The sequence below is a fragment of the Mauremys reevesii genome, linkage group 14 (genome assembly GCF_016161935.1).
Source record: "Mauremys reevesii isolate NIE-2019 linkage group 14, ASM1616193v1, whole genome shotgun sequence".
In the NCBI taxonomy this organism is placed as follows: domain Eukaryota; kingdom Metazoa; phylum Chordata; order Testudines; family Geoemydidae; genus Mauremys; species Mauremys reevesii.
In genome coordinates, this window is record NC_052636.1 from 41,648,165 (window position 1) to 41,719,350 (window position 71,186).

A 71,186-nucleotide genomic window follows, 5' to 3' on the forward strand; every position below is an offset into this window, starting at 1 on the left:
CACCAGAGGCCCCTGTGGCACCAGAACAGGCAGCATCCAGCTGGGTTCATCTTGGTGGGAATTTGTTGCCCCGAGCTATACCCCAAATGGGAGGAGAGTTAGTGGGTGCAACTGGGGAGAGTCCTGAGACACGGCTGCCGCTAGGGGTGGGGACAGGGTGGTCATTCTCGCCTCGCAAGAGGATGTGGAAAGGGCACAGGAGGAGCAAGTGTCCCCTATGGAGACTGCCCAGCCCCAGGTTATCCAGTCCCAGATGCTTCTTCCCCCAACATGCCCCAAACCTCTTCACCCCTCCAGCCATCAGTTACCAGGCTTCCCTCGCTGCGAGCCCTTCCTGACTGCAGAGACCCTCAGAGCCAGTCGTGTGTCAGGGCTCAGCCCTCTGGCTGCGTCCTCAGGGCACTTTCTTCCTCTCTCGGGGCACCATGCCACAGGGGCCCCACAAATTTACATTGCTCAGGCTTTGGCTTCAGCCCGGGTGGTGGGGCTCAGGGCCCTGGACTTCAGCCTCATGCGCTGGGACTGGAGCTTTCTGCCCTGGGCCTCAGTGAGTCTAATGCTGCCCTTGCTTGGCCCCTGCCCTGAAACCTGCTAGAGGCCCCCAGGGTGCCCAGGACCCCTAGTTGAGAACCACTGCCTTACCCCACGAATCACAGCAATGTTCCGGTTACTGCCAGTCATAGAATATCAGGGTTGGAAGGAACCTCAGGAGGTATCTAGTCCAACCACCTGCTCAAAGCAGGACCAATCCTCAACTAAATCATCCCAGCCAGGGCTTAGTCAAGTCTGACCTCATGCCAAAGGACCAGTCACTTACTGAGGTCAATTGAATCTTAGATCTCACAACAAAGACAATACTTGTAGCCAGTCCTGTAATAACCTGTATTAAGACTTATTTAAAAGGAAAGGAGAGTTGTTTACAAAGTCAAAGCAGGTAATCCTATAGATGCAGATGAGTTACAGTCTTAAATTTCAAAAGGTAATAGAAGCTTCTATAATAAGCAAGCTCTGCATATTCTTTAGGACTAACCCCGGCTAATCAGCTGGGGATCTCGTGCTTATGCCTAGGAACTTTGCCCCCCAGAGTCCAAGCAGCATACAGATCATCAGTTCCTTCTGTATGGGGCTTTTTATCCCCTTCCTGCCATGTGCTCTGAGCTGCAAAGTCAGCTAATGGGAAGTGAAGAGCACAACAACAGTCTTTTGTCGTCTTTCACATCGCATAATAGTGTATCTGGTGTTGATGAACCTTTCCTGCCAGGCAGGGTGTAATGCATTCAGCTGTCAATCAGCACGTCATCTAGGTAAAGTCTCTCTCCTGTCTGGTGATTTACAGAGCCACGGAGGCTCACAATGCAACTAGTCAGATATTAACCCAGGCAGCAACTCACAAGCATTCAATAAAGTGTAAGCGCATTCTTATAATCCTAATACCTAATACTAACACAGGTGAGTCAGACTGATTCCAGCGATGCGTTTGTCCCTGTTCAATGAAGACATGGGGGCTTTTGCAAGAGCAAACACCTCATCTGCCAGTGTCACAGGCAGGCTGGGCAGGGATGGTGTCTCTAGCCTCTGTTTGCCAGAAGCTGGGAATGGGTGATGGGGTGGATCATTTGAGGATTCCCTGTTCTGGTCATTCCTCTGAAGCACCTGGCATTGGCCACTGAGCTAGACGGACCATTGGTCTGATGCAGTGGGCAGCTCTTATGTTCTTATGTCCACAGTCTGTATGAGGAGTATCTACTCATTGGGACTCACTGGGGAGTCACAGAAAGAAACAAGATGTGCTGAGGCAAGAAGGCCCAGTCTCAGAGCCCCCGGGGTCACGCTTGTCAGAAGCTAAAACTAGGCCCAGCCCATGAAAGGGGCACTCCCAGGAGAGACTCTACAAAGGCTAAAGCATCAAACAACTTAGTTAACCTGATACCTTGGGGACAGTGACAGGGAGAATCCCCAGAGTGACTCCTTTGATTTTGCTCTTCACTGGCCTTTGGTTCATAGAATCATAGAACTGGAAGTGACTTTGGAAGGTCATCTAGTCCAGTCCCCTGCACTCAAGGCAGGACTCAGTATTATCTAGACCATCCCTGAGGTGTTTGTCCAGCCTCCTCTTAAAAATCCCCAATGATGGAGATTCCACAACTTCCCTACGCTATTTGTTCTGGAGTTTAACCACTCTGACAGTTAGGAAGTGTTTTCCTAATCTCCATCCTAAATTGCCCTTGCTGCAATTTAAGGCCATTACTTCTTGTCCTATCTTCAGAGGTTAAGAACAATTTTTTCTTCCACATCCCTGTAACAACCTTTTATGTACTTGAAAACTATTATCATGACCTCTCTACTCCAGACTAAACTAACCCAATTTTTTCAATCTTCCCTCATAGGTCATGTTTTCTAGACCTTTAATCATTTTTGTTGCTCTTCTCTGAACTTTCTCCAATTTGTCCACATCTTTCCTCATATGTGGCACCCACAAATGGACACAGTACTCCAGTTATGGCCTAATCCACACAGGGTGGAGTGGAAGAATTACTGCTTGTGTCTTGCTTACAGTACTCCTCAAATACATCCCAGAATGATGTTTGCCTTTTGCACTGTTGACTTATACTTAGCTTGTGATCCACTATGGCCCCCAGCTCCCTTTCCGCAGTGCTCTTTCCTGGGCAGGAATTTCCCATTTTGTACGTGTGCACCTGATTGTTCCTTCCTAAATGAAGCACTTTGCATTTGTCCTAATTGAATTTCATCCTATTTACTTCAGGCCTTTTCTCCAGATCATTTTGAATTTTAATCATAGAATATCAGGGTTGGAGTATCTAGTCCAATCCTCTGCTCAAAGCAGGACAAATCCCCAGACAGATTTTTTCACCAAATCCCTAAATGGCCCCCTCAAAGATTGAACTCACAGCCTTGGTTTTAGCAGGCCGATGCTCAAACCACTGAGCTCTCCCTCCCTGGTCTATCCTCTAAAGCACTTGCAACCCTCCCAGCTTGGTATTGTCTGCAAACTTGGTAAGTATAACAGAGGATGTTACTGGGAGGGTTTCACCGTGTCTCAGAGGGTTACACCATGGTGGGAGGGGGCTAGGCCTGTACTGGAATAAGGTCACTCTGTGCTTCACAGTGTGGCAGAACCTAGAGTGTCCATTAACAGGGAAAAATCAGGGGGAGATCAGTACGTGGAATGGACAAAAGCCCCCTGTGCATTCTCTCACATTGCCCTTCTCGTCCTGGCAGGCTACAGATTAACGTCCACGTTTTGCTCCAGATCATTTCATCCTCCCAAAGGGAAGGAAATGGCTGCAATGGAGCTGGCTCAGGTAAGGGATTCTCAGGAGCTGGTGGTGGGATCTGCTTGGAGGAGAGGAGCAGTAAATGCATAGGAGGGTAGGAGTTGCTGGAGGTGGTGGGAGGCAGGAAATATCTTGGGTGGAGAAAGGAGGGACAGGATGTGACAAACCTGCTGAAACTTATGTAATTTAGGGTGTGATGGGTTGTCACCCCGGGGTGCAGTCTGGGATGGTTCTGGGAACCGCTGTGCCCTCTAACCCTCAAGCTGGGCTGGCCCTTTTCACACTGCTTTGCTGGAGATTCAGCCAGCCTCTCCAGGGCCTGTTATCACCCAACACGACAGCAGGTGGCGCCATGCATCCAACTGAGCTACCTGAGTGCTTTGCCTGAGCCACTCAAGGACAGACAGACGACAACAACCAATTTCCCAGCTCCCCAACCTTGCACACCTGCTGTAGTATAAATTTAGAATTATACCATCTTATAGTGCACAGGGATCTGTATAATGTAAGCTCATTAATATAGTTCGCCTTCCCCTCGATATGGGAAAGATGTGCACAACAAGCCTGTTCTAACTAAGCTCAGCTTTTCCCCAAACACTTCATTCAAAATGCACTGATTAAGATAAAGCATAAAACAAGTTTATTAATGGCAGAAAGGTAGATTTTAAGTAATTATTGTTAGAACAAAAAAGGAGCCGGTTGATCCAGAGGCGGATATGAATACAGGCTTCTTTATTGTGTTACTTGTTCCCCTTGACCCAACTATCGAGTAAGTACTGGATAAGTTACATCACACGCCTTTTATCTAAGTTTGTATGTAAACACCTACATCCGTTACAACACCCCAAAACCCCTTATTAAGTAGTAGAAACACTCATACAATTAGTATACCCACCCCTATCCACTGTCACAGTATTACACATATCATAGAGGCATTTTTACCTTGAAAATACTGTTCTTTGCAATAACGTGTTGCTACAAATTTCCCTAAACAGCAGTTCTCAGGGTATGGAGGAAGGGTCAATGAGCAGTTCTCGGGGAGGGAGGAAGGGGCCATAAGCCAGGGCTTGTTTATGTAGCTGGGAAAGGAAGGGAGGGGGAGATAACATTTCTTTTACTTTCTTTCACACAAAGGACATTCATTCCAGCAACTACACTTCTCATGCAGCTGCATCAATGTCAATTCTTACAAGCAACAGAGAGAGAAAAAATATGGCAACTTATTTGTTAAGCAAAGAATTACTGCCTGCTTATGCCTTTGTCCCCAATGCATGTCAGCACATTAGCAGCTTCCCAGCTGTTTTACTGAACCCTAACGTATCCCAACAATTCTAAGTGATAGCAAACAGATCAAAGCAGATTACTTAGCAGATAACCACAAACTCAAACTAAGCCTAACAGACTAGATGGATAGAATTTGAATTAGCAATTTCTCACCCTGACTGATGGTACAAGCAGTCCCCCAAGTTTCCATACACAAGCTAGAAATCCCTTTACCCTGGGACCAGCAGTTCCCCCAGTTCAGTCTTTGTTCCTCAAGTGTTTCCAGGAGTTCTCTTGTGTGGGGTGTGACATCATCTCTTGGCCTCATTCCCCACCTTATGTAGCTTTTCCATATGGCAGGAACCATTTGTTCCAAACTCAGTTCCCAGTCCAGTTTGTGGAAAAATACAGGTACCAAAATGGAGTTCGTTGTCATGTGGTCTAGTCACATGTCCTAGCATGTCCTGCTGAGTCATAGTAGCCATGACTCATAGGCTGGCTGAAACATTCACAGGAAGGCTAAGCTCTTCCACGATCCATTCTCTTTGTTGATAAGCCATCAGCTCTGTCTGGCTTCTTCATTGTTGTACCTGAAAGGCTCGTTGTGGGTGTTACCCAGAGTAAGCACATTTGAAATACAGATACAGAGTCAATATCCATAACTTCAAATACAAACATGATCCATGCACACAAATAGGATAATCATATTCAGCACATGACACATCTTGCACAAAATGCATCATAATTATGTCCTAATCATATTATAACCATACCACTATGATGAATATGGGGTGTAGTGTCAGATAGGGCCTAATTTCAAGGGATTTGGGAATGGAACTTCTCCTCTTTGTGGAACAGGAAATAACCCTCCAGCCAGGGCTGGGACAACTTCTCTGACTCCCAGTGCTGGAGCCTGAATCTACTGCCACTTCATTAGTTACCACCACCCGCAATCTTTGTGGTACTGCAAACTTCATCCGTGATGATTTTATATTCTGTTCTAGGTCATTGATAAGAATGTTAAATAGCACACGGGCAAAAAGCAATCCTTGTGGGAACCCGCTAGAAAGAAATCCACTTGACCATGGTTCCCCATTTACAATCCCAGTTTTTATTCTATTTAATGTATGCCGTGTTTATTGTGTATCATTCTAGTTTTTTAGTCAAAATATTGTGCTGAATCAAGTCATATGCCTTACAGAAGTCTAGATATATTACATCAATAATATTAACTGCAACCAAACTTTTGATCTCATCTAATAAGGATATCCTTATTTTCTCTAAACCTTTGTTAACAGGTACTAATTATATTACCTTCCTTTAATTCTTTATTAACAAAATCCAGTATCGACTGCTCCATTATTTTGCTCAGTATTGATATCAGACTGACACTCTTGTAATTAGCTGGGTCATCTCTTTTACACTTTTTAGTATTGGCACAGCATTAGCTTAATTCCAGTCTTCTGGAATTTTCCCTGTGTTCCAAGTCCTAATTACAATCAACATTAATAGTCCACCACGCTCCTCCACCAGGTCTTTCAAAACTCTTGGATACAAGTTATCTGGACCTGCTTATTTAAACATGTCTAACTGTAATAGCTGCTGTTTAATGTCCTTGTGAGTTCTTGTTGGAATGGAAGGAGTGTCGTCAACATCTTATGATACAAGTACAGCATCTGTTTTTCTCCAAATCCAGGAGAGAACACTTATTGAACACTTTTACCTCTTCTGCATTATTTTTGATAATTCTGCCATTTCCGTCTAGTAATTTATCACTACCATTGTTAGGATTAATATACTTTTCAAAACTTCCTTCTTATTTTCATTGATTGGTCATTGATTTCTGATAGCTTCCTTGACGAGGCGGTTCTGGCGGGACCCAACTGAGAGTGCCAATTCAGGACCACTTGCTCAAACAGGGCAGTCACAGCCCTAGGCTGGGGTTTTTCCACCTCTAAGGCAAACCAAACCAGCCAGACAAAGAGGACTTCGGTTTCACCCCACTGGCTAACCACAAGTCACACGAGCAATTTCCTTAGACACTCCAGTCTCCCAGTATCACCACCAGTGCCACCCGTCCCGGGGAGGAATGGTTATGAAAACCAACACCCCAATAAAAGAAAAAGGTTCTCTCGATTCCAAAGAATCAAGCCCCAGACCCAGGTCAATATACACATCAGATCTTACCCACAAATCACGCTGTTGCCAATCCTTTAAAATCTAAAGGTTTATTCATAAAAGGAAAAAGGTAGAGATGAGAGGTAGCATTGGTTAAATGGAATTAATTACATCCAGTAATGGCAAAGTTCTTAGTTCAGGCTTGTAGCAGTGGTGGCATAAACTGCAGGTTCAAATCAAGTCTCTGGAGAACATCCCCCGCTGGAATGGGTCAGTCAGTCCCTTGTGTAGAGCTTCAGCATGTAGCAAAGTCCCTCCAGAGGTAGAAGCAGGATTGAAGAAAAGATGGAGATGAGGCATTAGCCTTATATAGGCTTTTCCAGGTGTAAGAACCTCTTTGTCCTTACTGTGGAAAATTACAGCAAAATGGAGTCTGAGGTCACATGGGCCAGTCCCTGCATACTTTGCTGAGTCACAAGGGGTGTCTGCCTTCTCTCCATGGGTCAGTTGTGTAGCTGATGGTCCTTAATGGGCCATCAAGCAGGCTAGGCAGAGCTAACACCAACTTGTCTGGGATGTCTCCCAGAAGCACAGCACCAGCTTGAAATACAGACAGTATGGAGCTAATATTCATAACTTCAACTACAAAATGATACATACATACAGACAGCATAATCATAACCAGCAACCCATAACCTGGTCTTAGACACCTCATATTGACCCCTTTACATCAGATTTGGTGCCACTACAGGACCTTGGTTGCAACCCATGTTCTATATGGTCCCAATTTATATCAGTAACGTCACACTTCCCTTACCAATTTTCTACAATTCTGACCTTCGAACTCAGGGGTGAGCAACCTTTCAGAAGTCTTCATTTATTCACTCTAATTTAAGGTTTTGAGTGCCAGTAATACATTTTAACATTTTTAGAAGATCTTTCTCTGTCTATAATATATAACTAAACTATTGTTGTATGTAAAGTAAATAAGGCTTTTAAAATGTTTAAGAAACTTCATTTAAAATTAAATTAAAATGCAGAGCCCCCCGGACTGGTGGCCAGGACCCGGGCATTGTGAGTGCCACTTAAAATCAGCTTGCGTGCTGCCTTCAGCACCCGTGCCATAGGTTGCCTACCCTGTTCTAACTAATATTCTTTACTACTGACTTCCTTTTCTTTCTTATATTTTATTTGGGGAGTGTTTCCTACCAGGAGCCATTAGTAGGGTCCAGAGCCAGCCCCATCTCCTATATCAAGCTCTGGCTAGTAGGTATGTGATAAACGTGAAGACCCTGCCTCTGTCTGTCAGCTGGGAGACACAAAGGTTCTCTCTTTCTACCCTCTGATGCCGCCTGTTTGTTCTAGGCAAGGTGGGGTGGGACTCTGTTAACATGTGCCTCCCGGAGCTTCCATTTCCCTGGTGCTGCTGTTCCGTGAATAGTGGGGTTGTGAGTGGAGCAGCAGGTACTGAGTGTTGGACTCTTGCTCTTTCAGGGGCCAGTGACCTTCGAGGAGGTGGCTGTGTATTTCACCAAGGGGGAATGGGCACTACTGGACCCTGTTCAGAGAGCCCTCTACAGGGATGTCATGCAGGAGAACTATGAGACGGTGACCTCGCTGGGTAAGGAGTCCTGTCCCCTGGGTTATTAGAAGCTGTGGGGTCTCTGAAGAACCTGAGTAGTAATAACTGTATACATTTGTTCGTCATACAAGTTTTGACAAGTTTCCTTGCCCCCCCTTTTTTTGCCTTATCTCCCACCCACTAGTATCATTTTTGGATATGTGCCTTTTGGTGCCGTCAGTCATTTTAAATTGCATTGAAGGTATCCTTATTGAATACATTCATAACTACATTAATAACTGCAGCTTTCATGCCTTTTCCTCATTTTAAGAGGAAAATATGCTGCCTGTAGAATTCTAAATTGAGTAAATAGGTGTGTGACTCATGCCTGGCTTGTGTGACAGTCAGATAAGCTCTTTTAGGAGAGCGTGTAATGTTGCCGTTCAGGATCCCATGGGTGAAGGGATAAGCGAGCCATGGGAGGAACGGAGACGGGGGGTAGTAGATATGCCAGGACATGGGGCGGGTGTGTGCAGGCTTAGAGCTAAGAAGCAGCAGGGAGGTAGGAGGCTGTGAGAGACGAGGAGAAAATACAAGAAGTTCTCAAGGTGCCGGGAGGTGGTGCTGGCTGAGAGTAATGGGAAGAAGCGGAGGGGAATGTGGAGGAAGGGCACCCAGGAAGTGGGGTGGGTGGGTCAGTGGGAGGGAGGAGAGGTTTGGGGATCTGGAGCTGTGGGGGATCCCAGACCTTTAACCCCAAATCCCTACCGAAGCCTTGTTGCTTTAGAGCCTCCACTCCAGTTTTATTTCTGTTCAGTTTCACTTTATTATACATTTTTCCCCCAATATTATTATTTTAACACTTGACCTCCTCTCCCACTCATTACCCCCTCCTCACATAACCTCCCCATCTCTGTGCACAGAGACCCCGGCCACCGATCCTGAGTCCTTGCTGCATCCTCCTCCCAGAGCAGGGCCCCTACCCAGGCACAAATGGGCACTTCGTTGATGATGTCACAGGCTGGTATAGTCTGTACAATTTTTACACCTATAAGATTACATATTCCGAAGCCCTTCACACCAGTCGGGCTTATCTCTATACGCCGATACAGTCTGTTCCCTTCCCAGCTCTGATGCTGCAGAGCCTTGCCTGTGTCCCTGTTCCCGTTCGCCCCCTAACCAACATTCATGGGGCCTCATCTGGAGCACTGTGTCCAGTTTTGGGCCCAACACTATAAGAAGGATGTGGAAAATTGGAAAGCATCCAGCGGGGGGCAACAAAAATGGTTAGGGGACTGAAACACATGACTTCTGAGGAGAGGCTGAGGGAACTGGGATTATTTAGTCTGCAGAAGAGAAGAATGAGGGGGGATTTGATAGCTGCTTTCAACTATCTGAAAGGGGGTTCCAAAGAGGATGGATCTAGAGGTACGTCTTCACTACCCGCCGGATCGGCGGGTAGCAATCGATTTCTCGGAGTTCGATATATCGCGTCTCATCTAGACGTGATATATTGAACTCCGAACGCGCTCCTGTCGACTCCGGAACTCCACCACCGCGAACGGCGGTGGCGGAGTCGACGGGGGAGCCGCAGACGTCGATCCCGCGCCGTGAGGACGGGTGGTAATTCGAACTAAGATTCGACTTCAGCTACGCTATTCGCGTAGCTGAAGTTGCGTACCTTAGATCGAACTCCCCCCCCAGTGTAGACCAGGCCTAGACTGTTCTCAGTGGTAGCAGATGACAGAATAAAGAGTAATGATTTCAAGTTGCAATGGGAGAGGTTTAGGTTGGATATTAGGAAACACTATTTCACTAGGAGGGTGGTGAAGCCCTGGGATGAGTTCCCACGGAGGTGGTGGAATCTCCTTCCTTAGAGGTTTTTAAGGTCAGGCTTGACAAAGCCTTGGCTGGGATGATATAGTTGGGGATTGTCCTGCTTTGAGCAGGGGTGGGACTAGATGACCTCCTGAGGTCCCTTCCAACCCTGATATTCTATTATTCCAATTTCCTTCCCCCCTCCAGTTTGACCCCATTTATAGAGTAATAGTCTCAGCTATACCTTAACCAATAATTGTGCTGAAATTTAACTAACCAATTCTAACATATTGTGACATAATTCTCTAACCCAGGCGTCGGCCACCTTTCAGAATTGGTGTGCTGAGTCTTCATTTATTCACTCTAATTTAAGATTTCATGTGCCAATAATACATTTTAACGTTTTTAGAAAGTCTCTTTCTATAAGTCTATAATACATAATTGAACTATTGTATGTAAAGTCAGTAAGGTTTTTAAAATGTTTAAGAAGCTTCATTTAAAATTAATTAAAAATGCAGAGCCTTCTGGACCGGTGGCCAGGACCTGGGCAGTGTGAGTGCCACTGAAAATCAGCTTGTGTGCCGCCATAGGTTGCCTACTCCTGCTCTAACCAATTATAAACCACTACCCTAATTAACTTACACCTGGCAACATTAATTATACAGGAGAGAGAAACAATTAGAGAACCAGACCGATTAACAATGTAAAAGTGGTGGCCATAAAGATAAAGCAATACAGAAATGAGGGTTTCACAACCACAACCATAGATAAGTGATTTCTTGCCAGACAGAATGCTATCAAATTAAGGTTTCTTTAACCATCTTAAGATCCAGACAGGACTGTCTTCCTAACAGCCCAATAGCACCTTATTTCAGTGTGACTGGTTTGGGATGTGAGGATGTGACCCTTCGCTTCCCAGCTTATGGCTGCCCCTGCTGCTTAGCCAAAGGCCTTAGCCTAAGAACAAGGCCTCAGGCTGTCCTAGTGAGAGAAGGCCCAGACACAGGCACACTGTGATTTTGATTCTTTGTTTTCATACTCCTGTAACTAGCTAACTGATAAAAATACACCTAAGTGTGTGGGGAAGGCTTTGCAGGCAGGCCTGAATATCGCCATTCTAACAGAGGGTTCTACCCCTTCCCCCATGCTGTGTCTGTCTTGTCTATTTAGACTGTAAATTCTTCAGAGCACGGGCCATCTACTATTCTGCATTTGTACTGTGCCTAGCACAATGGAGACACACTGTTAGTTGGTCCTTAGGCACTTAGGTAATGCGTATGATTAATAATAATAATAACTCTCCTGCCACTTGGAGCCAAGGAAGCTGGTCTTGGGATGTTACTGCTTAAAAATGATCTGAGCTTAAAACCATGGACTATTCTTTGTGACAAGTATCCCACAAATTCCACCGACCTCCCTTGTTTTCTTTGTCTGGCATAGGGTTTCTAAATTCCAAACCTGATGTGGTCTCACAGCTTGAACGAGGGGAAGAGCCGTGGGTCCTGGACCTCCAGGGTTCTGAGAAAGAAGTGCTTCCAAGAGCTGCCTGCACAGGTGAGGACTTGGTTAAAGCAAGTCAAAAACTGTCCGTGAATACAGGAAACATTCGGGATGCCCTACAAAGACTTTGTGAGCTCTCCAAGTTCAGGATTGTTCCTGCAGATGTGGAATAATTAGGCAGATGTCACTCATGGCTTCCCACCTATCCTGACTAACAACTGGCAGCAGATCCCTATCTGATCCCAGTTTCCCCTGCATGTTCTGGTGAAATGCAGACCAAAACTGATCCCTTGCTCTCTCCTTTGGGGAAAATCAGCTCCTGATAGGTTTGATCTCTCCTGCACATATTTTGGTTTGTTCATCCCTTTTGAAATTCCTGTCTCTGACATTTCCTTTCTCTCAGGCACAGGGAGTGACCTATGCCTGGATTCTCTCTGTCTCCCATCAGGTGATAGGATGGTGCGTGAGACTGAGGAGCAGAAACCCCAGCAGGAAGATGCTGAGCAAGGAGAACCATATGAGACATTATCAGGAAGACCCAAAAGGAATGTTTCCAGGAGTTGTGCACTCCAAGAAAAAGTAAAAGCCTCTGAGACTCAGCAGAGGCCAGAGGAGAACTTCAGTAGCCACTCAGCCCTTATTACACATGAGAGAATCAACTTGGAAGAGACACACTACATATGCCACGAGTGCAGGGAAAGCTTCAATCAGCGCTCAATCCTTATCACACATCAGAGAATCCACACAGGGGAGCTGCCCTACACGTGCTCTGAGTGCGGGAAAAGCTTCAATCAGCGCTCAAGCCTTATTAGACATCAGAGAATCCACACAGGAGAGACGCCCTACACATGCGCTGAGTGCAGGAAAAGCTTCAATCAGCGCTCAATCCTTATCAGACATCAGAGAATCCACACAGGGGAGCTGCCCTACACATGCTCTGAGTGTGGGAAAAGCTTCAGTCTGCGCTTACGCCTTATCACGCATCAGAGAATCCACACAGGGGAGAAGCCCTACACATGTTCTGAGTGTGGGAAAAGCTTCAATCAGTGCTCAATCCTTATCACACATCAGAGAATCCACACAGGAGAGAAGCCCTACACATGCGCTGAGTGCGGGAAAAGCTTCAGTCAGCGCTCAACCCTTATCACACATCAGAGAATCCACACATGAGAGACGCCCTACACGTGCTCTGAGTGCGGGAAAAGCTTCCGTCGGCGCTCAAACCTTATCACACATCGGAGAATCCACCCATGAGAGATCCCCTACACATGCTCTGAGTGCGGGGAAAGTTTCATTGAGCACTCAGACTTTGTCCGACATCGTAGAATCCACAGTGGAGAGAGACCCTACACATGCTCTGCATTTGGGAAAAGCTTCAATCAGATGTCATTCCCTATTAGATATCAGAAAATCCAAATGGGAGAGAACTGTAAGAAATGCCTTTATTAGGGCTTCCCAAAGATTTGTTTTTTAAAAAAATCACATTTGCTAATTCCAGTATAGTGATCTTTGCACCATCTTCACTGTGGTCTCTCAGCTCTGCCAGATGAGTTGCCTGCTTCTGCCTTTTGCAGCTCACCCTCCTTTGGGGTCAGTCCTGTGATCTTTTCTATCAGCTCCTTTCCTTTTGACTTGTAGGAGCGTGTGTCCCTCCAGCCAGGAATTTCATCAGCTCCAGGTGGGGGAGAGAGGGTTGATGCCAACAAGCTACCCTGAGGCAAAAGTTACCTGTGCCTTACATCCACTAGGACTGTACATGGAATTGGGTGCTCAAGTTAGTGATTCTGGTATAAAAAGACAATTATAGTTGTAGAGCAGAAGCAGCCCAGGGAGTGAACCTAACAGACAATGATCAAGTGATCTCTCTCCTGCCATCCATCTCCATCCTCTGACAAACAGAGGCTAGGGACACCATTCCTTACCCATCCTGGCTAATAGCCATTAATGGACTTAACCTCCATGAATTTATCCAGTTTTCTTTTAAACCCTATTATAGTCCTAGCCTTCACAACCTCCTCAGGCAAGGAGTTCCACAAGTTGACTATGCGCTGTGTGAAGAAAAACTTCCTTTTATTTGTTTTAAACCAGCTGCCTATTAATTCCATTTGGTGGCCCCTAGTTCTTGTATTATGGGAGTAAGTAAATAACTTTTCCTTGTCTACTTTCTCAACATCACTCATGATTTTATATACCTCTATCACAGGCCTGCACAACATGCGGCCCGCGGAGCCTCACTGTGCGGCCCGCCGGGAGATTCTAAATCCCCCCGCCGGCGCTCTGCGGGCAGTCCAGAGCCCTTTGAATCCCAGCCACGGCAGGCAATCAAAGGACTCTGGGCTGCCTGCAGGAACAAGGATCCCAGAGCCTTTTAAATCCTAGCCGCGCCGGGAATCAGAGGGCTCTGCACTGCCGCAGGGGCAGGGAGCCCGGAGCCCTTTAAATCCCAGCCGCGGCCAGGAGTCAGAGGGCTCTGGGCTCCTCGGCTGCCAGCAGCCCAGAGCCCTTTGAATTCCAGCCCCTGGTCGCTGATTGCCCTCCCCACACCCCTATCTAAGCACCACTGGTCTTTGTCCCCGGATCACCCCCTCCCGGGACCCCTGCCCCGTGGGACCCCAGCCCCTATCGCAGCCGCCCTTCTCCGTGGCCCCAACTGCCCCCTCCTGAGTCCCCACCCAACTTCCCCCCAGGACCCCACCCCCTACCTGTCCCCTGATAAACCTCCTGGATTCCCATGCCTAGCCTATTGCTACCTGTCCCCTGACTGCCCCTCTGAACCTCTGCCCCATCCAACCCCCTTGCTCCTTGTCCCTTGACTGCCCCCCGGAACCTCCTACCCCTTCTCCAACCCCCAAACTGCTTACTGTGCCACTCAGACCAGCGTGTCTGGCTCCATGCAGCTCCAGACACTTTGCTGCTATGCTCCCCCATGGAGCCCACAGGCCCCCTCCCCAGCACCTGCTTTCCAGATATGAACACCTCAAAATTCAGGAGTGCTCAAGCTCGGTTTGGGCAGCTGTTACTTCATTTCTCCCAAATCAAATATACTGATCCACTGTAACTTGCTGTAGAAAAAGTAGGATAAAATTGAGCAAGAAATGCTTATTAGGACTGGAATTGCTATTTTCAACAGCCATTGCCTTTTGTTCCTTTGAAAGGAAGACAGTGATATTGCATTGGCAAATTCCCATAGAAAGAAAGAGTGGAACAAAAGAATAATAAAGGCACCTCAACTTTTCCTCATTTATGGAGGACAGTCTTATAATATGCATCCAGATATCTTCCAATCACACAAGCTGAAAATTGTTCCACTTTACTGCAGCTCTGTAACCATATGGGAACCAATCCTGTCTGTGTTTTGTGCACATCCAAAATTCCGGCTGAATGACCCGCCCTGGGAGCGAGTTACCAGTGACCCAGGACTGGGGCAGCGGGGGGGGGGCACTGGTGAGGGGGAGCCCAGGGCTGGGGCAGCAGCAGGGTGGAGGGAGGGCACTGGTGGGGAGAAAAGGGGGAAGCCCAGCGCTGGGGTGGCAGGGTGTGTGTGGGTGGGGGGAGAGCCCAGGACTGGGGCAGCAGGAGGGTATGGGGGGAGCCCAGAGCTGGGAAGGGGGACCGCCACAATTTTTTTTGCTTGGGACAGCAAAAAACCTAGAGCTGGCCCTGCTGGGTTCCCCCAGCCGCCGGAGCCCCGGGCCCTTTAATTTGACCCTGAGGGCTCCCAGCCACCTCTTTAGCTGGGAGCCCCTGGTTGATTTAAAATAAAGTATCACCTCCCCATCCCCAACCTTCCTTTTTGGCCCACAGCTGTTTTGGTGGGGCGGCACTGGGGAAGGAGGGTTTGTTTCCGCAGGGCTGGGCGGCCCTGGGGTGGGGTGTTTCCTCGGGCTGGGAGATTTCAGCCCTCGGCTGTTTTCTTTGGAGGACTGTGGCCTCGCCACTTTACGAGTTGTGCAGGCCTGATTTATTGTCTCTCTGTTCTCTCCTTCTTCTCCCCAATTCCTCCCCCAATGTCTCTGCCTTTCTCCTCTTGCTCCTCTCCCCTGCCCTTTCCAGGAACTCTCAGTCTACAGCATTTAGGACAAGCCAGAGCTCCCATGTTCTGCACATGAGCCTGTGTCAGAGGACGTGTGACCCCGGTCAGAACCAGTAACCACATCAATATGACCCTTTATGGGCGACTTCTCTGCCTGCTCTGCAATTTACATCTCTCCCCCCGCTTCCTCCCCCCCCCCCCACCGCAAACAGGGTGGGTACAGCTCTGACTGAGAGGCCTAACAGGAGAAATTTCAGCCCAAAGACAAATTTGTGTGAAATGCTGAGAAGTGAAGAGCCCCTTCCTCTCCCCAAATCCCCAGAACTCTAGTGTCACCCCATGGCATCAGCACAGGGAACCCAGTGAAATGGGGTTACAGAATACAAGGGGAGGGAGCAGGGAGAGAGGTGAGAGGGACACTCTCGCTCTCCTTCTCTCTTAGACTCTTTCCTTCCAGGAGCTGCAGTCACAGCAGGGAGGGGTTTGTCTCTTTATTAGGGATCCCTCTGGGTCACGGAGGCTGCACAAGTCATAGATGCTGTGACTTCTGCCGGGGCCCCTGCAGCTGACTCCGTGGCTGCCCCAGCAGCTGGCCTGGGGACAGCCTGAGCAGTGGTGTCACGGGTGGCAGGAGCAGCCGCAGCTCAGTGGCTCCTGGCACCTGTCCCGAGGTGGCCGGAGCAGGGCTGGCCTCTGGGGCTCCTCACCAGGCAGCATCTGGAGCGGCAGTGGGTCCCCGGGCTTCTCCCAGTACATGGTGCCACGGGCCCTGGACTCCCTGCGCCCACAGCTGGTGCCACGGACCCCTGGGCCTCCTCCCCACGATTCAATGCGGGTATTTATGGTATAAGTCATGGCCGGGTCATGGGCAATGAGCTTTGGGTTTTGCCCGTGATCTGTCCATGACATTTACTAAAAATACCCGTGATTAAATCTTCACCTTCCTCATTATCGATCAAATAAATCAAACGCCTCCACCTGCAAGTGGATTTTGCCCAGGACCCTCAGAGTCAGCAGCTGTTACGCCCCCACTGAGCTCTCTGGTCAGGTGTCCTAGCGCTGGAAGCCGCCTGTTTAGATCCTAAAATAGTGTTTTTGCACCGGGGGGGCTGAAATTTTGGACCGGACATTGTAGCTCCACCGTTATTTTACTGAATTGCTTCAAAACAGCAAGTCAAGAAAGTCTCCTAAGTGCCAGGCTCTCTGCCATGGAAACAGCTGCCCCTGCTCTGCAGGAGTCTGTGCGTTCCACCCAGCAACGCACACACCTGCTCCGCACTGAAGGGGGGTCAGACAGTGACAGGGTTGGTAACACAAATACTTCAGACTATTAACTCCAGGTCCCTTCCTTTCTTTAACCCAGGATGTGCCAGTCAACTGGTAACCATGCTGTTATCTTCACCTTAAAATACCTCTCAGTACATTTTCAGCAGCCCTCCACCCCCTGCCCTCCCTGCAGCCAGCCCCTGTCTCCAGCCAGCCCCGCACGCCCCGGCTCCAGCCAACCCCTGCTGCACCCCCCTGCCCTGCCTCCAGCCAGCCCCGCACCACCTGCCCTGCCTGCAGCCAGCTCTGCAACCCTGCCCTGCCCGCAGCCAGCCCCGCACCCCATGCCCTGCCTGCAGCCAGCCCCTGTCTGCCGCCAGCCCTGCACCCCCTGCCCTGCCTGCATCCAGCCCCACACCCCCTGCCCTGCCCGCAGCCAGCCCCGTCTGCTGCCAGCCCCGCACCCCCTGCCCTGCCTGCAGCCAGCCCCTGTCTGCCGCCAGCCCCACACCCCCTGCCCTGCCCGCAGCCAGCCCCTGTCATCCGCCATCCGCTCTCCCCATGGCCTGCCAGCAGCCAGCCCCTCACCACCTGCCCTGCCCGCAGCCAGCCCCTGTCTGCAGCTAGCCCCGCACCCCCTGCCCTGCCTGCAGCCCGCCCCTGTCTGCAGCCAGCCCTGCACCCCCTGCCCTGCCCGCAGCCCGCCCCGGTCTGCCGCCCGCCCCGCACCCCATGCCCTGCCCGCCGCCCGACCCGGTCAGCGGGCAGCCCTGTACCCCCTGCCCTGCCCGCACCAGCCCCTGTCTCCAGCCAGCCACGCATGCCCCGGCTCCAGCCAACCCCTGCTGCACCCCCCGGCCCTGTCTGCAGCCAGCCCCGGACCCCCTGCCCGCAGCCAGCCCCTGTCTGCAACCAGCCCCGCACCCCCTGCCCTGACCGCAGCCAGCCCCGCACTCCACGCCCTGCCTGCAGCCCTGCACCCTCTGCCCTGCCCGCACCAGCCACATCCTCCCTGCCCTGCCTGCAGCCAGCTCTACACCCCCTGCCCACAGCCAGCCCCTTCCACACCCCCTGCCCTGTCTCCAGCCAACTCCTGCCACACCCCCTGCCACTCACCCCTGCCTGAAGCCAGCCAGTCCCGCACTCCTCTGTCTCCAGCCCTGCCAACCCCTGGTGCACCCGCACTGCATCCCTGCCTGAAGCCAGCCAGCCCCACACACCCCTGTCTCCAGCCAGCCCCGCACCCCTTGCCTGCAGCCAGACCCTACCTCCAGCCAGCTCCTGCCCTGCCTGCAGCCAGCCCCATGGCCACTGGTGCCCTGCACTTCCCAGGGCAGTAACCCTGCACACCTGCTTCAATGAGGGGGGCACGGAGCAGCTGGGACCCCACATGTGCACACCCGAGGGTGACCAGACAGCGAGTGTGAAAAATCGGGACAGGGAGTGGGGGGTAATAGGATCCTAGATAAGAAAAAGACCCCAAAATTGGGACATCTGGTCACCCTAGCACACCCCCAGGACTCCTGAGTTCCATTGCTGGGTTTCCTATTGGTTCCACTGCTGGTTGTTTTCCTTTTCCTGGGGGACTCTGGGCAAGTTGCTCCCCCCCCCTCTAGGGCTCTGTCCCCAGCAGGCAAATGGGGATTTCGTACCTTCCCACTATTGGAAAGTGCTGGGAGAATCCCCCAGCCAAAGCTGCTCTGACAGAGCTAAGCAGCATCTGACCATTCAAGGTCGGAGCGCACTGCCCAGGAGGAGGAGTGTCTGTCTCTGGGATTTCACTTCAGCCCAGTCTAGAGAGCGGGGCCCAGCCATGGGGTTTGGCTCAAGAAGACCAAGTCTCCAATTTGTTACGGGTGTTTTGAATTCCAGTCCTGAGCTCCAAAGTGCTTGGTGTCAGTTGCACGTTTTAGAAGCAGGCTCTCCATTCCATTTTCTAAATCATTAATGAAACTATTGAATAGTACCGGACCCCAGACTGATCCCTGCAGGACCCACTAGGTGCACCTCTCTGTTGGGCAGCCAAACCTGGAGAAGGGCCCTTGGAGTCTGGGCTTTCAACCAGCTCTGCACCCACATGACACTTATTGCATCTAGACTGCATTTCCCTCATTTGCTTGTGAGAATGTCCTGCGGGACTGTGTCAAAAGCCTTAGTAACCCCGAGATAGATCCCATCTACTGTTTACCCACCTCCACTAGGCCCGGAACCCTGCCAAAGAAGGAAAGAGGATTGGTTTGGGATGATTTGTTCTTGACAAATCCATGCTCCCTCGTCCTAAGAACCAAATTATCCTGTAGGTGCTGCTGGAAAACTGATTGTTTAAGAATATATTCCAGTATCTCTCTAGCTATGGAAGTGAGGCTAGCTAGTCTGTAAGTCCCAGGGGTCTCTTTGTACCCCTTTGAAAGATAGGTCCTGTCTTGTTCATGGATGGGAAGATGTTCTTTTTCAGGGATCTCAGACAAGAACTGGGGCACAACACATGGTTTGTTAATGCCACAAAAATGGAGGCAGGAACCTCTTCTCTCCTGCTGGCAAAGAACCCCAGGTACCTAAAAGACAGGGACTCCCATCCCTGAATGGGCTTTAAAAAAAAAGCAGTGATTAAAAAGTTTGGCCCCAACCATTTCTTGTTTCCATAGACTAGACATTTTAGCAAACTTTAGAATTCCTTGGTGCAAACACCAAGAAACTCCCCTTTATCCTTCACAGAGGGCTTTAACGCCCCTTCTCTCACTCAGGCTCACGACTGCCCAGAGCTTGAGAATTGTCCCTGTTCCCATTGGACAGATGGGGAGGAGCCTGAGGCACAGAGAAGGGAAGTGACCTACCCAAGGGCCAGCAAGGCAGTGGCAGAGCCAGAAAGAGAAGCCACCAGTCCTTACTCCTGTTCTAACAAACAGCAAACCCCCAGAGGCAGGGATGGAGCCCAGGAATCGAGATGGTGGGGAAATTTCATTGAAACCGTTTGTCAGAAAATCCCATTTAGACTAAACCAGTTTGTTTCTCGAAATCATAACAAGTGGGATGAAAGTTCTTTGCAAAAATATTTTGTTGCAAAACAAAAGCATCTCCTGTTTGTCACAGTGCGTTCAATTGTCTCGTCACACACAAAGAGGAGACACTTCGATCTCAAACATTAGATAAGATGCTTCAGTCTGAGCTAAGTCGTTGCTGCTCTTAACAATTTCAAAATTAAAAAAAACCAAATCAATTAGAGTATTTCAGCTATTCTATTATGTCATAATCTGCTCTGAGTAAATGTGATAGGACACCTCATATTATGCACTACTCCTAGTGACACTCCAATGGATCCCCATCCTCCACCTACCGTGAGGTAGGTAGGAGCGGATCATTATTATCCCTCGTTGAAAGAGGGAGAAGCTACATGTGAGAAAGAAGTATTGACTTGTCTTAGGTCACACGCCCAGGCAGGGGCAGAGTTGGGAATAGGACCCAAGAGCTCTGATTTTCAAACTAACCATCGGATCTTGAATTTCAGACATTGAATAACCTGAATAAAGTGCTCTCAGATGAGCTCCAGACCAACAACAGTGCACAGGAATTATTCAGCAAGTATTTGAGGAGAACTGCAATGTTAGAGAGAATCATGAACTGCTCAGAGACCATTAATATAGAGAAGCAGCAAAATTCATCAAACATAGAACTGGTTCTGACTTATTTCCTTGGTCTTAAAAGAGACCAACAAGGACCTGAGTCTCCTCCCTGTCAATAACCCCATGCTCAGCCAATCAGGGTAGAGACTGAGGAAGGGAGGCTGAGGGTTCTCACCAGAGAGCCCAAAGGATGGCCCAGCTCACTGGTGGGGATCAAATACAATTCAGAATAAAATTTGGCCTCCTTAAGCTTGTGTTTTCCATGCCTAGAATTCAACTCTCACCAGATGGATCAGACTGAACAGGTTTCAAACCTCCAGGAGGCTCTTACCTTCTAAACAGGGACGGCTGTTTTCTAGTAAAATCACTAAAAGGGAAGGAGAAAACTTGAAAGAGGTTCCTCGTGGCGCTCATGTCCGTGAACCCGAATACTCTCTCAGTCCTCAAAGAGAGACCTGGAGAAGGAGACTTGCTGGAGCAAAGCCACAGGGGTCCATGTGGTTTCCCTGGACCCTTGCCCTTGTCCTGCCTGGCTGATGTCAGCATCTCTCTGTGAGGTCACCACCTCCCCACCACCTTGGACCAATAGTCTGAGGTCCTGCAAAAGGCCTTTGTGATGTCACTGCCACACCCCTCCCTTGCTGTGCCAATGTCCTGCCCCTGGCCAGGCACTTTGCAGGTTTGAGCTACTCCCTGTGGATCACCCCACTCACGGAGCGTTCGTTCTAGGCAGAACTGACACCAACTTGTCTGGCTGGGGTGTTCCCTGGAAGCAGAGCACAAGTTTGAAATACGGGCAGCATAGAGCCAATATTCATAACGTCAACTACAAAATGATACACATCTAGAGATAGCATCATTATAATCAGCCAATCAGAACCTCTCCATAGACCCTTACATGACAACCTTTCGACAATATTGGCTGCAAATATAGAACCGTGGTCGCAGCAGTGATCTATACAGTTACAGATTATGTCAATAACATTACAAGAAGTGACACGGCATCAGTGAGACTGATACTGGAATACTGCCTCCAGTTTTGGTGTCCTCATGTGAAAAAGATGTTGTGAAATTGGAGCTCGGGCAGCAAAAAGCCACCAGATGTTCTGAGGGCTGGAGAAAAATGCCTTCTAGTGAGCTATTGAAAGAGCTCAACCTGCTTAGCTTATCAAAAGAAGATTGAAAGGTGACTTCATTGAAATGCTGAAGTGCCTTAATGGAGAGAAAGGACTGGGTATTAAAGGGCTCTTTAATCTAGCAGAGAAAGGCTTAACAAGACCCAATGGCTGGAAGATGAAAAGAGACAAATTCATATTACAACTAAGGCACAAATATTCAACAGCGAGGATGATTCACCACAGGAACAAGATACCAGGGAAAGTGGTGGATTCACCATCTCCTGATGTCATTTCATGAAGACTAGATGCCTTTCTGGAATGTGTTTGCCCCAAAAGTAGCTCTTGTGTCATACAGGAGGCCTGTGATATGCAGGGGGTCAGATTAGATGCTCTAATGGTCTCATCTGGCCATAAAGTCAACTCATTTCTGAAAAACTGAGTGTAGCATTGGGAGCAGCGTCTGCTGTTTCCCTGTCTAGCCGGCTTGCTGCCTAGAACGAACGCTCCTTGGGTGGGGTGATCCCCAGGGACTAGCTCAAACCTGCAAAGTGCCTGGTCAGGGGCAGGACATTAGCCCAGCAAGGGAGGGGTGTGGCAGTGACATCACAAAGGCTTTTTGCAGGACCTCAGCCTATTGGTCCAAGGTGGTGGGGAGGTGGTGACCTCACAGAGAGATGCTGACATCAGCCAGGCAGGACAGGGGCGAGGGGCCAGGGAAACCTCAGAGACCCCTGTGGCTTTGCTTCAGCAAGTCTCCTTCTCCAGGTCTCTCTTTGAGGACTGAGAGAGTATTTGGGTTCATGGACGTGAGCACCAGGAGGAACCTCTTTCGAGTTTTCTCCTTCCCTCTTAGTGATTTTACTAGAAAACAGCCATCCCTGTTTAGAAGGTAAGAGCCTCCTGGAGGTTTGAAACCAGTTCAGTCTGATCCATCTGGTGAGAGTTGAATTCTAGGCATGAAAACACGAGCTTAAAGAGGCAGAATTTTATTGTGCACCTGGGATCTTGTCCCTTAGAATCACTGGGGCCATTAGGGTTTGTCCTTTTTGTTTCCCCTTTTCCTCCATCCCTCCCTCCCTCCTTTCTCTTCTTCTCTTGCTTATTTTGTCCTTTCTCCTGTTCTACTCCCAACACAGGGAAGAGGGGTGTGTGTGTGTGTGTGTGTGTGTGTGTTGCGGGGGAGGGCTAGGCAGCTCCCACTGTGGGAGGTCCACCCAAAAATGTGGGGCTGAAATAGTGCTCAGGCCATCAGGGCCGGATTAACCTTCTGTGGGTCCTGGTACCAAACATATTTGTAGGCCCCTATATAGTCACTGTGGGCTCCGAGTGTGGGCCTGGTGGGCAGTGCCATTGGTGCCATAGCAAACCCGGTACTGAACCTCAGAGACATTTTTCATTTTGATCACACACTCCTACATGACTATATGCATTGCCCTACACAGCTCCTTCAGCCCCCGGGTTTTCTCATTGAGCTGTACACCCATGTGGGTTTACCAGTATCCACAGTGAGCAGAACTTTCATAGTGATCAAGGAAACTCCCCACAGATTTATCTCCTTCCTCATTCAGACCTTCTCTAGCCATGTCTCCAGTACCCCCCATGTCACCAGTCACGGCATGTGGTCCTAGTCTCAGCTCAGTTCTAAAGCCAGCAGATACCTGATCAGTTCTGACAGATCCCCCCCCTCAGCCCCCATCCTGCCATGTGAGCCAGCCACCTGCAAACACCATCTCCCCAAAGTCAGGACTTAGCCCTTGGGGATCTGAAGCCACCAGCCGCTCTCCCTCTGCTCCCATCTACATGCTAGTCTGCTACCTGGTCACCACCACCTCTCCCCACGCTTGTTTCCTTTCCACTTTGGACATGCTCCCACCCAGCTGGAAGCTCCCTCTGCCAGCCTGACCTGCTCCCTCTTTCCCTGCTCCCCCTGACATTCCTGTCCTACTGGTGACCTCTGTTCCTTGAGGTGAACTCCAGTGTCTTTAGCTGCTCTAGCTTAATGGCCCCAGTAGTCACAGAGCCACCTGCAGCTTCTCTGGCTACAGCCATGGGGCCAGTTCCCAGAGGCCAGCCTTAGCCAGCTGCAGCTACTAGCCGCAGGAGGGGTGGCAATGCCAGGGCTGAGCCTGCTTCAACCTTGCAATGGCTGCACTAGGGACTCTAAATCCTCAGCCCTGGCCCTAGGCAGCTGCAGACTCTGGAGTTAGGCATTTCCCTCCTCTAGGCCATGGCTTTAAATACCCGCGATTCCATCACCTGCAGCAGAGGCCACCAATTCCCACGCCCCCCTCAGCCAGCACCTAGTCATGCAGAAAGTGCAGCCTGAGTGATTGTGGAGGCTGGGTGCCAGGAGGTTCCCGTCCCTGGGCAGCAGCCCTGCAACAAGCGCAGAGTTGGGACATTAGCCGTTACTGACAAGGCTTGTCTGTGTTCTTTTTTTTATCTCATTGTGAGGTGTGAGAAGTATGAACTGTTCAATAGGTTCCATTAGTTGGTTAATAAGATGTTTATGAAGTAAATCACTGGCTTTACAATAAGATCCAATCTGGAGCATATGAACTATTGACCCTGGACTCCATCTCTGAGAGGGGACTTGTTTACCATCAGGGACAGGCTCAAACCAGTCCAAACCGGTTTTTCCCGCCAAAACCAGCCCTCAGCGTTCCATCTCCTCAGCACTTTTCCCGCCACAGAAGTGATATAAGGACGTGCTCAGCGCCTGCGCGGGCCGTCCCCAGCGACGGCCCTCCACGGTCGGGTCTTCCCAGTGCTCCCGAGCCGAGAGCGACGAGCCCCTGGGTCCCGCCGTGAGACTGAGGAACAGGAGGCCTGTCACCCCCATTCCTGCCGTCCTGCATCCCTGGTGTCCAGCCTCCCACGGAGCCCCCGGGGAGTGAGAGACCCCGGGGGGGGCACTGGGGCTGGGCAGGAAAGTGACTCTGCCCCGGGGAACCTGGGAGAAGACTCCGCGCTGCCTCAGCCCCAGCGGGATTGGGGGGGCAGCGCCTGGGGCCTGGGGGGGGGATCCCCGGTGGTGTGGGGGGAGATGGGGGGTGTCAGGCAGGGAGGGGAGAAGCTGGAGTTGTAGGAGGGGAAGGTCAGTGGGACGCAGGGGGGGGGTTGAACTGTCTCTGGGCAGCCAGGAAATTCCCGGGGGGGGGGGAATGGCGGGCGGGCGAAGGGGGGAGGTGAGTTAATTGGATCCTGTCCCTGTTTGTGCCACTTGCCTCTCGCCCCCGATACAAATTCTCTCTAGTTCTGCCCCTTTTCGCTCAGTGTCTCACACGGGGCTATAAAAACTGGGGCGATTCCCCCTTTCCTCCAATGATCAGCTCTCCCACCCCCCCCGATTGCCCCCCGTCGCCCCATGAGTCTCAAACGTCAGTTTAAAATCTTCTCTAGTGAGGGGCATTTTCCCACCCGTTTTATCTGCAGCGATTTGTCCTTGTGTAGGTGGGAAATTGTTGCCCTGAGTCATTCCCCAGCACATGGCTGCCCCTGGAGTGGGGGTGGGATGGCTCAGTGGTGGGAGCACGGGCCTGCTAACCCCAGGGCCCGGAGCTGACTCCTTGCGGGGGCCATTTGGGGATTTAGTTGGGGATTGGTCCTGCTTTGAGCAGGGGGTTGGACTAGACACCTCCTGAGGTCCCTTCCAGCCCTGATATTCTAGGAGGTGCCGGGTCTCTGCCAGGGCAGGGAAGGGGCAGGGGAGCTGGAGCCGGGTCGCTTGGATGGGCTCTGCCCTTCCACCCCCATTGCACCCCCTGCCTGCAGCCCCCTGTCTGCACCCCCTGCCCTGCCACCCCATTGCACCCCCTGCCCTGCCCCCAGCCCCTGTCTGCACCCCTGCCCTGCCACTCCCCATTGCACCTGCTGCCCTGCCCCCACCCCTGTGTGCACCCCTGCCCTGCCACTCCCCATTGCACCCCTGCCCTGCCCCAGCCCCTGTCTGCACCCCTGCCCTGCCCCCATTGCACCCCTCGCCGCAGCCAGCCCCTGTCACCCTCCCCAGCCCCTGGCTGCACCCCTACCCCTATTGCACCCCTGCCCCAGCCCCTGTCTGCACCCCTGCCAAGCCACCCTCATTGCACCCCTGCACCCAGCCAGCCCCTGTCTGTACCCCTGCCCTGCCACCTCCCTGCCCCAGCCCCTGTTTGCACCCCTGCCCTGCCACCTCCCCTGCCCCCAGCCCCTGTCTGCACCCCTGCCCTGGTACCCCATTACACCCCTACCTGCAGCCAGCCCCTGCCACCGTGCCCCAGCCCCTGCCGCACCCCTGCCCTGCCACCCCTGCCCCCAGCCAGCCCCTTTCTGCACCCCTGCCCTGCCACCCCATTGCACCCATCGCCCGCAGCCCCTGCCTACAGCCACCTCCTGCTCCCAGCTGCCCCCTTGTGTGAGTGTCTGCACCCCCGCTCCTCCTGCCCACAGCTGCCCCCTGCCACCCTCCCCACCCGCAGCCTCTGCCGCCCCCTGCCTCCAGCCAGCCCCTGTCTGCACCCCCTGGCCAGAGCCAGCCCCTGCCATCCGTCCTGCCACAGCCCCTGCCACCCCCCTTACCTCCTGCCACAGTCCCTGCCCGCAGCCCCTGCCATCCCCCGACCCCAGACACAGCCCCATTCCCCCCCACAGCCAGGCAGCACCACCAGCCCACAGCCAGCTCCTGTTGCAGCCAGCCCGTGTCACACTCCCTGCCTCCAGCTAGCCCTGCCCCACGCCCCTGTCTGCAGCCAGCCCCATGGCCACAGGTGCCCTGCAGTTCCCAGGGCACTAACCCTGCACACCTGCTTCAATGAGGGGGGCAGGGAGCAGCTGGGACCCACACCTGTGCACACCCGAGGGTGACCAGACAGTGAGTGTGAAAAATCAGGACAGAGGGTGAGGGGTAATAGGATCCTATATAACCCCAAAATGAGACTGTCCCAATAAAATTGGGACATGTGGTCACCCTAGCACACCCCAGGAGTGGCGGGGACCCACACATGGGAAATGGAGCTCAGGACTAGTTCAGGCCCATCTTTGTAAAAAAGAACTGTAGGTCGGGTTAACATACATCTGTATTTTCCCAGAGATGTCAGGCTTTTAGGTTCTTAAATCGCTGTCTGGGTGGTAAATTTTAAAAATTCCTCCCGGGAAAATACGGACGTATGGTAACCCTATTGGTACAAAAAAATCCATACTGTGGCACATCTCTTCAATCAGAACTTTTTATAGGGAACCGGTTGTTAAGATTTTCGCAGCTCATCACTGGAAGGGAGGCGCACGTGTCCCCCGTGGGGACTGCCCAGACCCCCGTTTCCCAATCCCAGTTGTTGCCCCCTAACTACCAACACAGTTGTCCCCAACCATCAGTTGCCAGTCACCCGCCCATCCCCCACTGCTGCCCCCTTCCCTCATCCAGGAACCTTTCAGCTCCCCCTCCCTTGCCCTTTTAATCAGCTCCTCAAAGGGCTCCCTGCTGCCCATGGGAATGGTGGGGGTGGGGCAACCATCACTTTGTGTTTATGTATTGGACAGTTGTATAAAATCCAGTCCAACAGTCCCTCTTTTCCACTAGTTCGTTAACAGCAATATAAAATCCCCTCAGATCTTGGTGTTTTTCTCTCATGTTATCAAATACGCAGTTTGTGACACATTTTCTGTGCAAATCTCAAAGATTCATATAAAATAACCTAAACGTTTGCCCCACTGCTCTCTAGTTGTCTATTTCTAATTGAATATGCCCTGTGATTTCCCCGTCTCTCTAATTATAAAATACCAAGAAAATCTCAGATTTACACCTTTTCTCAGATTCTTGAACCTGGATATAAAATGTTGGCAAATGTTGCCCATTTCCTCTTTATTCATTTATCAGATATTGATGTGAAACACTCAGATTTTACCTCCTATCAACAACTGATATAAAATCCCTCTGATTTTCCACTTTCCTCTCTATAATTTGCAAAATGGATCCAAAATCTCTCAGATTTCCACCCTTTCTCTTTCATTTCTGAACGTTGCTCTCAAAGCTCAGGTTTTGCCTCTTTCTGTGTCATTATCAAATGTCAGTTAAAAATCCTCTCGGGTTTGGGGCTGTTCCCCGTGTTTCTAAATCCCAGCAACTTCTTCCTTCGAGGGAACCTGTTGCCCTGAGTTCTTCTCCATCCTGGATGTTGTAGGGAGTTAAATTGCCCAGAGATCATCTTTCCTGTCTCCTTTGTGAATCATTTGTTCCTCCTTTACCTCTGTTAAAATGTTTGCGAAGAAAGAGACCAGCCAGATATTTAATACACATCAAAGCCAGAGGCCTCCCACTGTGGTTATCAGTGGTTCCCAGCTGGTAACGGGAGAGTTGGCTGGACCCTTTTCTTTGTTCACCTGGAACGGGATGAGGACGTCACTCTGAGTGCAGTCTGGGTCCAGAAGTAGCCCAAACCCCATGGCAAATGGCCTCTGTGAGGAGTTGCTTCCCGCAGTGCTAAGATGCAGCCACCACTGGGGTGGATCCATGGTGGCCATTATTTGCTAGTGACAGGCATGGACGTTTCTTACCTATTTTGTCCCTCCAGGCCTTCCATACTCCAGTTCAAGAGACATCCCCAGGGCTCCTCTGCCTGTGTGACTGGCCAGCAGGGGCGGTGGTCACTTTCTATCCACTTCTCAGGCACTGTGAGGTAACAGTGTTGCTGGGTGGGGTGGGGCTGGGGGAGATAGCAGCTGAAGGGGATTGTGGTGGGGAGGCCTCTGGGTGGCTGGGCAGGGGGTACCCTAGTGAGGTTGGTGGGTTCTGGAGATTTGGGGTTTCAGGGGGTGGCTGTGATGTGCCCAGCCCTGAGGCTGTGGGTCCTGGAGGTGGGTATTGCTGGGGGCCTGGTGGCTGCAGAACAGCTGGGGTGGGCGTCTCTTGGGGAGGCGGGACAGGGGGTTAGAGGGAGCCTGGTGCTGTGCCAGGGGCTCTGTCTGGGCTTCCCCCGCAGACTCCTGGGATCGCTGCCAAGCCCAGTGCACAGAGTGTGTGTGGGAGAATCCCCGGTGCTAGGCCAGGGGGTGCCCCTGTAAAGCATCAGGGGATCCCGCAGGGGGGCGGAGGGGGTGCCAGGCAAAGGGCAGGGCAGATCCTGCTGGAGGGCGGGGAGGGGGGGATCCTAGGCAGGCAGTGAGGGACTGAGTTCCCAGTGGGGGTCCCTTTTGGGGGGTCTCTGGCTGTTGGGGTCTCTTGGTGGGGGGAACCCTTTGGGATTCCCAACCTGGCAGTGATGGTCTGGTGGGGGTTCTCTGGCCAGTGGGGCTCTGAGGGGTATCTGAGCTCCCTGGCCAGGGACTCTGGGGGCTGGGTCCCAGGGAATATCTGGGCGGGGAGAGCTGAGGCTCTGCGGGCTGCTCCTGACCTCGCTTCTTCTCCCTGATTAGCTTATGCCAGAATCCTGGCTCCAAGCACTGCCCGACATTCCCCGGCCAGGCCCAGTCACTGTGATAACTTTCTAGCCGCTTATCAAACACTGTGAGGTGAAAATCACAGATTTTTGCTCTTCTCCCCTCTTGAAAACTGCAGGAACTTCCAGTTCCATTGTCCTAGATTGTCCAGTCCATTGTCCAGTCCTTGTCCTAGATCTGGGGGGTGAGGGAGGTGGGAGGGGGGTCAGCGCTGCCGCACAATGGTCTCTTCCCCAGCGTTCTGGACTCATTCTTTCTGAACTCTGGTTTCATTGAGACCATTGTTAATCCAGAGTCACTGTATGGAAAGACAAGGAGTGACTCCGGATGGACAGTGGGGCAAATGAGATCAGCAATTCTCCCTGTGAGGAGGGGCTCTCATTAGCTGCTCTCCCCAGAGAGCTAAAGGAGGGAAGCTGCTCAAACGCTCTGTCCCTCTCTGCTCAGGATACTGGGGTTCAGCTTCCTGGGTCAGAGGCTGCAGCCTCCATTGTGATCTGGGAGACCAGGCTTAGCAGCTGCTGCTCCCCCAGCGGGGTTCTGTGCTGGGAAGTGACCTGAATTAAAGCTGCTTCTCTGCCCGGCCCAGGGGATGACTTTCTCCAGCTGGTCCTAGCCCCCTAGGGCAGCCCTGGGCCCTGTTAATACTAAATTCTGAGCCAGAGTCTCTAGGTAACTGACAGACTTCAGGGAAAGTGCTGGGGACTGGCAAGAAAGTGACTCTGCACAAACAGCCCTCCACATTTCTCCTCCCGTATCAATTGCCAGGAGAAAATCCAGCCATGGGAGAGCAAAGCCCCAGGAATGGGACTGTCCCAGACAGAGGGGCAGAGAGAGGACAGAGGAAGGAGAGACTGAAAGGGGCAGTGGTAGAAATGAGTGGAGGGAGAGATTTCCAGCTCTCTAGTCCACCCAGACACATGTATTGCTGCATCCCTGGGCAGAACCACTTTCCAGTGAACAAAACAAGGATCAGACAGAGGAAAAGCCAGTTCCTGACTCCATATTCCCCCTGCTGGGGTGTGGCTGCCGTGGGGTCAGTGTCCGAGGGATCCCCCACAGTGACTCCTTTGGTTCTGCTCTTTTCTAGCCTTGTGTTCAGAGACTATGTTACGCAGTGAGGGGAGGGAGAAGGGAGGTTAAAAATGTCTCTGTGGGCTTAGCCTGGCAGGAGGGGCCAGATCTACATTGTAATAAACAGATTGAGCATTTCCCAACATGGCAGAATCTAGGTGTCTGTCTGCAGGAAAAGGCCTGGGGATTCTGATGTGTAATTAACTAAAACCGGTTCTGAAACGCCCACAACTGCCCTTCTCCCCCAGACAGGCTGCAGAATGACGTCCATGTTTTGCTCCAGCTCATCCCAGCCTGGCATGGGACAGGGAAGAGAAATGGCTGCAGTGGAGCCAACTCAGGTAGAGATTGTCGGGGGGTTGCTGGTGGGTTCCTGCTGGAGGAGAGGGACAGGAAATACACCGGAGATGGGAAGGTTTGCACAGTCTGGTTTGGAGGTTGGAGCGGGGCAGGAAATTCACAGCGTGGGGAAAGGAGGAGGCCAGGGTGTAGCAAACCTGCTGGGAGTTATTTAATAAGTGGCCTAGATTCTAGGCACAGACCCAGGAGGTTCGGCGGTGGAAATGCCCTAATTTGTGAAGAAAGAAAATAGCCCACCTACATGGAGCTAGTCAAACTGACCAGACTCCCAGTGCTGGAGCCTGAGCTCACTAACCAGCGGCTGCTGTGAGATATGAAGGGGGCACCCATGAGTCAGGCTTATTGGAGCTGCCTCTCCCTTCATATCCTGCTCCTCACAAGGAGGAGGCTATTGGGCTTCCCACCAGGGAGCTCTCCCTGGACCCTGCTAGGGGCTCCATCTCCTGTATCAGTCGGTGGCCAGTAGGGGTGTGATGGATCTGCTGGGAGAGACAAGGGGCTCTCGCTTCGTCCCCTCACCCTGGTATTTGCTGGATACGCTGAGCGGGGTCGGGGTGGGACTCTGTTGACTGCGATCCACCCAGAGCTTCCATTTGATTGGCTCCTCTCTGCCACAAATAGTGGGGTTGTGAGTGGGGCAGCAGGTGCTAAGTGTTGGACTCTTGCTCTTTCAGGGGCCGGTGACCTTCAAGGAGGTGGCTGTTCATTTCTCCAAGGAAGAGTACACTCTGCTGGACCCCACTCAGAGAGCCCTCTACTGGGATGTCATGCAGGAGAACTATGAGATTGTGACCTCGCTGGGTAAGGGTTCCTGTCCCCTCCGTTCTTGGAAGGGGAAATGAAGAGTTAAGGTTCACGCCAGCCCCACAATGCCACCTCTACTCTCTCCTGTTTCAGCATCACCCCAATATGCCAGTGACACACACACACTACCAGAGACCCTCCCCTGCTGCCGAACACTTTGGGAACAGAGCACAGGAGCCGTATCGCACAGTGTCAAATAGCTCCTCTTTACTCAAGTAAAACTGGGGGTTAGGTCCAGCGTAATGAACAGAAGCTTCCCCCGGCTTTCTCTCAAACCCTGAGCCTTCTCTACCCAAACCAGAAAGTGCTTGGGATGTAACAAGCAGGCGGCTGGAGTCAGAGCTGCTGGTCCAGGGTTACTTTTCACACAGACACTTGGTGCGTCCTTGAATGCTGGCTGGGGTATCCAGACAGGGATCTCCAGCAGCAGAACACTGAATCTCACCCAGGGTTACAGATGACACAACTCACTGATCTTGATTGCGCCCCAGCATGTGAAAATGGCCTAGGTTGGTAGTGACATTTCTTGAGACATGCAGAGTCTTGCTCCCATATCACCAGGTGTGATAACGATAACAGGAAAGGCCGAATATGGAAAACTGATTGTTCAGCTTGCTTTTGACCTGCATCATATTTTGCAATATATTCCAAGTAAGGAAATTAACGTGCAACGTATGTGTCATTGTTTGGGGGTTTAAGCTTTAAAAGGCTTGTGTGATTTTTAGCTCAGGGGGACAGTATTCCAATAGCTGTTGCTCCCTGTGCACTTTTAACCAAGAAAAGAGCCTCAGGCTAAGCTGATTCAAAATCAATCATGTGGTTGTTTTCCACAACAGCTTCAAGAGGTCCCTGTGATGGAATGTAAATGTCTTCTTCACACCTTCCCCCTGCAAGAGAATGGCTGTTTGACCAGCTGTTTGCCTTGCTGTCTCTGAGGAACTGCTCTGTGGGTGTTCCCCAGAATTGTAACTTTTTCAGTAATCTCATACAGTAAAATCTCATAACTTTACATACAGTGTTACTACACATTTTAACAGGAGGATAATATTCAGTAGGTTACGCGTTTTCAAATGATACCTCACAAGCCATACTGTGTACAAAATTGATCATAATTTTCTAGAAGAGTGAACACAGGGGTATAGACTGACACAGTGTCTGTGTGTGTGTTCCCAGCAGATATGTGGGTATTTCAATCCCTCATAAGCATAGTGTTCAGCATCTTCAAGGACCTGGGGTACTGGTCCTGGGAATTCACTGTTTTACCAAGTGTGACACTGTATGGAATTGTGAGACACTTTGGTATTAATAATAAAATAATAATATAATCTGATAAAATTGCAATGAATTGTGCTAGATATGCCATGCCAGGTGTCAGTGAAAATGTTATGATTTGCCAAGTATGATAATATTGTTTCTATGTTTGTATCACCTTTGTATTGTGAGTTATAGATATGTAGGGTATATCTATAACTATATCTATACCGAATGGCTGGGCAGCAGTTCTGCAGAAAACGACCTAGGGGTTACGGTGGACGAAAAGCTGAATATGAGTCAACAGTGTGCCCTTGTTGCCAAGAAGGCTAATGGCATTTTGGGTTGTATAAGTAGGGGCATTTCCAGCAGATCGAGGGACGTGATCATTCCCCTCTACTCAGCACTGGTGAGGCCTCATTTGGAGTACTGTGTCCAGTTTTGGGCCCCACACTACAAGAAGGATGTGGATAAATTGGAGAGAGTCCAGCGGGGGGCAACAAAAATGATTAGGGGGCTGGAGCACATGACTTATGAGGAGAGGCTGAGGGAACTGGGATTGTTTAGTCTGCAGAAGAGAAGAATGAGGGGGGATTTGATAGCTGCTTTCAACTACCTGAAAGGGGGTTCCAAAGAGGATGGATCTAGACTGTTCTCAGTGGTAGAAGATGACAGAACAAGGAGTAATGGTCTCAAGTTGCAGAGGGGGAGGTTTAGGTTGGACATTAGGAAAACTTTTCACTAGTAGAGTGGTGAGGAACTGAATGGGTTACCTAAGGAGGTGGTAGAATCTCCTTCCTTAGAGGTTTTTAAGGTCAGGCTTGACAAAGCCCTGGCTGGGATGATTTAGTTGGGTTTGGTCCTGCTTTGAGCAGGGGGTTGGACTAGATGACCTCCTGAGGTCCCTTCCAACCCTGAGATTCTATGATTCTGTATTTCCAGACTTGTGCAGTGTTTCTGGGTGACACCCCCAGACATATTGACATCAACACTGCCTAGCCTGTTTGATGGCCCATTGAGGGTCATCAGCTGTACAATGAGCCCATGGAAAGGACCAAGGTGATTCACCTATTGAGTCAGCAAGACATGTCAGGGTATGCCTGTCTACTGAGAACTCCAAGGCTTTTCCATGCCACATGCTGTGAATCTTGTGTTTGGGACACAGGAAGTACAAGCCACATGGCAAAAGGAATATAAAGGGCAGCTGCATCATCTCCATTTTATCTGCAATCCCCCTTCCTACCTCTGGAGCAACTTCTCTACAAACTGAACTCTGGAACAAAGGACTGAATGACCCATCCAATCTGTGGATGTGTTCCAGATGGACTTTCAAGCCAGCAACTCACCAATACTGCTTAGAATGGGGGGAGGGATAGCTCAGTGGTTTGAGCATTGGCCTGCTAAACCCAGGGTTGTGAGTTCAATCCTTGAGGAGGCCACTTAGGGATCTGGGGCAAAAATTGGTCCTGCTAGTGAAGGCAGGGGGCTGGACTCAATGACCTTTCAAGGTCCCTTCCAGTTCTAGGAGATTGGTATATCTCCAATTATTACCTAACCTGATATATCAATTTTGGAATGTATCTGACTGCTTTCCCATTTAACGTCTTTCTTTCTTTCGTTTAAACCTTTAGTTTAGATGCTAAAGGATTGGCTGGAAGGATGGAATTTCGGGTAATATCCAAACTTATACTGACCTGGTGATGTGGCTGACCCTTTGGGGTCAGAGGAACACTTTGTTTATGTGAGCAGAGTTTTTAAATAACCTCTCACTGTACTGGACTTAGTTGCTGATTAGGAGCCAGAGAACTGGGATGGAATAAAGGGGGCCGTGTGATTTCTTTTTTCAGCTTCTCGATAACCAGTGTGGGGGATCAGAAGCACAGCTGGTGACTGGTCGGTGAGTTTAACTTCAGTGTTAACCAGCAGTTTTGGGAGCATCTGCTCTCCCTTTTTCAGCCTGCCCTAACTTTGGCATTTTCAGTGAGAACTGCCCCTGGCCCACCAGGTCACACTAAGCACTGAAGTTAAATTAATAGAATGTTTTTTTATGACCAAGTCTTATGAAATCAACTGAATTCCTTTGTTTTCTTTCATCTGAGCAGGGTTTCTAGTTTTCCAGCATGATGTGATCTCCCAGCTGGAACAAGGGGAAGAGCCATGCGTCCCAGACCTCCAGGGTTCAGAGGAAAGAGAGATCCTGAGATCTCCCTGCACAGGTGAGGAAACATTAAACCACCTCAGAATCTGTAAGTGCCTGAAGGAAACATCTGGGATGCCCAACAAAGCCCTTGGGAGGTCTCTCAGTTCATTATTGTCCCTAGCAGGGGTTATATCCTCAGGGTAAATATAGTTCTTCTTCGAGTGCTTGCTCATATCCATTCCAGTAAGTGTGCACGCGCTGCGTGCACGCTCGTCGGAAGATTTTTAGCCTAGCAACACTCGGTGGGTCGGCTGGGCGCCCCCTGGAGTGGCGCCGCTATAGCACCGGATATATACCCCTGCCGACCCATCCGCCCCTCAGTTCCTTCTTACCGCCCGTGACGGTCGTTGGAACTGTGGAGAGTGGCTTTGCTGACCTCCACATCCCTAGCTTCTCGGAGTTATTTACCCTTTATCGTGTATATAGTTCAAGCTCTTGTAGTTATAGTTAGTTTTAGTACGTTATTTCATAGTTAGTGTATATAGTTAAGCGGGGGATTGGGGGAGTAGCCCCCTTTCCTCCGACCCGGTGCTGGCTCATGCCCAAGGCGCCGGGATTTAAACCCTGCTCGGCGTGCTAGAAGCTGATGCCGGTGGGGGATCCTCATGACTCCTGCCTAAAGTGTTTAGGAGAATCCCACTTGACAGACAAGTGCCGAATTTGCAAGTCGTTCAAGCCAAGAAGGAGCAGGACTTCTGACTAAAGCAGCTCCTTATGGAATCGGCCTTTAGTCCCACGGTGCCGGCACCGACCGCCCAACAGACCGCATCGGTGAGGAGCGCACCTTCAGCACCGGATCGCTCTGGTACCAAGAAGGACTCCTGGCACTGACATCTGCCGGCACCGGCTCTCCGGCACCGCTCCCTTTCCTCGATGGGGAAACGATGTACTGCTCCGACCCCATCCTCGCAAAAGGAGCAAGCATCAAAGTCCGTCCGTCAGACCCCAGTAACGGCTGCGGCACTGTCAACACAGGCACCGCAGTTGGCAGCTGCTCCTAGCGCGGCACCGTTGATTCTGGTACCGCAAGGGCTGTTGAGTCCGGTGCCACATAGCTCCCCGGCTGACGCTGTGATCGAGCTCGCTCTCCCTTCTACGCCGGAGACATTCTCAATGGCAAGAGAGCTCATCATGCTGATGGAGTCGATGCAGCCTCAACCCCCGGCACCGCCGGTGTGGGTTATCCAATCCATCGGCAAGCCGGCCCTCATAAGGCCTCCTTCTGTTGGTCCACCGGAGAGACGTCTTTCCAGGTCTCGGTCTCGAGACGTTCCCGCCCCGCCGTTCCCAATCCCGCACCGCCGCAGTCCCGCACCGCTCTCCATCGCGGTACTGGTCGTACTCGCGGAGATGTTCAAGATGTCGATCACCGACAGATACTCCCGGTACCGATCTGGCTCTCGGTACCGATCTCAGTACCGCGTCGCCCCGCAGTCACTCTCGGCACAGGGACTCGAGATCCCGGTCGACCTCCCGGCACTGGCACAGTAGAAGGTCCCGGTTTCGTTCGCAGCACCGACAAAACCGGTACCGCTCACTGGTGCCGCCCCATGACCGCATGTCAGCAACAGCAGTACCTTACCAGGGTCTCTCGGCCCCGCCGTGTCCTTCGAGACACACATCAATATCATCTCGGGCTGGGAGTGCTTCTTACCGCCAGGACCGGGCATCTGATATTCCGTGCCACCATCCAGAGGCACAAAGCCAGGAGCAAGGTCCTCATCAATGGGCCTTTTGGACTCCGTGGGCATAGAGGACCCTGTCATAGACATATTATCGGCGGATGTGCCCCTTCGAGTGGCTCTCCCATTCATCCGCACTATTCAAGCCAATGCAGACACAATTTGGCAATCCCCAGCTTCTATTACACCTACAGCTAGGGGAGTAGAGAGAAAATATATGGTCCCCGCTAAGGGGAAAATATATGGTCCTACACCCACCCACCTCCCTGCCCCCTGGTTGTCCAATCCGTGAACGAACAGGAGCGTCATGGCCAGCAAGCACCGGCTCCTAAGGCGAAGGAGGCTAGGCACATGGACCTCCTAGGCCGTAAGGTCTACTCGGCTGGAGGCCTCCAACTTAGGGTGGCAAACCAGCAGGCCCTCCTAAGTCGTTATAATTTTAATACGTGGGTGTCTGTGGGGAAGTTTGCACAACTCCTTCCCCAGGAGTCCCACGCAGAGTTTACGGCCCTACTAGAGGAGGGTAAAAAAGTGGCGAGAACTTCCTCCAGGCCTCTCTGGATGCAGCGGACTCAGCAGCCAGAACGCTTGCGTCCGGGGTAACGATGAGACGCATCTCCTGGCTACAAGCTTCAGGCCTTCCCCCAGAATTGCAGCAGACAATTCAGGATTTACCTTTTGAGGGCCAGGGCCTTTTCTCGGATCGGCGCAGAGCCTCAAGGACAATCGAGTCATAATGCGCTCGTTGGGTATGCACACGCCGGTGACCCAACATAGGTCCTTCTGGCCCCAACCATACCGCCCTTATAACCAGCCTAGACCGCGCCAGAATACGACCAGACGGCGCGGCAGGGGCAATCAGTGGAGACAGTCTGGCCTTCAGGGAAACCAAAGTCAAGCGCCCTAAACCACCTACGGGCCAAAACAAAACTTTTGATGGGATGTTTGAGGACGGCCCACCAGGGTCCCTGCCGGATCCTTCTCCCTCCTTCTTCACCCGCCTCTCCCATGTCCTCCCTGCATGGTCCCAGCTCACCTCCGACCGTTGGGTCCTTTGCACGGTGGAAACAGGATACCACCTCCAATTTGTTTCTCCACCCCATCCCACCCTCCCCACCCGTCCGTCTTCAGGGACCCCTCTCACGAGCAATTCCTCTTACAAGAGGTTCAGGCGCTCCTAACGCTGGGAGCCATAGAAGAGGTGCCAGAGGACATGAGGGGCAAGGGGTTCTGTTCCCGCTACTTTTTAATCCCCAAGGCAAAGGGGGGTCTACGACCGATCCTCGACCTGCGAGAACTCAACAAATTCATGATAAAGCTCAAGTTCCGCATGGTATCCTTGGGGACCATCATCCCATCCCTGGATCCGGGAGACTGGTATGCCGCCCTCGATATGAAGGACGTGTATTTCCATATTGCCATTTACCCGCCGCACAGACGGTTTCTCCGTTTCGTGGTCAACCAACAGCACTTCCGGTTCACGGTGCTTCCCTTCGGTCTTTCTACGGCCCCGAGAGTCTTCACCAAATGTATGGCCGTTGTAGCTGCCTCCCTCCGCCGTCGTCGAATACACGTCTACCCGTACCTCGACGATTGGCTCATTCGAGGGACTTCCCAGGTGCAAGTATCACAGCACCTGTGTGTCGTCAAAGACCTCTTTGGGAGGCTCGGCCTCATGATCAATGTAGAAAAGTCTACCCTGACTCCAACGCAGAGAATAGACTTTATTGGAGCAGTTCTGGACTCCAATCTGGCCAGGGCCTGCCTTCCTCTGCCACGTTTTCAGTCAATGTCTTCGATCATTCGAAGTTTTCAATCCTTCCCGACAACGTCGGTGCGCACCTGCCTCGGTCTATTAGGTCACATGGCGTCCTGCACCTTTGTGACCAAGTACGTGAGACTGCGACTTCGGTGCTTCCAAACCTGGCTTGCTTCTCTATACCGTCCACACAGAGACAATATAGATTCGGTGATCACTATCCCCAGGACGGTTCTCGACTCCTCACTTGGTGGCTGGACCTCACTGTAGTTTGCGCAGGGATGCCGTTCCACCCTCCTCAACCCTCGGTGGCACTAACCACAGACCCATCATCTCTGGGTTGGGGTGCCCACCTCGGGAACCTTCACACTCAAGGCCTCTGGTTGCCCCAGGAGCTGACCCTGCATATCAATGTGCAGGAGCTGAGGGCAGTCCGTCTAGCATGCCAGGTGTTTCGGGTCCATCTCCAAGGCCACTGTGTATCTGTGTTCACAGACAACACGACGACCATGTATTACATAAACAAGCAGGGCGGGGCGTGCTACTCCCTACTTCGCCAAGAAGCCACTCACCTGTGGAACTTTTGCATAGCCCACTCAATCGATTTGGTAGCGTCTTTTCTCCCAGGAGTCCAGAACACTCTGGCAGATCGCCTCAGCAGATCCTTCCTGTCTCACGAATGGTCGATCCGTCCTGACATCATCCATTCCGTTTTCCGGAGGTGGGGCTTTACCCGCATAGACCTCTTTGCCTCCCGAGAGAACAGGAAATGCCAGGTGTTCTGCTCCTACCAAGGACGCTCCCCAGGCTCCCTCTCAGACGCATTCCTCCTCCCGTGGACAAGGCACCTATTTTATGCCTTTCCTCCATTTCCCCTTGTTCACAGAGTCCTTCTCAAGCTCCGCAGGGACAGAGCCAACCTGATCCTCATTGCTCCAGCATGGCCGAGGCAGCACTGGTACACTCTGTTGTTCGACCTCTCAGTGGCGGATCCGATTCCCCTGCCACTGTGGCCGGACCTCATAACACAGGACTTCGGCAGGCTTCACCACCCAGACCTGCAGTCCCTTCATCTCACTGCATGGCTCCTGCGTGGTGGAACCAATCCGAGCTCTGCTGCTCTGCTTCGGTACAACAGGTCCTCTTGGGAAGTAGGAAGTCTTCCACCAGGACGACTTATCTCGCCAAGTCGAAGCGTTTCTCGCACTGGTGCGATCAGAGTAACTTGGTCCCAGGACAGGTTTCCATCCCTACTATCCTGGATTGTCTCTGGTCTCTCAAAGAGCAGGGCCTGGCGGTCTCTTCTATAAAGGTTAATCTGGCAGCTATTTCCGCCTTCCACCCAGGTGAAAGTGACTGTTCAATTTTCTCTCACCCCATGGTTTCCAGGTTCCTTAAGGGACTGGAACGGTTGTACCCCCAAGTCCATCACCCAGCCCCCACCTGTGATCTAAACCTGGTGTTGACCAAGCTTATGGGGGCCCCCTTCAAGCCTATGGCCACATGTTCCCTGCTCTACCTTTCCTGGAAGAAAGGTCGCTATCACCTCGGCGTTATCACCTCAGCGAGGCGAGTCTCGGAGCTTCGTGCCTTGACGGCTGATCCCCCTTATACGTCTTCCATAAGGACAAGGTACACCTGCGGCCACACCCCTCTTTCCTCCCTAAGGTGGTGTCTGCTTTTCATGTCAATCAAGACATTTTCCTCCCAGTTTTTTCCCCAAAGCCGCACTCATCGCGCAGGGAATAACAACTACATACTTTGGATGTCCGTAGGGCTCTCGCCTTTTATATAGAGAGAACAAAACCCTTCCGGCGTTCACCTCAGCTCTTTGTAGCAGTGGCAGACCGCATGAAGGGCATGCTGGTCTCTTCCCAACGGATCTCAACTTGGGTAACATCCTGCATCAGAACGTGCTACAAACTGGCTCACGTTCCCGCTAGCCATCTCACTGCCCATTCTACGTGGGCGCAGGCCTCTTCTGCCGCATTCCTGGCTCATGTTCCCATCCAGGAAATATGTAGGGCGGCTACCTGGTCATCGATTCACACCTTTGCCTCACACTACGCATTGGTCCAACAATCCAGAGACGATGCAGCCTTTGGCTCAGCAGTTTTGCATTCTGCAACGTCTCACTCCGACCCCACTGCCTAGGTAAGGCTTGGGAATCACCTAACTGGAATGGATATGAGCAATCACTCGAAGAAGAAAAGACGGTTACTCACCGTTGTAAATGTTGTTCTTCAAAATGTGTTGCTCATATTCATTCCAAACCCGTCCTCCTTCCTCACTGTCGGAGTAGTCGGCAAGAAGGAACTGAGGAGCGGATGGGTCGGCAGGGGTATATATCCGGCGCTATAGCGGCGCCACTCCAGGAGGCGCCCAGCCGACCCACCGAGTGTTGCTAGGGTAAAAATCTTCCGACTAGCATGCACGCAGTGCGCGCACACCTAACTGGAATGGATATGATCAACACATCTCGAAGAACAACAGTTACAATGGTGAGTAACCGTCCTTTTTTGGGAGCAGGAAGAACTGGACTCGCAGACGCAGGGAGCTCTACTGGAGTGAAGACTAATGGACAGGCACAGGGAAAGGAAACCAAAGCATTTTCTACAGCAGCCTGGCTCAAGGGCATTGGCCAGTGTGGACTGTATTGTCTTCTTCGCTTCCCTGTGCTAATCTAAGGACTTTCCAATGCTGTGTTTCAGTTGACTAATAAACCCTGCTATGTTTTAAAGTCTGCCCAGTGTCACAGCAAAAACTTGCTCTGTGCATTGACTGAGGAACCGTCACTGAACAGGAGTGTCGTTCAGCTGGACCTGCTGGCAGAGCTCACAGGTTGAAGTAGGAGTGTTGAAGCCAGAGGCTCAGTCTCAGGTGTTGAAGCTACATGGCCTGTCCTTGTGGAAGAGTGGGACCCCTTGGGGGTCTAGTGCACTCAAGGGGCACTTCCCAAGGACGGTTTAAAAGCCAGGGCATTGCAGAGATCCTATGGATCCATGACAGTGCCAGAGGTTCAGCCTTATGGGGAAAAGATATCAGACAAGAAAAGGATCTAAATGCGTGTTTACCATCGCTCCCTCTCAGTCCTCATGGGAATCCCTGATCAGTTCCAGTGTGTATTAAAACCGTCCTCTAAGGCTCACCTCTTGGTTATCAGGCCATGTCAGTTTTGTTACAGGGTTTTCCCTTCACCCTTCCACTTCCCTGGGTCTTGTCACACAGACAGGAAGCAGCAACTGACCAGAAGTCCGAAGCGCAGACAATGCCATGTTTATTGGGGTTAGTTTCCAAGCAACCATATTCCGAAGCCCTTCACACCAGTCGGGCTTATCTCTTAGTCTGTTTCCCAGTGCTCTGTTCCCAGCTTTGATGCTGCAAAGCGTTTACCCCGTGTCCCCCTTACCTGCTCTGACACCGCAGAGCATTTTCCCCATGTCCCCATTATCCGCTCTGACACCGCAGAGCGTTTACCCCGTGTCCCCCTTACCCGCTCTGACACCGCAGAGCATTTACCCTGTGTCCCCCTTACCCGCTCTGACACTGCAGAGCCTTGCCTGTGTCCCTGTTCCCTGTTCCTGTTCCCCCTCCTGTTTGACTCAGTTTATATAGTAATATGCACAGCTACACCTTTGCTTAACCAATCATTGTACTGAAATGTAACTAATCAGTCCTAACACACTGAAACATAATTCTCTAACCAATTGTATCCCACTATCCTCATTAACTTACATCTAGCAAAATTAATTATACAGCAGATAGAAACAATTAGAGAATCAGACTGATTAACAATGTAAAAGTGGTGGCCATAAAGATAGAACAATACAGAAATGAGGGTTTCACAACCACAAGCATTGAGAAGTGATTTCTTGCCAGACAGGCTGCTGTCAAACTAAGTTTTCTTTAACCATCTTAAGATCTGTTTCTTTATCTGGTGGTGATGGGCACTATCAGGACAGGATCATCTTCCTAACAGCCCAATAGCACCTTATTTCAGTGTGACTGGTTTGGGATGTGAGGATGTGACCTTCGCTTCCCAGCTTATGGCTGCCCCTGCTGCTTAGCCAAAGGCCTTAGCCTAAGAACAAGGCCTCAGACGGTCACAGTAAGAGAAGGCCCTTACAAATACAGACAGTGATTTTGATTCTTTGTTTTCATACTCCTTTAAGTAGCTAAGTGATAAAAATACCCCTAAGTTCTTAAACTATAGATTACAGGCAGGCCTGAATATCTCTATTCTATCAGTGGGTTCTGTCCCTTCCCCCATTCTGTGTCTGTCTTGTCTATTCAGATTGTAAATTCTTCAGGGCATGGCCCAGCTACTGTTCTCTGTTTGTACTGTGCCTAGCACAATGGGGACCCACTGTTAGTTGGTCCTTAGGCACTAAGGTAATGCATATGATTTATAATCATAATAACTCTCCTGCCACTTTGAGCCAAGGAAGCTGGCCTTGGGATGTTACTGCTTAAAAATGAGCCGGGGGTAAAACTATGGACTATTCTTTGTGCCAAGTATCCCACAAATTACACTGACCTCCCTCATTTTCTTTACCTGCAGTAGGGTTTCCAAATTCCAAACCTGATGTGATCTCGCAGCTGGAACGAGGGGAAGAGCTGTGGGTCCCAGACGTCCAGGGCTCTGAGAAAGAAGTGCTTCCAAGAGCTGCCTGCACAGGTGAGGACTTGGTTAAACCAACTCAAAAACTGTGTGGGAATGCAGGAAACATTCGGGATGCCCTACAAAGATCCTGTGAGCTCTCCAAGTTCAGGATTGTTCCCTGCAGATGTGGAATCACTATGGCAGATGTCACTCATGGCTTCCCTCCTATTCTGACTGACAACTGGCAGCAGGTCCCTCCCCAGTCTCACTTTCCCCCGAGTGTTCTCATGAGATGCAGACCAAAACTGATCCCTTCCTCTCTCTTCTGTGGAAGGGTTTGGGGAAAATCAGCACCTGATAGGTTTGATCTCTCCCACACTTTATTTTGGATTGTTCATCCCTTTTACCATTCCTCTCTCTGAGATTTTCTTTCTTTCCAGCAAAGGGAGTGACCTGTGTCTGGATTCTCTCTGTCTCCCATCAGGTGATGGGATGGTGAGTCAGAATGAGGAGGAGAAACCCCATCAGGAAGATGCTGAGCAAGGAGAACCACATGGAACTTTATCAGGAAGATCCAAAGGGAATGTTTCTGGGAGTTGTCCACTCGCAGAAAAAACAAAAGCCTGTGAGACTCAGCAGAGGCCAGAGGAAAACTTTAGTAGCCACTCAGACCTTATAACAAGTGACAGAATTAACTTGGAAGAGACACGCTACATGTGCCATGAGTGCGGGAAAAGCTTCAATCAGCGCTCACACCTTATCAGACATCAGAGAATCCACACAGGGGAGACGCCCTACACATGCTCTGAGTGCGGGAAAAGCTTCAATCAGAGCTCTGTCCTGAGTACACACAGGAGAATCCACACAGCGGAGAAGCCCTACACGTGCTCTGAGTGCAGGAAAAGCTTCAGTCAGAACTCGGACCTTATCAGACATGAGAGAATCCACACAGGGGAGACGCCCTACACGTGCTCTGAGTGCAGGAAAAGCTTCAATCAGCGCTCAAACCTTATCAGACATGAGAGAATCCACACAGGGGAGACGCCCTACATGTGCTCTGAGTGTGGGAAAAGCTTCAATCGGCGCTCAAACTTTATTAGACATCAGAGAATCCACACAAGGGAGATGCCCTACACATGCTCTGAGTGTGGGAAAAGCTTCAATCAGAGCTCTGTCCTGAGCACACACAGGAGAATCCACACAGGGGAGACGCCCTACACGTGCTCTGAGTGCAGGAAAAGCTTCAATCAGAACTCAGACCTTATCAGACATCAGAAAATCCACATGAGAGAGAACTGTAATAAATCCCTTGACTAGGGCTGGGCAAAATTTAAAAAAAAAAATCACATTTCCTAATTCCCACATAGTGATTTTTGCACCATCTTCACCGTGGTCTCTCAGCTCCACCAGATGAGTTACCTGCTTCTGCCTTTTGCAGCTCACCCTTCTTTGGGGTCAGTGTGATCTTTTCTATCAACTCCTTTCCTTTTGAGCCAGGAATGTTCATCAGCTCCTGGAGGTTTGATCCCAACAAGGTACAGTGAGGCAAAAAGTATCTGTGCCTTACATCCACTAGGGCTGTACATGGCGTCGTCTGCTCAAGTTAGTGATCTTGATGTAAAAAGACAATTATAGTTGTAGAACAGATGCCCAGGTGCAGTGGTTGGCATTAGCTTTCCCCTTCAACTGACCTAAATTCCATCACTTTTCCTAGTCTAAACAAACCCTGAGCATCACGGTTATACTGTTCCCCCATTTCAAAGCCATTGTTAGTCATCGAGTTCCCTTTTTGGAAATAAATTGTTTCATTCCCAGTTGCTCTGATGTTGCTTCAACTTGTGTTGGAGAGCAGATATTTTACTATCATTTTTCTCACTTAAAATATATTGAACTATAAGAAAGAGCAGGAACAGGGCAGGGATAGGAAAAATTGTCATTTCACCCTCTGTAAAAACGGTAAATCAGAGGGATTCCCAACGAGAGGCGTACAGCTTTCTGCACCGGGGCTACAGTGCCATGGTACCAGTGTAGGCACCCTAGTCGATTACAGTGCTGTGATTGGCCTCCGGGAGGTGTCCCACAATCCCTGTTCTCGCCTCTCTGGTCTTTGGTTTGAACTCTACTGCACTCCCTCAGGTGACCAACTATGAACCCCACCCCTTAAATTCCTTGGGAATTTTGAAAGTCCCACTTCTACAGAGACTAATTATGGTTATAGACCCATCCTGAAATTAGAGCAGGATATTGTAAAGCTTTATCGCATAGTACAGTAACACAATTCAAACCTGTCGGCACAGAGGAGAAAGCACTCCTTCAGTTCACATTTATTGCTACTGATCTCCCTGACAAACTTCCTTTTCTCGGTGCTGCTCCAGGTGTTTTCCCTCTGTTCCCTTCCAGCTGTGGTGATGGGACTGCAGCAGCTCCCCAGGGCCAGCTTTGCTCTTTCACTTACATCCTTCACTTGTTTGGACAGAGCTGTGTCTGCCCCCAGTTTAATTCACATCTGAGAGCTCAGGTACCAACAGATCGTTACAAAGGCTAAATTCCCATCACCACCAGTGGGAGGTTATCCTGGGCTGCCAGGGCTGCAGGATTTAGCCCATGGTCAGTCAAGGTGCTACAGCAGCTGCACTCTTACATTGTGAGTCCTGCAGCTTAATACCAAACTGCTCTGCCATAGTCTGCAGGGGGCCTGACTTGCTGAGAATCTGGCAGAAGAGAGACCCTGGAGTAGAGAAGGAAAATGTCCTCAGCAGTCACAGCCGGCAGGAGCAGGGAAGGTTCGGTTTATTTTTAAACTCCTCTCCCTGCTCAAGCCTTTAATCATTCCTGTGGCTCTTCTCTGAACCCTCTGCAATTTACCAGGGAAAACAACCAACCAACCAAACCAGGCTGTTCTGCGCAATGTAACAGTCTATTGCCTTTCAAGGCTGACTATAAATCAGCTCGTTCTATTCACCCAAGAGTTCCACTTTAAGGGCTTTTTGTTTTCTAATTCCAATCAAACCCTGTGCAACAGCATCACTGTTAACTCACCACTTGGTCACTTCACATTCACAGGGTCACAAAGTGGGCGGGTCTAAGTCTTTCCTCCCACACCAACATGAAAAAAATCAGTGACAGAAAATGCCCTAAAGCGCCTCTGCTGCCTTGAACAACAGCCTGGGGAAATACACGAGGGGAAGTGCTTTCCTCTCTCCTCCTGACACCGGGTAACATTTCTGTCTGTCCTTGAGATCCTGCCACAGGGACAAGGCTTGAGGATCAAATGACATGTTAAGGCTGCATTGGTTTGCACATTCCTTTACTCCTTCAATAGTGATAAGGGTGAGTGAACGTGAAATAATCCAGCTCTGTCTTTCACACCGGAGGCAATTTTCAGGCTCACAATAAAAAAACCCAACTTTCTAACCTGAGCAAGTTGAATCGAGTCGTTGCGAGATGATAAATCCAGAGCCCCAGGCTGACTTTCTTTCATCACATGTTTTTAGAGTAGATCACATTGACTGGGTGGGGCTCCTGCTGGGAAGTGTCTGTCCAGTGGCAGCACCCAGTGCACATTCCCCACTTACAAACTCATCTTCAGTTTATCGGCCACTGAACCTAGCGAGGGGGGAGGGTCCCAGTGGTCAGGCTCCAGCCCCTGGATCCCGAGGCTGGCAAGCCCGAGTCAGCCGGCCTGGGCCAGCTGTGGGGTTTAATTGCACTGCAGACATACACGGGTGTCACAATCCCAGCTTTCTCCTCAGGGAATCAAGCCCTCGTCCCCCCCGTGACAGGCAGGGAGAGTCACCACTGTACTCGTGAGGTCGGAACTGACACTGCCCCTGCACAGGGACCCAGGGGAGCGGCTCGGGCAGCTCCTTGGCCAGCTGTGGCTGGCAGGAGACCCAGCGAGGCAGGAGCTGCTCTGGGTTCTGTGCAGGGGAGAGTAACTGGGAGAAGGGGGGAGTTTGTCTCTGATTTACAGGGAGCTTTGCCAGAGTGGAGCCTGTAGGTCACATGCTGGGGGGCTGTGACGGGCACACAGGCTCCGTGCTCTGGAACAGCTCGGAGTCAAACCCAGGCAGGAGCCTCCTCAGTGTGACACCCCCAGGGGACGCCCTCACTGGGGGAAGCCTCCTTGGCTTCAGCCCCTCCTGGGACTGACCTTGGACCTTTCAGCCCCCCTGTTCCACACCAGGAGCTTCCTGCAGTGATTCCACCTGAATCGGACACCTCGGAAAGCCTCACCCCCCCCCGAAGGGGAGTCCTGCACCCCAACTTCCACAGTCCCCAGTGACTCTCCGCCAGCGCTGTACAACAGAAGGTTCGTTAGGGGTCTGGGATCCAGCCTGGGAAAGTTCTGTGTTCGCACAGGAAGCAGGAAGATTCAGCAACGTCCATCTTGGGGAGACCCCGAACTCAGAGCCTGGGCTCTCCCCTCGAGTCCCCAACCCAGCAGACTCCTTGCTCCCAAGAGCCCGACTCAGCCAGGCCCTTTGCCCCTCGTCTGTCCTTTGTCCTGTTTCCCTGGCAACCTGCTCACCTGGCCTCCAGCTCATTCTTTGTTCTCCGACTCCTCCCGGCCAGCTGGCCTCTTGCAGCAGGTGCGCCCCAGCCATCGGTTGCTAGGAGACAGAATTTGTGGCCATTGTCTGGGCCCAGGCAGCCAGACAGCAGCCACACCTGCCCTTTGGGGGTCTCTGCCAAGATTTAACCCTCTTGTCCCACCACCGAGATCCGTGGTCCCAAAACACTTCAGGGTCATGCCCCCACCCCTGTCCATGCTCCCCCCGAGTCGTGGCTGGGAGTGGGGCCGCAGCTAAGGGGGAAAGGACACAGACAGGGGTAAGGGGGCTGAGGCAGGGGCCAGAGCTGGAGCCAAGAGTGGAGCTGGGTGGCTTCTCCCCACCCCCATGGGGCTGGCCTGGGCCCAGCTGCATCCCCCTGAATGTTACTCCATTCCCCTGGCAGGGTGCACCCCAGATTTTGGACCTTTAACCTAGATAATCGTGCAACAAATAGGGGAAACTGAGGTATACACAAGATGCAAACAAAACATCCAGAAAATTCCCACTTCGTCACAGGGGTGTCAGTGGGGTCGGAGCTGGGCAGCAGCACAGGAAAGTGGGGAGGTTAAACTGCAAAACATCCCCCTGTGTTCCCGCAAAAGCCTCTCGTTTATCCCCTAACCCCCTCCCCATGAAAATCTCCACTCCTGCCCTGGCCCACACAGACCCCCTCACTCCAGCGCAGATTTTTAACTTTTCTTACTTGTCCTTTGCCTTCCACAAACATTGTTCCCATCAAAATGATCCAGGGCTTTTACAATGAGAATGAGAAAACAAACTAAATCAAACCCAAAGAAACCGCTATCGACCTCCCCACCACACACACTTTGGGTCTGAATTTTTCTACTGAAATGTTGAGGCAATAAAACTCTCACTGCTCTTGTCCAGAAACAAACCTAAGCCCCCCATGCAGTACCTGGGGCATCTATGTCTGACCCACCAAGACTTCAGCACCTTTGGGGAGATTTCCAGCTGCCCAGTCCTGCTGCTATTCCAGGGGAGCAATTCCTGGCTCCTGTCAGCATTTATCTCAGCCCCGTTCTGGGCATCACAGGTTTCTCCGGGAAAGGGCAGCGAGTGGTTCTAGGGGCCAGTGATCCTCCTCCAAATCGAGCTAGAACCTGAGACTTCTTCCCCTTCCCCAGGCTGTGGGTGGGGAGGCATTTCACAGAGCTCTCGGAGCTATAGCCCGTGGCTAAGGAGAGAGAAAAAGCCTCCCATCCCCCTCTGCTCTGGGGGCTGGGTTTCCTCCTGAAGCCTCTGCCCCCCACCGAGTGCCTATGGCTCATCCCTGACCCTTGCTGCTGCTCCTTGCTATAGACTGTGAAAGGAGCGGAGGCAGCGCAGGAGCCTTCTGGGGACGCAGATCTGAGGCTTTGGGGAGACACATTGTCTGAGACATCAGAGCGCTGCAAACCCTGCAACCACCCCCTCAATCCGGGGCCTGTTCCAGCCCTGAGTCTGGGCTGCCGCGATCCCTCCCCCAGAGCAGGGCGCCTACAGATTACAGCCTGGAAATAGGCGTGTGAGACTAACTCCTGCTTTCCCTGACAAGGCCTCCCCTAGACCAAGTGGCATCCCAGGCAAGATGTGTCTTCAGTGCCCCCCCCCACTCCATATGTTAAACCATTGAATACCTTATTTTTATTGCATTTATAGCTCATTTCATGATTTCGATGCACAATCTGGATGCATGATTTTCTATCATATAAGACAATAAATGTTCATGCTAGGATGTGTAAATCTGTATTTATTCATGCCATATATAAGCAAATGAAAAAATAATTTCTTTTAAGCATATAGAAACTTTTAATTTTCACAGTAATTGAAATGTACTAACATCTAGAAATGGAACTGTCACCAGCACAGGGTGGGCCGGTATTAAATAGTGTTACAGTCGGAGACAGACAGCGTTAGGATGTTAACCCCAGGCCCTTTGTTCAAAGGTCGCTTCTCTCGCCTTTCCCCCATGAACTGAAGCGCAGCATTCAAGAGATCCAGAGACTAGTTGATGACGTTTCCAAGTGCTAAAATAGCAAGCGATGTCCGTCTTGCATTGGCCATTATTGACTGGAGCAATGGTTTATGGAGAATAAACTTCAAGGTGAGAAGCAGTAGTCCAAAAAGGCCCCTGCAGGTGCTGAAGTAGCTCAGTTGGGAGAGCATTAGACTGAAGATCTAAAGGTCCCTGGTTCAATCCCAGGTTTCAGCAGGCTGTTTCATCCCTCTTCCTGCAGCAGTGGGCTCTTTCCTGGAAGCATAGCACTGCCTTTACTCAATGCAAGTCCCTTATTTTGGGCTTCACTGCAGGAAAAGGCAGCATTGGCTTTTGCACTCAGTTGGCCCACCGGACGTTTCCTTCTTCTCTTGCTGCTTCTCAGCAAGGGGAAGAAAAAGAAGCTCCCCTTCAAGCTGGAGTCACAAGGGTGATGTAAGGATGACTTCCTGATCCCTGGCTCCAGTCCTCTGCTCTTCCAGCTGACCGATCAAAGAGCTGCTGCCAGTTTCTCCAGGTTCGCCCATCAGTGTGTGCCAGGGTGAGCATCACCATAGTGCAGGGAATTTGAGGGCAGGGCAGGGCAGGGCACTGTAATGGAGTTTCTGTAGTGTAGTGGTTATCACATTTGCCTAACCTGCATCGAGCCAGCTAGGCAGAACTGACACCAACTTGTCTGGGGTGTTTCCCAGAAGCAGAGCACAAGTTTGAAATACAGGCAGCATAGAACCAATATTCATAATGTCAACTACAAAAATGATACACATCTAGAGAGAGCATCATTATCAGCCAATCAGAACCTCTCCATAGATCCCTTACACAACAACCTTTATACAATATTGGCTGCAAATATAGAACAGTGGTTGCAATGGTGATCTATACAGTTACAGTTTATGTCAATAACGTCACAGGAGGTGACACGGCATCAGAGAGACTGATACTGGAATACTGCCTCCAGTTTTGGTGTCCTCGTTTGAAAAAGATGTTGTGAAATTAGAGTTTGGGACAGGAAAGATCCACCAAATGTTCTGAGGGCTGGAGAAGATTGAAAGGTGACTTCATTGAAGTGTTGAAGTGTCTTAATGGAGAGAAAAGACTGGGTATTAAAGGGCTCTTGAATCGAGCAGAGAAAGGCATAACAAGACCCAGTGGCTGGAAAGTGAAAAGAGACAAATTCATATTATAACTAAGGCACAAATATTCAACAGCGAGGATGATTCACCACAGGAACAAGCTACCAAGGGAAGTGGTGGATTCTCCATCTCTTGATGTCATTTCATGAAGACTAGATGCCTTTCTGCAATGTGTTTGCCCCAAAAGTAGCTATGGTGTCCTACAGGAGGCCTGTGATATGCAGGGGGTCAGATTAGATGCTCTAATGGTCTCTTCTGGCCATAAAGTTGACTCATTTCTGAAAATCTGAGTGTAGCATTGGGAGCAGCGTCCGATGTTTCCCTGTCTAGCCGGCTTGCTGCCTAGAACGAACGCTCCTTGAGTGGGGTGATCCACAGGGAGTAGCTCAAACCTCCAAAGTGCCTGGCCAGGGGCAGGACATTAGCACAGCAAGGGAGGGGTGTGGCAGTGACATCACAAAGGCCTTTTGCAGGACCTCAGCCTATTGGTCCAAGGTGGTGGGGAGGTGGTGACCTCACAGAGAGATGCTGACATCAGCCAGGCAGAACAGGGGTGAAGGGCCAGGGAAACCTCAGAGACCCCTGTGGCTTTGCTGCAGCAAGTCTCCTTCTCCAGGTCTCTCTTTGAGGACTGAGGGAGTATTCGGGTTCACGGACGTGAGCGCCAGGAGGAACCTCTTTCCAGTTTTCTCCTTCCCTTTTAGTGATTTTACTGGAAAACAGCCGTCCCTGTTTAGAAGGTAAGAGCCTCCTGGAGGTTTGAAACCTGTTCAGTCTGATCCATCTGGTGACAGTTGAATTCTAGGGATGGAAAACACGAGCTTAAATAGGCAGAATTTTATTGCACACCTGGGGCTGAAATAGAGCTCGGGCAGTGATCCCCACCATTGACCTGGGCCATCCTTTGGGCTCTCTGGTGAGAACCCTCCGCCTCCCGTCCTCAGTCTCTACCCTGATTGGCTCAGCAGGGGGTTATTGACAGGGAGGAGACTCAGGTCCTTGTTGTTCTCTTTTAAGACCAAGGAAATAAGTCAGAACCAGTTCTGTGTTTGATGAATTTTGCTGCTTCTCTACATTAATGGTCTCTGAGCAGTTCATGATTCTCTAACATTGCAGTTCTCCTCAAATACTTGCTGAATAATTCGTGTCCACTGTTGTTGGTCTGGAGCTCATCTGTGAGCTCTTTATTCAGGTCATTCAGTGTATGAAATTCAAGATCCGATGGTTAGATTGAAAATCAGGGCTTTTGGGTCCTATTCCCAACTCTGCCCCTGACTGGCTGTGTGACCTAAGAGAAGTCAATTCTCCTTTCTCAGCCTGAGCTTCTCTCTCTTTCGAGTAGGGATAATAATGATCCGCTCCTACCTAACTCAACACACTCACTCTTCCCCAGCACACACACTGTCTCTCCCCAGAACACAAACAGTCTCTACCCCGCCACGCACACCGCAGTTGAAAAGCAGCTGGCAATCTAGTAAGATGCCCGTGGAACGGTGGGATAGAGAAACCTGCATCATGTGATGCTGTACCAGTCCGTGAGGCATCGCAAACCCTTCCCAAAACACCATGCAGCCAGTTGCACAGTGGGATAGTTGCCCACAGTGCACTGCTCTCTGTTGCCATCCACGAACTGCTAGCATGGATGTGCTCTGGTGACACAAGGGGCATAGGGAGGACATTCAATAGCTGTTTTAACTAAACACTTTAACTAAAGCAGCAATGCCGGGGGATTGGTGGCTTCTTTGTTTCCTCACCCTGGAGTAAACTCAGCTTTTTATTCCATTCTTGATGCTTCATGGAATAACAACAGACGACCGAAGAAAGACATGGACAGGGTGGGTCTCAGGGGAGGGGCAGAGAGGTTCGAGCGGTGGGCAGAGCAGGCCTCGGAGGTGGGGGCAGTGGGCAGGGCAGGTCTCAGGGGAGAGGCAGAGAGGTGTGGGTGGTGGGCAGGGTGGGTTGCAGGGATGGGTCAGAGTGGTGGCGGCTGGTAGGCAGACCTTGTGGTACGGGGTGGAGAGGCACGAGCAGCAGGCAGGAAGGCCTTGGGCTCGGAGAGGAGCAAGCGAAAGGTGGCTCAGCAGTCCTCAGCCAAAGAGGAAGAGTGGGGGGTGGGAAGTGGCCAAACAGGAGCAAGGGGGGAGCACAGGTGGGGCCTCAGAGAGAGGAGACGGGTGGGGAAGGCAGTGCCATGGTCTGGGCACCAATGGGCCCCCCACTTCTAGGGAGCTTCCAGCGCTCACACCCAGCCTCCCCAAATGCAAGAGCCATGGGCCACCTGTTCTCTTCATCTTCACTAACCAAGCCCCTCGCCAAGCTATGCTGATGGGAGAAGCCCTCCTGTTGGCACAGCGCTATCTGCACCGGGGTTAGGCTGATATAACTGCATTGCTTAGGGAGGTAAATTTTTTACACCCCTGAGTAATGTAGTTACACCGATCTAATTTTGTAGTGTAGACCTGTCCAAAGAACCTTGGGAGTAAAACTTCACCTGCTCCTCTGCTTTACTGAATCCAAACACCAGCAAAGCTTGTCAGGCCCAGATGGGGGTTGGCAGAGAGTCAGGTGTGTGCAGACATGATCCCTTCAGCAGCTGTAGGCACCATGGCTTGGCTGGCTAAAACCACTGTTTTGTATACAGGAGATCCTGGGTTCAAGTTCCAGTGGTACCTTACTGAGTTGCTTTTGGGGCACCTGGTACTGGCTACTGTCAGAAGACAAGATTCAGAGCTAGATGGACCTTCGGTCTAGCCTAGTGTGGTTTTTCTTATGGTTTGAATTACACTCACAGGCACTGATGATAGTTACTGAAAGTTTGGTAGTTTGGAGCTGATAGGTCAGTGGTCCAGTCCCCTCTCAGACGACCCCGTCCCTCTGGGACAGGGGCAGGTCTGAGCTCTCACACCAAATGCTCATTGTGGCTGCCAGAATCTGTGGGCAGCTCGTTTCGTTTATGCCGAGGGTTGAGTCCTGTTTTCTGCACCGAGTATGAGAATGAAAATCCTAAACCACCCTTTGAAATAACAAAAGCAGCAGGACGTGTTTCTGTCCCTGCCCCAGAGCAGACAGACCAATGGAGAAATGCCATGAGTCCAGGGTAATACTCCCCTGCGGTTTTACCATTTCCACTTGCTAAACCCCCTCCCAACCTTCTGGGCTCCTGGAGCAGGGGACTGAGCCTGAGCCGAGACACGGACACTGCAACTTTACAGCCCAAGCCGCATGACCCTGATTAACGTGACACGGGCCAGTCGTGGGTGTTTCATTGCACTGGAGACGTAGCCTAATGTTATGTCTGCACTGTGATTAACACACCCAGGGCACCTGTCACAAAGCCCGGGTCAGCTGACTCAGGGTTATGGGGCTTGGGCTGCAAGACTATAAAATTACAGTGCAGACAGATGGGCTTGAGCCCACCCTCTGAGACCCCACGAGGGGTGAGGGTTTCTGAACCCAGGCTTCAGTGTGAACACAAATATCTGCACCACAGTTTTTAGCCTCTCAGCTTTAGCTTCATGAGCCCACGTCAGATGGTCCAGGCCAGCCACGCTGCCATCTTTATCCCAGGAGAGATGGACTCTAAGGGTACGTCTCCATTGCAGTGTCAGCCCAGGGGTGGCACGCTGTGCTCAAAGCAGCACCCTGGAATCCCCATATTCACCAGACTCATATAATGATGATACGGTTTGCACAAAGTCTGCCTGGTGAGGTGTCATTTCAAAAGTCTTGGTCTGTTGAACATTAATATTGTGTTGGATTGTGTGTGTAGCATTGGCTGGGAAGTTTTGCTCTGTGTGTGTTACTGAGATGAGGTTGGGAAATGCCCACCACCAGCCTTTCAGGTGTGACAAGGGAGGAGCCAGACCGCTGCTGGGATCCACACTGCCAAGGACTATCCCAGGAACTGTATACAATGCAGACTTCTCCGAGATAGCACAGCGACAATGGACACTGCTTGCTCACATCCTAGCAAAGGTACTTCCTAGCCAGTTGGAAGAAACTATGAAAGGGGGGGTAGAGACATTATGAGTTAGCCTCTCTCCCCCACAACTCAACAGCTGGAAACACACCTGGATGACAAAACTGATTCAGAAATCAGAAGAGAATAATAATAGTACATTCAAACCAAAGTCCCCAAACAGACTAGTAGTGGTTTTTCAGCAGAAAATTTTCAGTTTGGGGAATTCTGTTTTCTCAGTCAGACTTTGCCAAGGGAAGCAGAGAGAAAATGGTTGAGTTGCCTCCTTCAGAACAGCTTGGCCTAGGCACTAGCTCTGGTTCACTGTTGTGGCCTTGCTCAGTTTGGGGGTATTTTAATTATTTGGGGAGGTCCCAGGGTGTTTGGGGGAGATTATGAGGCTGTTCCCTTTTGAGATAAAAACTAAGAAATGCAGGACTAGAGAATTGTTTTAGAAATATGGTATTTAGACATTTTATTTGAAGCAAAGGGGGGGGTGGGTGGGGGAGAGATTCTGAGAAGGTTTTTGTTTGCAAGAAGCAACATTGTTTGATCTGTCATTGTACCAAAGGGGGGAGACGGTTGTCTATAAAGGAGGGTGAAGACTAAATGCAGCCGCTGAGGATGGGATTTGAACCCATGTGTGCAGAGCACAATGGATTAGCAGTCTATCACCTTAACCACTCGGCCACCTCATCTGAGCTATCAAGAAGTGGACAGGAGGAGAAATCTAAGGCCAGCAGAGAGAGGGCCACTAAGGAGTTTTTAAATACTAAGCGTAAGCAGGGGCTGAATGAGCTCCCCCCTCACATCTAGTGAGGAGCTGTGGGAAGACTTCAGGAACAGGCCGTGTTTGCACAGACACCCCTGCTCTGCCTAGCTATGCAGCATGATGGGGCCGCTTCCCCAAAATGACCAGTTTGGGATGGTGGTGGGTTGCAAATCACTTTAGCATTGAGTGCAATGAAATGTTATTCTCCTCCCTGTACGAGTGAAGGGCAGCGGAACGTACCTAGGCCGTCCTGACGGAGGGGTGGGTGGGTGAGGAATCGCTTTCATTGGACGGCAGAGCAGTGATTGAGGACATCACCCTAACCCACTGGTCCCCAAACATTTCACACTGCGCCCTCGTATCCATGGCTGTGGCCCCTTGGAAGCCGCGGTCGAGAACCGGGGCTGGGAGTGGGGCCGCTGCTTGCCGGGGAAGGGGTGCAGACAGGGGTAAGGGGGTCGAGGCCGGGCTGGGAGCCAGGGGCCCAGGCTGAGGGTGGGATTGGGGAAGAGCTGGGACAGAGTGGGGCTCCCTCCCTGCCCTCCATGGGGGCTGGCTCAGGCCCTGAGGTGCCCCATCAATCTTCCTCTGTGTCCCCCTAGGAGTCACGCCCCACATTTTGGGGTCCGCTGCCCTAAACTGACCCCTAGTCACTAAGCAGGGGCTAGTGATGCTAAAGCCTAGGGACAGGGAGCTTTGCCAGAGTGGAGCCTGTAGGTCACATGCTGGGGGGCTGTGACGGGCACACAGGCTCCGTGCTCTGGAACAGCTCGGAGTCAAACCCAGGCAGGAGCCTCCTCAGTGTGACCCCCCCAGGGGACGCTCTCACTGGGGGAAGCCTCCTTGACTTCAGCGCCTCCTGGGACTGACCTTGGACCTTTCAGCCCCCCTGTTCCACACCAGGAGCTTCCTGCAGTGAGTCCACCTGAATCGGACACCTCGGAAAGCCTCCCCCCCCCGAAGGGGAGTCCTGCACCCCCAACTTCCACAGTCCCCAGTGACTCTCCGCCAGCGCTGTACAACAGAAGGTTCGTTAGGGGTCTGGAATCCAGCCTGGGAAAGTTCTGTGTTCGCACAGGAAGCAGGAAGTTTCAGCAACGTCCATCTTGGGGAGACCCCGAACTCAGAGCCTGGGCTCTCCCCTCGAGTCCCCAACCAGCAGACTCCTTGCTCCCAACAGCCCGACTCAGCCAGGCCCTTTGCCCCTCGTCTGTCCCTTGTCCTGTTTCCCTGGCAACCTGCTCACCCGGCCTCCAGCTCGTTTTGTTCTCTGACTCCTCCCGGCCAGCTGGCCTCTTGCAGCAGGTGCGCCCCGGCCATCGGTTGCTAGGAGACAGAATTTGTGGCCATTGTCTGGGCCCAGGCAGCCAGACAGCAGCCACACCTGCCCTTTGGGGGGTCTCTGCCAAGATTTAACCCCCTTGTCCCACCACCGAGATCCATGGTCCCAAAACACTTCGGGGTCATGCCCCCCACCCCTGTCCATGCTCCCCCCGAGTCATGGCTGGGAGTGGGGCCGTGTTGCATCGCAGGCGTATATGAACAAAGCTCTTCAGTCAGTTTGATTGGCAGCAAAGTCATTTATTTCTCTCCAGCATACATCTTTATACTCTTGAAGCAGGCAAGCAAGCAGTTGCTAATTGGTTAACAAAATTAACACACCCGCAGCTGTGACTTCATAGAACTAGCCAAGGCCAACTTCTCAAAACAAAGTTCAAAGCCTAATTAACCCATCCTAAAAACCTAAACATCTTAGCTTCCCACACTACCAGCTGCCAAGCTAGCAAAATATTCCCAACAGGGCCGCAGCTAAGGGGGAAGGGACACAGACAGGGGTAAGGGGGCTGAGGCAGGGGCCAGAGCTGGGGCTGGAGCCAAGAGTGGAGCTGGGTGGCTCACCCCCATGGGGGCTGGCCTGGGCCCAGCTGCATCCCCCTGAATGTTACTCCATTCCCCCTGGCAGGGTGCACCCCACATTTTGGACCTTTAACCTAGATAATCGTGCAACAAATAGGGGAAACTGAGGTACACACAAGATGCAAACAAAACATCCAGAAAATTCCCACTTCATCAAAGGGGTGTCAGTGGGGTCGGAGCTGGGCAGCAGCACAGGAAAGTGGGGAGGTTAAACTGCAAAACATCCCACTGTGTTCCCGCAAAAGCCTCTCGTTTATCCCCTAACCCCCTCCCCATGAAAATCTCCACCCCTGCCCTGGCACACAGAGACCCCCTCACTCCAACGCAGATTTTTAACTTTTCTTACTTGTCCTTGGCCTTCCACAAACATTGTTCCCATCAAAATGACCCAGGGCTTTTACAACGAGAATGAGAAAACAAACTAAATCAAACCCAAAGAAACCGCTATCGACCTCCCCACCACACACACTTTGGGTCTGAATTTTTCTACTGAAATGTTGAGGCAATAAAACTCTCACTGCTCTTGTCCAGAAACAAACCTAAGCCCCCCACGCAGTACCTGGGGCATCTATGTCTGACCCACCAAGGCTTCAGCTCCTTTGGGGAGATTTCCAGCTGCCCAATTCTGCTGCTATTCCAGGGGAGCAATTCCTGGCTCCTGTCAGCATTTATCTCAGCCCCGTTCTGGGCATCACAGGTTTCTCTGGGAAAGGGCAGCGAGTGGTTCTAGGGTCCAGTGATCCTCCTCCAAATCGAGCTAGAACCTGGGACTCCTTCCCCTTCCCCAGGCTGTGGGCGGGGAGGCCTTTCACAGAGCTCTCGGAGCTATAGCCTGTGGCTAAGGAGAGAGAAAAAGCCTCCTATCCCCCTCTGTTCTGGGGGCTGGGTTTCCTCCTGAAGCCTCTGCCCCCCACCTAGTGCCTATGGCTCATCCCTGACCCTTGCTGCTGCTCCTTGCTATAGACTGTGAAAGGAGCGGAGGCAGCGCAGGAGCCTTCTGGGGACGCAGATCTGAGGCTTTGGTGAGACACATTGTCTGAGACACCAGAGCTCTGCAAACCCTGCAACCACCCCCTCAATCCGGGGCCTGTTCCAGCCCTGAGTCTGGGCTGCTGCGATCCCTCCCCCAGAGCAGGGCGCCCACAGATTACAGCCTGGAAATAGGCATGTGAGACTAACTCCTGCTTTCCCTGACAGGGCCTCCCCTAGACCAAGTAGCATCCCAGGCAAGACGTGTCTTTGGAACCCCCCAGCCCCGCTCCATATGTTAAACCATTGAATACCTTATTTTTATTGCATTTGTAGCTCATTTCATTATTTTGATGCACAATCTGGATGCAGGATTTTCTCTATCATATAAGACAATAAATGTTCATGCTAGGATGTGTAAAAGGGTATTTATTCATGCCGTATATAAGCAAATTAAAAAATCATTTCTTCTAAGCATATAGAAACTTTTAATTTTGACAGTAACTGAAATGTACTAACATCTAGAAATGGAGCACTCACCAGCACAGGGTGGGCCGGTATTAAATAGTGTTACAGTTGGAAACAGACAGTGTTAGGATGTTAACCCCAGGCCCTTTGTTCAAAGGTCACTTCTCTAGCCTTTCCCCCATGAACTGAAGCGCAGCATTTGAGAGATCCAGAGACTAGTTGATGACGTTTCCAAGGGCTAAAATAGCAAGCGATGTCCGTCTTGCATTGGCCATTGTTGACTGGAGAGATGGTTTATGGACAATAAACTCCAAGGTGAGAAGCAGCAGCCCAAAAAGCTCTGTTGCAAGTGCTGAAGTAGCTCAGTTGGGAGAGTATTAGACTGAAGCTCTAAAGGTCTCTGGTTCAATCCCAGGCTTCAGCAGACTGTTTCATCCCTCTTGCTGCAGCAGTGGGCTGGAAACACAGCACTGCCTTTACTCAATGCAAGTCCCTCATTTTGGGCTTCACTGCAGGAAAAGGCAGCATTGGCTTCTGCACCCCGTTGGCCCACCAGACCTTTCTTTCTTCTCTTGCTGCTTATCAGCAAGGGGAAGAAAAAGAAGCTCCCCTTCAAGCTAGAGTCACAAAGGTGATGTAAGGACGACTTCCTGATCCCTGGCTCCAGTCCTCTGCTCTTCCAGCTGACCCATCAGAGAGCTGCTGCCAGTTTCTCCAGGTTCGCCCACCAGTGTGTGCCAGGGTGAGCACCACCAAAGTGCAGGGAATTTGAGGGCAGGGCAGGGCAGTGCACTGTAATGGAGTTTCTGTAGTGTAGTGGTTCTCACATTTCCCTAACCTGCATCAAGCCGGCTAGGCAGAACTGACACCAACTTGTCTGGGGTGTTTCCCAAAAGCAGAGCACAAGTTTGAAATACAGGCAGCATAGAGCCAATATTCATAACGTCAACTACAAAAATGATACCGATCTAGAGATAGCATCATTATAATCAGCCAATCAGAAACTCTCCATAGACCCCTAACACAACAACCTTTATACAATATTGGCTGCAAATACAGAACAGCAGTCGCAACGGTGATCTATACAGTTACAAATTATGTCAATAACGTCACAAGAGGTGACATGGCATCAGTGAGACTGATACTGGAATAGCCTCCAGTTTTGGTGTCCTCGTTTGAAAAAGATGTTGTGAAATTAGAGTTTGGGGCAGTAAAGAGCCACCAAATGTTCTGAGGACTGGAGAAAAATGCCTTCTAGTGAGCTATTGAAAGAGCTCAACCTGTTTAGCTGATCAAAAGAAGATTGAAAGGTGACTTCATTGAAGTGTTGAAGTGTCTTAATGGAGAGAAAAGATTGAGTATTAAAGGGCTCTTGAATCGAGCAGAGAAAGGCATAACAAGACCCAGTGGCTGGAAGGTGAAAAGAGACAAATTCATATTACAATTAAGGCACAAATATTCAACAGCGAGGATGATTCACCACAGGAACAAGCTACCAAGGAAAGTGGTGGATTCTCCATCTCTTGATGTCATTTAATGAAGACTAGATGCCTTTCTGGAATGTGTTTGCCCCAAGAGTAGCTCTTGTGTCATACAGGAGGCCTGTGATATGCAGGGGGTCAGATTAGATGCTCTAATGGTCTCTTCTGGCTGTAAAGTCGACTCATTTCTGAACATCTGAGTGTAGCATTGGGAGCAGCGTCTGATGTTTCCCTGTCTAACCGGCTTGCTGCCTAGAACGAACGCTCCTTGAGTGGGGTGATCCCCAGGGAGTAGCTCAAACCTGCAAAGTGCCTGGCCAGGGGCAGGACATTAGCCCAGCAAGGGAGGGGTGTGGCAGTGACATCACAAAGGCCTTTTGCAGGACCTCAGACTATTGGTCCAAGGTGGTGGGGAGGTGGTGACCTCACAGAGAGATGCTGACATCAGGACAGGGGTGAGGGGCCAGGGAAACCTCAGAGACCCCTGTGGCTTTGCTCCAGCAAGTCTCCTTCTCCAGGTCTCTCACTGAGGGAGTATTCGGGTTCACGGACGTGAGCACCAGGAGGAACCTCTTTCGAGTTTTCTCCTTCCCTTTTAGTGATTTTACTAGAAAACAGCCGTCCCTGTTTAGAAGGTCAGAGCCTCCTGGAGGTTTGAAACCTGTTCAGTCTGATCCATGTGGTGACAGTTGAATTCTAGGCATGGAAAACACGAGATTAAGGAGACAGAAGTTTATTCCGCACCTGGGATTTTGTCCCTTAGAATCACTGGAGACATTAGGGTTTGTGCTTTTTTCCTTTTCCTCCATCCCTCTCTCCCTCCTTTCTCTTCTTCTCTTGCTTATTTTGTCCTTTCTCCTGTTCCCCTCCCACTACCACATGTGTGTGTGTGTGTGTGTGTGTGTGTGTGTGTGTGTGTGTGTGTTGCGGGGCAGTGCTCTGCAGCTCCCACTTTGGGAGGTCCACACAAAAATGTGGGGCTGAAATAGTGCTTGGGCAGTGATCCCCACCAGTGACCTGGGCCATCCTTTGGGCTCTCTGGTGAGAACCCTCAGCCTCCCGTCCTCAGTCTCTACCCTGATTGGCTGAGCAGGGGGTTATTGACAGGGAGGAGACTCAGGTCCTTGTTGGTCTCTTTTAAGACCCAGGAAATAAGTCAGAACCAGTTCTATGTTTGATGAATTTTGCTGCTTCTCTGCATTAATGGTCTCTGAGCAGTTCATGATTCTCTCTAACATTGCAGTTCTCCTCAAATACTTGCTGAATAATTCCTGTGCACTGTTGTTGGTCTGGAGCTCATCTGAGAGCACTTTACTCAGGTCATTCAATGTCTGAAATTCAAGATCCGATGGTTAGTTTGAAAATCAGGGCTCTTGGGTCCTATTCCCAACTGTGCCACTGACTGGCTGTGTGACCTAAGACAAGTCAATTCTCCTTTCTCAGCCTTAGCTTCTCCCTCTTTCAAGTAGGGATAATAATGATCCGCTCCTACCTACCTCACGGTGCGTGGAGGCAGGGCCGGCTCTAGGTTTTTTGACGTCCCAAGCAAAAAAAAATTTTGGCTGCCCCCACCCCAGCCCTGGGCTCCCCCCTGCACCTCCCTGCCACCCCAGACCTGGGCTCTGCCCCCTCCACCCACACCCCCTGCCAACCCAGCCTTGGGCTCTCCACTCCCAACCTGCACCCCTCTGCCATCCCAGCCCTGGGCTCTGCCCCCCACATACCCCATGCTGCCCCAGCTCTTGGCTTTGCCCTTTCCCCCCACTGCTCCCCGCCACCCCAGCCCTGGGCTCTCCCCACACACACACACACACCCCACACCCCTGCACTCTCCTTCCACCCCAGCCCTGGGTCACTTGTAACTTGCTCCCAGGGTGGGTCATTTAGCAGAGCAGAGCAGAGCAGAGCAGAGCAGAGCAGGAGGAATAGCTCAGTGGTTTGAACATTGGCCAGCTAAACCCAGGGTTATGAGTTCAATCCTTGAGGGGGCTATTTAGGAATCTGGAGCAAAAATTGGTCCTGCTAGTGAAGGCAGGGAGCTAGACTCAATAACCTTTCAAGGTCCCTTCCAGTTCTAGGAAATTGGTATATCTCCAATTATTACCTCTGGGGAATTTGCCAATGCAATATCACTGTCTTCCTTTTAAACAAAAAGGCAATGGCTGTTGAAAATTGCAATTCCAGTCCTAATAACTCCTGGGACACATTTCTTGCTCAATTTTATCCTACTTTTTCTACAGCAAATGACAGTGGATCAGCATATTTGATTTGGGAGAAATGAAGTAACAGCTGCCCAAACTGAGCTTGAGCACTCCTGAATTTTGAGGGTGTTCAAATCTGGAAGGCAGGTGCTAGATTCCCTTTCTGAACATTAACTAAATCTGGAAAGGAAAAGTCAATTTCTGCTTCCACGGCTCAGGAGTGGAAATCCTCCTACGTGCCTGGTGCTGTATCTAGAGCTGCCCAGGTCCAGCAGAGCCTCCCCCCCCTCACTTTTCATTTTAAATTCTAGTGGGATCCACGTACCTCCCTTGCCAGGCTTCAGCTAGAGAGGGGCCCTGTCCATTTAGTCCCCCCAATTCCTTCTTTGGGGGCTGCCAGGTGAGGCCAGTCTGCGGATGTCTTCTGAAGGGGATGTCTGGGGCAAAGCTTTCTAGTCCAAAAAGTTGGTGGCTGGAGGGGGGCGCCATTTTCAGTAGTTTAATGTTTGGTACTGCAGTGAGTGACTGCTGGGTGCAGTGATATAGTGACCCCTGGGTCTCTGAATGAGGCTTTACACTTGGTGGGGGGTGAGGAGGCAAGCGGCGAGTCGGTGGGTGGAGAGGGGCAAATCTCCCAGATTCAAAATCTGGAACAGTGTCTGTTGGTCCTTTTTGCTGCTTTTCTCTGGGCTGGGGGTTGTCCCAGTGCTGCACAGAGGGGTTCCCACAGGAAGGTGCTTGCTCCTAACCCCGAGGCTGTCAGTGTGTCGGTTCTTCTCTAGCCAGCCCACTTGCCAGGTCTGATTGGCCTTGGTCGGGCTCCCAGCCCCTCTCCATGGGGTGCAGCTGTCTGGAGGTGCTGCCTTCCTCAGTCCCACCTCATTCACTCCACAGGGCGACGGATTACCAAGTGGGGAGAGATCTTATTCTACGTCTAGCAAAAAGACATTTTTCTGTTACCTTAATTACACTACCTTAGGGGCCTCCTATAACATATTACCAAGGTTCAATACAAAGTCATGTAAAAGTTATACAAAAATGCGAAATGCAGAGATTTATCTACAACCGCATTGAGTGACCGCGGGGTGCAGTGATATGGTGACCCCTGGGTCTCTGAATGAGGCTTTACACTTGGGGGATGTGGGGCAAGTGGGGAGCAGGTGGGCAAGTGGCAGGTGGGCACAGAGGTGAGCAGTGAGACAGCAGGGGCTCTAGGGGCAGGCAGGGGTTTCTGGCAGGAGGGAGGAGGTGAAAGGAGGTGAGTGGTGGGTGGGGACTGACTAGCAGGAGATGCAGCAGGCCAGTGGGGATAGGGGTGAAGAGGGGTGTGATGGTGAGATCTGGTCACCCTATGGGGCTGTTTCTTCTCCCCCCTCCCCCAAACCTTCCTTTTCGGCCCACAGCTGTTTCGGTGGGGAGGCGCTGGGGAAGGAGGGTTTGTTTCTGCGGGGGGGGCGGGGCGGCGGGGGTTGTTTCCACAGGGATGGGTGGCGCTGGGGGTGTTTCAAGGGGCTGGGTGGCAGAGCAGGGGCGCAATTTTATATTCTTGCCTTGGGTGTAAAAATAGCTAGTTATAGCTCTGGGACCCCATATTGCGCTAGGTGCTGTACAAACCCTGCCAACACTGGACACCCAGGGGTTCCTCAATCTCCCTGAGCCTCTGCTGCCCAACTGCTTCTGACTCCATCTGGATCACCCCGCAAAAACCCACCTTTCCAAACAGTCCTTCTTTCCCTGCCCCCTGGTTCTGCTTTCACACCCTGGGACCATCTCATCTCTTCATCCCTCCCCTCCCCCTCAGGTGAGCAGAGATGGAGGCAACTTCAGCCACTGGAGACAGCTCCCAGCGAGGGCTGCAGCCCGGGGGTGTTTGCAGACACAGGAAGGAGCAGCTGGGAGCGGGGGCGGGGGAGTGCTGGGAAGAAGGAGGCAGGAGAACAAATCCGGGTGGGGGCAGCTCCTGGGGCGGGGCTCTGGCTCAGGCTGGGGCGGGGCAGCTCCTGGGGGCGGGGCTCTGGCACAGCCCGGGGGCGGGGCAGCTCCGGGGGGCGGGGCTCTGGCACAGTGTGACGCAGGAGCCCGGGCCCCGCAGCTGCTCCCGGGTGGCCACGTGCTGCCAGCCGCGCGGGAGCCGCCCGGGCCGGCGCGGAGCCGCTGTTCTCAGCTGCAGCAGGAGCTGCCCTGCCCCGCTGGGCTCCAGGTGGGGACAGAGCCTGGGGCCCGGGGCTCCCTGGGTGCGGCTGGCGGGGCGGGAGGGGAGAGGCCGGAGCTGCAGGCGGGGAAGGGCGGGGGGGCAGGCGGGGGGTTGATCGGTCTCTGGGCACCAGGGGAGCCCCGGGGCAGAGTGTGTGTGTGAGTGTCCCGGGCCCAGGCGTGCGCAGGGGGGGAGCCCCGGCACCCCAATGCCCTGAGCCCCGGCTGGGGAGGCTGCTCCCCCCCTCCCGTGGGGGCTCCGGGGGGGGGGAGGCTGCGGCGGCTGCAGGCGGGTGCTCGGCCCCCCCGGGAATGACCCGCTGCCGGCAGCTTGTGGCGCCTCCTCCGCGGAGCTTTTCCCCTGGGCGCAGCTGCGATCAGCTGTTTGCTGGGCAGGCTCCGCCCCGCTGCTCCCCCCCGCTCCTGGGGGGCTGAGTGAGCCCCCCCCAAACAGCTCCAGGGGTCGGTGGAGGGGCGGGGCCAGCAGCAGCAGAGCCCCCCCGCTCCCCTGGGGCTGCCGCGCCCGCTCGGGCTGGGGGCTCTGCCAGGGCCCCCGCGTGAATCGCGGCTCCCTGCCCGCCAGGCTCGGCTCCGGCCACAGCAGCGGCGGGTGCCCCGGGGAGCCCAGCTGGGCTGGGGCTGGAGAAACTCCAGGTACCGGCGGGGAGGGGGAGAGGAGCCGAGCTGGGGGCGGGGTGGAGGAGAAGCCCCGGGCCCCTGCAGGAGCTGCAGTGGGTAGGGGGAGAGGAGCCACCCTGGGGCAGGCAGGAGAACCCCGGGCCCTGGCAGAAGATATGGGGCTGAAGTCCCCGGCTCGGGAGCCCCAGCCACCTTAGTGGCAGAAGTTGCAGGGCTGAAGCCCTGACCCCCGTCTGTGTGGAGCTGGCCTGAGCCCCTCTCGCTCCCATCCCCCCTGTGGAGCTGGCTCCCACTCTCTGGCTGTGGAGAAATTCAGCCCAAATCTCCCCATGTTGGTATCTCCATTCCCCTCACCCATCACCCAGCCATGGATGGATTTAGCCCAGGAGGCAGGGTCAGTGTTGGCCCCATTGGGTAGGTGGGATCTAGGGCACAACGAGGTGAAGTGACTTTCCCAAGGCTAAGCAGGAGTCTGTGGCAGAGCAGAGACTCAAACCCAGAACACCTGAGCCTGAGTCCTGTGCCTTAACCACTAGGCAACCTTCCCCGAAGGAGAGGGAACCTCCTCCGCCACTTTGAGTGTGTGGGTGGGAGCAGCCACTAGACAGAGCTGCCAGGAGGTGGGGAGGGGGTTGATAGTTGGGGGCCTCTGGAGGGGCAGTTAGGACAAGGAGCGGGGTTGGATGGGTTGAGGGTCTGGGGTGCCTGTTTGGGAGTGGAGCGGGTCAGGGCAGGCAGGAGCAGAGGGAGCTGGATGGGTCGGGAGTTCTGGGGTCCTGTCAGGGGCGGTGTTACCAGATTTGCCCATTACTTTGGGGTACGCTCATTTATTCGGTTACTTTTCTGGGGAGGATTCTGTAATTCTATCAATGTGCTGCTTGTGTCACGTGTGTGTTCATATGGAGCTGTACTCCTCCCTTCTGCATGTCCTCTCAATGGCGCTGTCCTGCAGGATCTGGGTTCCCTAAGGCTGGGTTTCTCCAGCCCCAAAACCGGATGAGCACCCGAGCACCCACCCACCCACCCCTACAGTAACAGAGCAAGTCTGAGCGGACCGGGTCAATCAGCACTGCCACGCTGACCCCGTATCTGCCCCTGGACTCACTGGGCTGGATGAAGCAGCCCTTTCAAGCTGTTACCCTTATGTGTCCCAGATTCAGCACGGCCCTGTCCCCGCTCTCACATCACAATTGTACTGGCAGGAACCTCCTTGATGAGCAAACCCCACAGGATTCTGGGCGCTGCAGGGATCTTTAGCTTAGGTAAGACGCGTTGCTGCAGAGTGACAGGGGGAAGCTAAAAACACAAAAGAGTGAGGTTCAGCAAGAGAGAGAGAAGCAGCCAGCTGAACCATGCAGGTTATGTATTGAATACTGGTGATCACTGCACAAGGAGCCTAAACCAACCTAACATCCACTATTAAAGGTTAATAGCTACGGTAGAAAGGAAAACAGAGCAAGAGAGAGAAAGTGTGTGTGTGGGGTCTCAGCCACTCCATGAGGCTTGAAATGGTCGGGGTTCCCAGGTGACGCTGGTAGCTGAGGGTCCTGAGGGCTGGAGACAGGCAGAGCCCCCAGCACAATCAGTCAGGAGAAGATGGAGGGATGGAGGGATTTTTGTAGAGAGAATACAGTGGTTCAAGGGAGAACAATGCATTTGTTTATAGGTAAGGCTGATAACTCAAGGGTTTTCTGTAGACTAGACAATAGGAGCGGATCGCTCTTGGCTATGGGTGGTGTTTTCTTCCAGGGAGCTCACAATGCAACTAGGCGGCTTCACTATTTGGGCATCAGTTAAGGATCCATTGCTACAATTGGTCTGATAATTGCTGAGCTGGGTGTGGGCAGGTGTAGGTTCATTAGCATCTGGAGCAGAGATTCCCATGATGCAGTGCTTCCCTGCTTTTTCTGGTCCCAGAATTCAGTGTGGTTCTCTGCTCTCCATTCTGTATGTAAATTGAGATGGCTTCCTGTCCCATCTCTCCTGCAGATGAGGCATGGAGAGTTGTCTCCGCTCTCCATTCTGTATGCTAATGGAGATGTCTTAATCTTGTCACCCTTGTCAGGAGGGGTCTAGGTGTGTCTCCCAAGGCCCTTCACTGCTCTCTGCAAGTGTTTTTCTCTGATGGGTTTTGGTTTAAGCAGAGGCTGGGGGGTGTCTTTCATGAGTCAGGCTGGATACTGCACCCTGGTTCCCCTAGAACACAGAGGTGTCTGGGATCAGCGGGGAGCGGTTGGATGGGGCGTGGGAGTCCCTGGGGTCTGTCTGGGGGCGGGGGGTGGTGGATAAGGGTCAGGAGGACAGGTAGGGGGTAGGGTCCTAGGGAGGCAGTTATAGTGGGGGGGTCTCAGGAGGGGGCAGTCAGGGGACAAGGAGCGGGGGGGTTGGGGGTTCTGAGGGGGGCAGGAAGTGGGAGACAGTGGATGGGGTGGGGCTAGGGGGGGCTCCCTGGGTGCACACTCTAATGAAATGTGCTGCACACGCCTATGGTCACAGGGGTGAGCTACTCGCATCCTTTACCTGTTTGTGCCATTTCTTTCCATCTCAAAACTTGAGAACAATTCTCTCTAGTTCTTCCCCTTCTCTCTCCCCTCCCAACACGTGGCTAGAAAATCCAAGGAGATTCCCTCGTTTTCCCTAAAATTATTGACTCTCTAGTCTCTCATTTTCCCTATTTTCTCCATAATTCTTAAATTCTCCTCAGCTTTGGGATGTGAACCCAGACCGTTTGATCTGCAGCAATTTGTCCTGGGTAGGTGGAGTTTGCTGTCCTGTGTCACTCCCCCAGCGTGGGTGGTGGTTAGTGGGTGCTGGCTGGGGGAGCCCGCAGACACGGCTGCCTCTGGGGGGGAGATGGGGGGGCCGATCTCTGCCAGCAACAGGACATGGCCGCACAGGAGGGGAAGGGAGGAGCCAGTGTCCCTATGGAGCCTGCCCAGCCCCTTTGGTTCTGCTCCTTTCCAGCATTTTGTTCAGAGACTTTATTACTGGGGAGGCTGAAAAATCTCCCTGTGGGCTTAGCCTGGCAGGAGGGGCCAGGTCTCCCCGGCAATAAAGAGCTGGAGCATGTTCCCAGCATGGCAGAGCCTAGGCTGTGTCTCTGCAGGGAAAGATCCTGGGGGAATCGTGATGTGACATGAACTAAAGCCTGTTCTGAAACCTCCACAACTGCCCTTCTCGCCCTGCCAGGCTGCAGGATGTCGTCCATGTTTCGCTCCAGCTCATCCCATCCTCCCATGGGACAGGGAAGGGAAATGGCTGCAGAGGATCCCGTCCAGGTAAGGGTTATTGGGGAGTTGCTGGTGGGTTCCTGCTGGAGGGAGAGGGACACCAAATGCACGGGAGGAGGGAGGCTTGGGCAGTCTGGTTTGGGGGTTGGAGTTTGCCAAAAAATTCCCAGGGTGGAGAATGGGAGGAGGCCAGGGTGTAGCAAACCTGTTGGGACTTGTTCAATATGCAGCTTCCATTCTAGGAACAGACCCAAGTAGCTCTTGTGTCATACAGGGGGCCTGTGATATGCAGGGGGTCAGATTAGATGCTCTAATGGTCTCTTCTGGCCATAAAGTCGACTAATTTCTGGCAAACTGAGTGTAGCATTGGGAGCAGCGTCTGAGGTTTTCCTGTCTAGCCGGCTTGCTGCCTAGAACGAACGCTCCTTGAGTGGGGTGATCCACAGGGAGTAGCTCAAACCTCCAAAGTGCCTGGCCAGGGGCAGGACATTGGCACAGCAAGGGAGGGGTGTGGCAGACATATCACAAAGGCCTTTGGCAGGACCTCAGCCTATTGGTCAAAGGTGGTGGGGAGGTGGTGACCTCACAGAGAGATGCTGACATCAGCCAGGCAGGACAGGGGCGAGGGGCCAGGGAAACCTCAGAGACCCCTGTGGCTTTGCTGCAGCAAGTCTCCTTCTCCAGGTCTCTCTCTGAGGACTGAGGGAGTATTCGGGTTCATGGACGTGAGCGCCAGGAGGAACCTCTTTCGAGTTTTCTCCTTCCCTTTTAGTGATTTTAGTACAAAACAGCCGTCCCTGTTTAGAAGGTAAGAGCCTCCTGGAGGTTTGGAACCTGTTCAGTCTGATCCATGTGGTGACAGTTGAATTCTAGGCATGGAAAACACGAGTTTAAGGAGGCAGAATTTTATTCCGCACCTGGGATTTTGTCCCTTAGAATCGCTGGGGACATTAGGGTTTGTTCTTTTTGCTTCACCTCTTCCTCCCTCCTTTCTCTTCTTCTCTTGCTTCCTTTGTCCTTTTCTTTTACCTGTTCCCCTCCCAACACCAGGAGAGGGTGTGTGTGGGGAGGTGTTGGGGGGGAGTGCTCAGTAGCTCCCACTGTGGGAGGTCCACTCAAAAATGTGGGGCTGAAATAGTGCTCGGGCAGTGATCCCCACCAGTGACCTGGGCCATCCTTTGGGCTCTCTGGTGAGAACCCTCAGCCTTCCGTCCTCAGTCTCTACCCTGATTGGCTGAGCAGGGGGTTATTGACAGGGAGGAGACTCAGGTCCTTGTTGGTCTCTTTTAAGACCAAGGAAATAAGTCAGAACCAGTTCTATGTTTGATGAATTTTGCTGCTTCTCTACATTAATGGTCTCTGAGCAGTTCATGATTCTCTCAAATGTTGCAGTTCTCCTCAAATACTTGCTGAATAATTCGTGTCCACTGTTGTTGGTCTGGAGCTCATCTGTGAGCACTTTATTCAGGTCATTCAGTGTATGAAATTCAAGATCCGATGGTTAGATTGAAAATCAGGGCTTTTGGGTCCTATTCCCAACTCTGCCCCTGACTGGCTGTGTGACCTAAGAGAAGTCAATTCTCCTTTCTCAGCCTGAGCTTCTCTCTCTTTCGAGAAGGGATAATAATGATCCGCTCCTACCTAGCTCAACACACTCACTCTTCCCCAGCACACACACAGTCTCTCCCCAGAACACAAACAGTCTCTACCCCGCCACACACACTGCAGTTGAAAAGCAGCTGGCAATCTAGTAAGATGCCCGTGGAACGGTGGGATAGAGAAACCTGCATCATGTGATGCTGTACCAGTCCGTGAGGCATTGCAAACCCTTCCGAAAACACCCTGCAGCCAGTTTCACAGTGGGATAGTTACCCACAGTGCACTGCTCTCTGTTGCCATCCACGAACTGCTAGCATGGATGTGCTCTGGTGACACAAGGGGCATAGGGAGGACATTCAATAGCTGTTTTAACTAAACACTTTAACTAAAGCAGCAATGCCGGGGGATTGGTGGCTTCTTTGTTTCCTCACCCTGGAGTAAACTCATCTTTTTATCCATTCTTGATGCTTCATGGAATAACAACAGATGACCGAAGAAAGACGTGGACAGGGTGGGTTTCAGGGGAGGGGCAGAGAGTTTCGAGCGGTGGGCAGAGCAGGTCTCGGAGGTGGGGGCAGGGGGAAGGGCAGGTCTGTAGGGAGAGGCCCAGAGGTGGGGGGGCTGGGCAGGGTGGGGTGCTGGGGTGGGTCAGAGCGGTGAGGGCTGGTGGGCAGACCGTGTGGTAGGGGGTGGAGAGGCCCGAGCAGGAGGCAGGAAGGCCTTGGGGGAGGTGCGGAGCCAGCGAAAGGTGGCTCAGCTGTCCTCAGCCACAGAGGAAGAGGGGGGGTGGGAAGTGGCCAAATAGGAGCAAGGGGGGAGCACAGGGGGGTCCTCAGAGAGGAGAAGGGTGGGGGGGCAGTGCCATGGTCTGGGCACCAATGGGCCCCCCACTTCTAGGGAGCTTCCAGCGCTCACACCCAGCCTCCCCAAATGCAAGAGCCATGGGCCACCTATTCTCTTCATCTTCACTAACCAAGCCCCTCCCCAAGCTATGTTGATGGGAGAAGCCCTCCTGTTGGCACAGCGCTATCTGCACTTGGGTTAGGCTGATATAACTGCATTGCTTAGGGAGGTAAATTTTTACACCCTGAGTAATGTAGTTACACCGATCTAATTTTGTAGTGTAGACCTGTCCAAAGAACCTTGGGAGTAAAACTTCACCTGTTCCCCTGCTTTACTGAATCCAAACACCAGCAAAGCTTGTCAGGCCCAGATGGAGGTTGGCAGAGAGTCAGGTGTGTGCAGACATGATCCCTTCAGCAGCTGTAGGCACCATGGCTTAGCTGGCTAAAACCACTGTTTTGTATACAGGGGATCCTGGGTTCAAGTTCCAGT

At 51.8% G+C, this 71,186-nt stretch overlaps 2 non-coding genes and 1 pseudogene across 2 annotated transcripts; 2 read left to right on the top strand and 1 right to left on the bottom strand.

Annotated features, from left to right (window-relative positions):
- The first annotated feature begins 12,378 nt into the window (after positions 1-12,378).
- Positions 12,379-44,029, top strand: LOC120381361 (annotated as a pseudogene).
- A 5,405-nt stretch (positions 44,030-49,434) lies between these two features.
- TRNAF-GAA lies at positions 49,435-49,507 on the top strand. Its single transcript has one exon. It is a non-coding gene; the product is annotated as a tRNA-Phe (tRNA).
- A 5,491-nt stretch (positions 49,508-54,998) lies between these two features.
- TRNAS-GCU lies at positions 54,999-55,080 on the bottom strand. Its single transcript has one exon. It is a non-coding gene; the product is annotated as a tRNA-Ser (tRNA).
- Between the last annotated feature and the right edge of the window lie 16,106 nt (positions 55,081-71,186).